General features: G+C 35.3%; 5 protein-coding genes, 1 long non-coding RNA gene and 1 pseudogene across 6 annotated transcripts; 4 read left to right on the top strand and 3 right to left on the bottom strand.

Moving 5' to 3' along the window:
- Window positions 1-11458: 11458 nt before the first annotated feature.
- Window positions 11459-21588, top strand: LOC122144524 (annotated as a pseudogene).
- A 1762-nt stretch (window positions 21589-23350) lies between these two features.
- LOC122144506 (V-set and immunoglobulin domain-containing protein 2-like) lies at window positions 23351-24273 on the top strand. The gene is made up of 3 exons (XM_042755445.1): window positions 23351-23458; window positions 23983-24146; window positions 24226-24273. The coding sequence occupies exons 1-3, from the start codon at window positions 23407-23409 to the stop codon at window positions 24271-24273; spliced, it is 264 nt and encodes an 87-aa protein (XP_042611379.1). The 5' UTR covers window positions 23351-23406.
- Window positions 24274-25295: 1022 nt separating this feature from the next.
- Window positions 25296-25999, top strand: LOC122144505. Its single transcript, XR_006159735.1, has 3 exons — window positions 25296-25360; window positions 25609-25728; window positions 25799-25999. It is a non-coding gene; the product is annotated as an uncharacterized LOC122144505 (long non-coding RNA).
- A 988-nt stretch (window positions 26000-26987) lies between these two features.
- On the bottom strand, window positions 26988-31508 carry acad8 (acyl-CoA dehydrogenase family, member 8). The gene is made up of 11 exons (XM_042755455.1): window positions 31349-31508; window positions 30546-30646; window positions 30289-30458; window positions 29971-30080; window positions 29596-29672; window positions 29387-29524; window positions 29103-29238; window positions 28683-28780; window positions 28430-28582; window positions 28232-28334; window positions 26988-27094 (listed from the first exon to the last, which is right to left on the bottom strand). The coding sequence occupies exons 1-11, from the start codon at window positions 31464-31466 to the stop codon at window positions 27039-27041; spliced, it is 1260 nt and encodes a 419-aa protein (XP_042611389.1). The 5' UTR covers window positions 31467-31508; the 3' UTR covers window positions 26988-27038.
- Window positions 31509-31548: 40 nt separating this feature from the next.
- Window positions 31549-34754, top strand: thyn1 (thymocyte nuclear protein 1). The gene is made up of 8 exons (XM_042755446.1): window positions 31549-31859; window positions 31949-32142; window positions 32875-32943; window positions 33442-33534; window positions 33621-33716; window positions 33805-33955; window positions 34261-34296; window positions 34729-34754. The coding sequence occupies exons 1-8, from the start codon at window positions 31811-31813 to the stop codon at window positions 34752-34754; spliced, it is 714 nt and encodes a 237-aa protein (XP_042611380.1). The 5' UTR covers window positions 31549-31810.
- Window positions 34586-37813, bottom strand: LOC109103898 (vacuolar protein sorting-associated protein 26B-like). The gene is made up of 6 exons (XM_042755444.1): window positions 37249-37813; window positions 37009-37165; window positions 36686-36847; window positions 35988-36166; window positions 35713-35855; window positions 34586-35632 (listed from the first exon to the last, which is right to left on the bottom strand). Exons 1-6 carry the CDS (start codon window positions 37469-37471, stop codon window positions 35501-35503), a joined length of 996 nt encoding a protein of 331 aa, XP_042611378.1. The 5' UTR covers window positions 37472-37813; the 3' UTR covers window positions 34586-35500.
- A 1308-nt stretch (window positions 37814-39121) lies between these two features.
- Window positions 39122-46749, bottom strand: LOC109103899 (junctional adhesion molecule 3B-like). Its single transcript, XM_042755442.1, has 9 exons — window positions 46576-46749; window positions 42993-43061; window positions 42796-42909; window positions 42554-42706; window positions 41783-41985; window positions 41199-41298; window positions 40670-40799; window positions 40502-40553; window positions 39122-40168 (listed from the first exon to the last, which is right to left on the bottom strand). The coding sequence occupies exons 1-9, from the start codon at window positions 46622-46624 to the stop codon at window positions 40133-40135; spliced, it is 906 nt and encodes a 301-aa protein (XP_042611376.1). The 5' UTR covers window positions 46625-46749; the 3' UTR covers window positions 39122-40132.
- Window positions 46750-72089: the final 25340 nt, after the last annotated feature.

Genomic DNA, 72089 nt, shown 5'->3' on the forward strand with positions numbered 1-72089 from the left:
ATTTGTAAGGTTATCATTTAAACAGTAACAGGTTATAATTTGATATCAGTGCCAGACATTTTTACATTTGAATAAGCTCATGGTACTGACCAATATTCAGATCATTTTCTTATCTACACATTGCATACTTTGTTCCCAGGTTTGTTTCCATGTCCAGGCAATGTGTGTCCTTATGAGGAAACCTATTACTGTTGTGCCCTTGAGCAAAGCATTTAACCTCAGGTTTGCTCTAGGGAAACTTTTCTGTGATTGGTGTACTGTGTGTTTGCCGAATGTCTTAGTACTAAATAATGTGTGTGACAGTTCGAGGAGGGAAACGTATCCTGTGCCACCCTGTCCTGATTCAGTCTTTGCTAGTGCCTGTATCTGCTGACAGATTTAAACACAGCTCAGTGTGACAGCTGTGTAGCTCCTTCAGTGTAAAGAGTGAAGGCTGTTTTGTTTAAATATTTGCATGTTGTGCACGTCTTGCAGGAATGTATTATGGATAATGTGACAGGATGAAGAAATATGTGACATTCTTATCTGATGATTCGAACTTCATGGGTTACAAGGATGGTAGCAAACAACTCATGACTAGTAGTTGCTTAGGATTCAGCAAAACATCAGCCTGTTTTATGTTATATGAATATGATCTGTACAATATTTTTTAAAAGTTTAGGTTCTGTAATATTTTTGTGGAAACCATGAATTGTTTTTTTCAGGATTCTTTGATGATTATAAAGGTCAAAAGAACAGCATTTTTAAGTGGGTAACACTTTAATAAGAGTTATTTAAAATCCTAATTTGCCGCTTATTGATAGCAAGTAAGTATGTAATCATTAATATGTGTTTTATAAGTACTGATAAGCAGTCAATATGGTAGTAATATGCTTGCTAATAAGCAACTAGTTAATAGTATTCCCTAATCTAACGGGTTAGCAAAAGTGCATATATATGCAGTGTATATGTAATTTTTAAAAAGAGCCCATAAGTAACATTTGGTACAATTTACTCATAATACAGCCAAAATACAGCCAAAAACGTAAGTTGATAAATTATACAAACAAACTTGTACCCTTTATTTGATATCTTAGTAAATGAATCTGCTAATTTTAAAAAAATAATTTTAAAGTCCACACAATTACAGTAATTTGTTTTCAGAACTCTTCATGATAACAGTCATATTTATTCTTAATTGTATTGTCAACAGGCTAGCAAATGTGATGTGTAATATTGGTCTGTAAGTTTTAAACTTACTTTTTTTTTTTTGTATAACTGCAAAGCACTGTGACAATATTATGCCTCGCTCTGGGCATCCTGACCTGTCCTTTCAGCACAGTCATAAACATGTCAAGTATTTAATAAGATTCATTCATCTTCCAAGCTAATGGTTTATCATCAAAAGGCAGTAAGTGTCTCCAGAAGCAAAATGAAAGATTTAGAGTCTTCGCATTAATGTGTTTCTCAACTCCTGTGAAAGCCTCTTCACCTGATTTGCGTCTGTGTTTCCCAGTGCAGTCAAATTTGAACCTGCTTGCTGCTGACCTTTTGAATGATTACTGAACAATTTGTATAGTGTTTGTTGAGAGGTACACTGCAGCCGTGACACAAGTCATGAAAGGGGCAGTGTGACGAGAGACGTCATTGTGTGTGAAAATGCTATGCTTTGTATGCATTATGGTTGAAGATTCCCTTTCAGCATAAAACTGTTTATGTTTTATTTTAAAATTTAGTCACTTCACGTCTTTCATGAGACCATGATCCCAGTTCTCTGGCCAAGTGATGCATCTTCTTATTATACACATATCAGAGCAGATGAAGAACCATGCAGTTTTTTTTTTTTTAATAAATGAATACTTTTATTCAGCAAGGAAGCATTAAATTGATCAAAGTGGCACATTTATCATGTTACAAAAATTCTATTTCAAATAAATGCTTCCCTTTGACCTTTTTAAGAAAAATGTATCGCAACTTAAAATTTTTTTTTGAAATCACATAAAATAATATCGCAAACAAAAATATTAAAAAGTTTTCAATACTGATAATAAGAAATGTTTTTGCAAATTAGCAAATTAGTTACTGTTTTGCATTATGTTGATAGTGTTTTATTTATCCAAAATTACAAAATGTTGTTTAAATTTTATTTAATCTCATAAGACTGTGTTGCTCACCATATGTTATCCAAATTCCCATCCCTGGAGAGCATTCTAGTAATGGCAACAAATGAAGGCCGATGGTCTGCTGTGGGTTTCAGATTGTGATGTGACCCTATTTTGAAGTTTTTCCAGCTCTCCATTGGAGCGCATGACGAAACGCTCCATGTTCTGCATGCTAGCTTTGAGCTCCTCAGCTCTTGCTTGGCAACTGTATAAAAAACCTGAGCCTCAGCATGGGGTCCACTCTGTCCCACAGCTGTGCAGGGCAGCCCTGTGGGATTTAGGCACAGACGTCTCGCATTCATCCCAGCTCCCAACGGCCCTCCTCTTCTTCTAGGTTAGATCAAGCGTTTTAGTTTTGTTTGTGAGCCATATGTCAAACTTGAACTTGTATAAAAATTGTGCTATCCTTTAAAATAGATTTCACATGGATCATCTTTTTTTGTTTTAATCAGTCATCAGCAGACTGACACTACTGTTAAAAAAATTGGGTCTATACGATTTTAAGAACTTAGGAGGATGCATTAAATAGATCAAAACTGACAGTGAAGACATTCATAACTGGTTACAATAGTTTTATATTTTAAATAAATACTGTTAATTTAAACTTTCTGCTCATCAAAGAATCCTGAAAAATGCATCACATTTTCACATATAATTAAAAGTATAAAAAAATATATAAATATATAAAATATTTAAGATTGTAAGCATTACAACTGTTTTCAACAATAATAATAATAAATGTTTCTGGAGAAAGAATGACACTGAAGACTGACTGCGGAAAATTGCCATCGTTTGAATAAATTAAATTTTACCAAAATTTTCAATACCAGTTCAATTTTACAATTCTCGTTGTTTCAATTCTCGAATTTGCAAATTCTTCACTGTATGGAGATGAAAGAGATCTGCACTCATCCAAATTCAGCCAAAAAGGCTTAGAACATTTATTGCTCAGAGGTCACAAAAATATGTACAAAAAAAAAAAAAAAATGTGCAAAGGTACAGATTGTTTTAGGGTGTTATCGGGAAGTATTATGATGTGGTCTCATTATATATCAAACATTCTGCAGAATAAGGGAATAATGGTGATAAAATATTTTCTGGATAAAAGGGTTGAGAAATCCCCACCATCAGACTTTGTTATTGATATGATCACATTGCTGTTGGAGAAGAATTATTTTATAAGCCTTTTATCTCTTTCATCTCCATATTTTTGTATATTTTGGAACGTTATTCAGTCAGGAACAGTGAGTGACTTTTTTATCCTTTTTTTTTTTTGGTCGGTTAATATTAAGGACAGTTGGTAAATTAGGTGCTGTCACTTTAAGATACAATGCAAAGATCAAATATAATGATAAACATACGATTTCTTTCTCACCTGTTTAAGTTCATTTATTCACTTAAAGGGGTCATATGATGCGATTTCAAGTTTTCCTTTCTCTTTGGAGTGTTACAAGCTCTTGGTGAATAAAGAAGATCTGTGAAGTTGCAAAGACTAAAGTCTCAAATCCAAAGAGATATTCTTTATAAAAGTTAACACTCGTCCACGCCCCCCTGAAACGGCTCGTTCTAACACGCCCCCACATCTCTACGTCAGTATGTGGGAAGATTTGCATAACACCGACCAGATGTTCACGCAAAGAAAGAAGGCGTACCTTTTATTCTCATTGTAGTATTGTTGTTGTTGCCATGTCGTATAGACGCTGTGTGTTTCACTGTGAACGCGAAACTACTTTGTTTGGCCTTCCAAAAGAGGATGATATCCGCTTCGTCATGCCTGGAGCTGATCCGTGCTGGACGCTGAGGAAATACATCAACTTTGCACTGTGGATCAGCGAATCGGCTTTCACCGTGGACGAGTCCAGCCCGGGGGTGGGGTGTTATCCCATAAAATTGTCACGACTGAAACATGTCATCATTGTTTAGGTAGTGACAAAAGTGAACATAATCCTCATATTTGGGGAAAATAAATTTTTTTTTAGTACAGTTATGCAGTTTTTGAGTTTTTTTAGTATGTTTCAGTAGTGTTTTAGTATGCAAGTTAAAATTATGTAATGTGATTTGGTTGCTACTAAAGCATTAGTCACAGCCGAAAATGTGCAGTCACTTCTGAAACATGGGATGTTTTGTCAAAAATATACTGAATTATCAACATAGATGATATGATAGTTGATCCGTATGATCAACTTTTTGCCTTTTACAAAAAAAAAAAAAATGGATTCAAAATACAAAAAAACAAATCTCATAAATTACACTTGAAATATTGTTAAAAATGTAACTGTTATTGATTTACCTAAAAAAAAAATATTAAAATAGCAAAAAAATATATATTTATAATGTAGATATAAGCTAAATCTTAATAGGTCAATATAACTCTTATAATTAAATTAATCTTACTGTTTTTCGGTAGGGACAAATTTGGAGAGAGGACAAATTTTCTAAAACTTTCTGAAAATACAATATGAGAATTAGCTGCACAATTACTAGAAATGTGTACCTTGGACATTATACAATTTGCATACATACAATTTTTATCAAGACGTTTTTAACTCTGACTTTGGACCAATTCTGTAGAATGGCCCATATACAACAAGGATAATAAAACAAAGATTATTAGAGTATTAGAGTATGTTTTAAAAGAAAATACTTTCTACTTCTACAAAAATTGCCATTTCTTTGTAATTATTTGAAAAGTTTCTGGCAACTTCTGAGTGAAAATTATTTCTATACCAACATTTTTTTTTCTCAGTATTTGATTGAACAATAACCTCCCAAACTTTGAAAGATGATGTCAGCTCTGAGGTTGCCATAGCAGCTGTCTGATCTCTCTGAAAATGATACATTCAAGAGATGAAAAGAGTGCATCCATTCCCCACGCTGACATCTAAATATTTATCCCACAGTCCACGACTGAATGATTTAAGATTTCTGTGATTTAGTTTAGATTTTATTTTTGTTCTTTTTATAATCCAGACAGCCCACCCTGAAGCCGAGCTTCACAGACCTGCGTACAATATGACGGACATCTGATAAGTGCGTACAGATGGAAGGTGTCTAATAAAGCCAATTTCATTACACATGGACACATTCTGATCCCAAAACACTCATGGATAACAAGTGGTGTCTGCGGTGGATATCATCTCTGTAGTAATAATATTCACTGATAAGAATTCGTATCCATATTTTACGTTTCCCCTTATTGTTAAGAAGATCCTGCAGGATGTCAGTTGTGTTTTTTTTATCTGTGTATACACCTACGCTGTAACTGCCTTCCCAGAATTCAAAGCTTTCAGGTTTATTTAAACAAAAAGATAAATGCACAGCGAACAAATTCAGAATCGGTAAGTACAACAGTTTACTATAAGCACACTTTGATGAAACCATCTCTGCAATTTTTTACAGAAGGAAAGAGAGAACTGAGAACCCGAGGCAACATGCCGCCTCTTCTCTCCTGATAGCCTTTTATGGCCATTAAATTTCCTTTGTGACTCCAGCCCTAATCCTATCTTTGTGAATCACATCTCATCTACAGAGTCTGTAATGATCTTCTCTCCTGACTTTCCTTCACCAGAACCTGATTTTGATGTTGCGCGTCAGATGTGCTGCTAGACTTATGGAATAATTCTCCTTGAGCTCATGCTCTATACATAATTCAAGCCCGATCCATCTGCCTGTTGCATGGATTAATATTTTCTGCACAGATTTGTAGGAGGAGATTGTGGCCATATGCTGGAGGCTATGGAGAGAGTAGCTTTGTGGAACGGCATCATTTTCTTCCCGTGGACTTGAGTGGCAGAGATGGAGAGCACTTCAGGACCGTCACATTCAGGCTGATTGATGCTCTCCTCACTCTAGGCAGCACTCTTTAGATTTATAGCACTCTCCCAGACCAATACACCAGTCAAAACAAAGCATGTGTGCCATTTTGAGAGCAGTCAGACATGTAAACAAATATAATGATTTTGGTGCAGCTCTGATTATTTAAAGCTAGACCGTTTGTAATGTTGCTTAAAGGTGTTATTGAAAATCTATATATCTGGCTGTCTACTCGTGTTTTTATGATCAGTTATTGACTGAACTTGTAGAGTCTATTAACTCTTTGTGTATTTTGGTATTATTTCAGTTGTTTGGGTTTCTCTGAAAGTCCAGCCCATGACAGCTTGGGTCATGATGACTGAGAGCAAAAAATGGTCACATTGATTTAAGACCATATTTATGGCTGATAAGTGTTTCACCCCGCAGTTGTTCTATTTTAGCTTCTCCCATAATGTCATGTCACAATATATGGCCTCCATTGTACACTGTATTCTTTTGAAGATTAATATTAGTTATCATGTGTGTGCGAAAAGAGAGATGAAGAGTGTATGAATTGCTGGGAGGAGAAAAGGGGAAAAAGCTCTGCTAAAAACTTGTGAACTGACCACGGAGCCAGCATTTTAAGTCATCACAGGCACACTGCTGACCTTAAGGCAGTTTCAAAAGATAGCCAGCTTCTGATATCACTCATTTTGGTCAAGTTCAGCTGCATGACATGAATCTTTCATGAACAGGGCAATCCCAGAATGCATTGCAATTGGCTTAGTGAAAAATTCATCTAGGATGACAGTGTCATTTTTTTTTTTTTTTTCAAGAAATGAATACTTTTCTTCAGCAAGGATGCATTAAATTGCATCAAAAGTGGCATTTGTAATTAATAAAGATTTTTAAAAAAGACCTAAAAGACCTTGGTAGACCCAGGACACTGTTCCTGATGACAGTCCTGTCTGTGTCCATGTATGCATGAAGAATCGATCTAAACTTGCAGGGATTTAGCGGTCCTTTGATGTGACAACACACTGAAAATTGCTTAAAATAGTACTAGCGATTAAACTGATGTAATCCTATTTAAAGGAACCTTTACCAAATGTTTATAATTCAATTGCCATCTGCCAGAAAACTCCTGCTTAACCCACAAACTCCTCCTCTAGGAAAGATGGCATTTATATTTGCTCATTTCAGCCTTGCAAACTTCACTCAGTGTCACCATATACCGCTGACCTCACTCTCAGCACTCAAAATAAACTCTGATAATTAAACCCTGCGTTCCCCTAACAATAGAGTCTGAAATCAAATGGGAAGGGTCGCTCGTACTCATCAGACCTGAGTTGCTTGAAGTGCTTCCTGATGTGCAGTTGCCCAAGCAGGTATTTCAAGGCTGGCTCAGATTGCTCATGCTAAAGCTTTATCAGACAACACTTGTGAGCCAGAGACAAGCAAAAGAGGAGATTATATTAGAAGACAATGGGTCTCTTTTTAATGAGAGTAGGCTCCTATCAGCACTTGGTTCAAGGTTTTACATTTCAGGAAGGACATTTGATAAAAGCTGCTTGCCTGTTGTAGAGCACCTGAATGTGCCATGGGATTTCAGCTTTTGCTTTTAGAGTAAGCCTATAAATTGACAATGATGAAGTTAGTTACTTGTAGCCTAGTTGTTGCCTATAAATCCACTTGAATCTTGTTCTTATTTACTCACCTCTTTGTCATTCAAATCCAAATGCTGTTGTTTTTCTGTGAAACACAAAAAGGAGAATTCTAAAGATTCTTTACACAGCTTTTTTGTTTTACTGTATTCTAACATCTGTCCACACCTCTGTATTGCAAATCTATTGAAGCTATTTGATGGCTTTGTGTGAACAGACATTTGTTGTTTTTCCCCTCCAGTGAGCTGTAAACTTGAGAACTCTTTCAAATCCTCTTTCAAGTTGAATCAGATCTGTCCGATTCGCTGAGGAAAACAAAACAAAAACACTTACAGAGGCAAAATGACTCAGTTGTTGAGTTGAATTATATACACTAAAATAAGTAAGAAATAGGGCACAATGTAATGTATTTATATAAAGAATTTTTTTTTTCAGGTGTTTTACAGGTGTTTTACCTGTATTTTGAATTTTGCCCCGTATATATATATATATATTTTTTTTTCAGTTAACAGAAATGTCTGTAAAAATTAATTGATAGATAAAATTAAATGGCAGAAAATTTCCAGTACATTTTCACTTATTTTTATAGTATAGTTTGTTAAAATGATAAAATGTAAGTACACTACACTACAAATAAAATATATTTATTGGCATTGATGATTCTATGAAGTATCTTTAACATTCATGGAAACTTTCCATTGTACAAAAGGTTGTTTATAGTGAAAAAAGGTTCTTTAGATTATTAAAATGTTCTTCACACTGAGAAAAAATGGTTCTTTTAAGAACTGTTCACTGCAAAGTTTCTTTGGTGAACCCAAAATGGTTCTTCTATGGCATCATTGTGAAAACTTTTATTTTTACAGACTCTGGATTAAAATCTGCTTTATAGATTTTGATCTGATGTGGATTCTCTTGAATGCACATGAGTGGCACTGATATATACCCTGTTAAATCTGTTCATCTAAACTCATCTGTCTCTTTTACTTTTTTATTCTCATCCTGCAGTATTGTGCTGCCCTCACTAGGAGGCCTATTGTAACTGCAATAGTCTGTACTGTAATCTATGATCTCCATTCCATTTGGTTTTTAATTTTAGGGGGTGAAAATTTCCAGACATCTCCAAAAGATGTCCCACACCCATTGCTTTTGTGCAGCTTCTCCAGTCTTCAGCTTCTGAATGTCCACAGTACTACTGTGTGCACTATATATTACAGTGCTGGAAATATCAATCCCAGAGCTCTTTGTCAGTGTCAATCAACAGCAGCTGATTGTTTTAACAGTACAAACTGTGCATAGCTTGCTAGCTTCTTCATTAGGATGAAGATCTGAACTTCTAAATGAGTTCATAAGGTCTGTTCTTGTGTGAAATGTACGTGCATGTAAATATTTGTGTTGAGTGGCCACGTGGTAATCCTTGAATCAAGGTGTCCATGTCAGGCTTTCCACCTTGGTGCTGCGTGTGTCTGTCTAGAGCAGCACAGATGGAGCCAGGGATGGGATTAGGGAAGATTTTCTCTGATTTAATAAACTACTATGGCTCAGAAATGTAAGGGATAAACCTGGGCACACAGAGACAGTTGCTGAGCGCAGCACATCAGAGAGACGCCACACATCGCCACGCTGCTTTCATGAGCCCAGGCGATGCATGTCCTACTTACACTCCTTCCAAAGTCCCAGGCCGGGACGAAAGGGAACATTGAGCTTTTACCACTAAAAAGAATTAAAGGTTGACAAAAGTCCAAAACCAATCTGGCAGACAGACACAAGTACAATACTGTTTTTGGATAATAATATGATTGAATCAGACAGTCTGTGAAGTAAATTTTTGTTCTTTTAAATATCCAAGGAAAGTTTTAAATACGCTTTTTTCTCATCTTAATAACATATTTATGTTTTATATATTACAGATTTTGAGGTCGGTCATATTATATAATGATTCCAAAAGAAGTTTCTTATTCTTACTAAGACTACATTTAAAAAAAAAAAAAACTTTTTTTAAATGCTTGTTGAAAAACAGTATTATTATTGTGAAATATTGTTACAATTTCATATAAATGTTCTGTTTTTTAATATATTTTAAATGTAATTTATTCCTGTGATGCAAAGCTGACTTTTCAGCAGCCATTGCTCCAGTTTTTAGTGTCCTTGAAACATTTCTTATTATTATCAGTTTTGAAAACAGCTGTGATGCTTAATATTTTTGTGGAAACCACAATGCACTTTTTTTTTCATGATTCTTTGATGAATATCAAGTTCAGAATTTATGTGAAATAGAAATCTTTTGTAATATTATACATTCTTTATTGCCACTTTGTTCAGTTTAATGCATCCTAGCTAAATAAAAGTTAGTTCTTAAAATACTATATAAATAATAATTATTGTTTATTATATTATATTATATTATTGTAATATAATATAAAATCTATTAAATATTATTTGTATAGATTTTTTGTTTGAATTTAGATTACTTGTTATTTTTATTATTATTATTTATAATTCATTAACATGTAATATCTAGATGTAATATAATATAAAATAAAATTATAAAATAAATATAATAATTAGCTAATTGCAGTGATTCCTAATGATTTTATTATTTATAGAAAGAATAAAAAAAACTTTTGGTAATGAGATCTTGTACTAATGTATAGCTCCCACTGTGAGGTGAATAAGGATAAAATGATGAGAATTTGGTTGTGTTTTAGATCAGTTTCCCATCGGATCCTTTAATCTGGGAGGTTTATCTTTCTGTGAGAATATGAATGAAGGCAGTTTAGCAGTGAAAGCTCTTGTCAAAGGAGCCGTAGGTTACATCATCTTTAAGTCAGCTGAGCTTGACTTGTTTCACGTGAGCCAGTGGAATGCGTCACAAGCTTGGGATTGATTTTTTGGAGGATTACTAGTCCAGATCAAACAACAGAAATTAAAAACTGGAGAGATGGGCACAGTCTCATGAGCAATAACAAAGCAGCTTGAGGGCAGCATTCAGCCTAAAGCAAGGAGTTGGCTTTTTTTACGTCACAGGCAGATTCAGTTTAAAGCTGAAAGTAAAGGGAATATAGCAAGCAGTGCAGCGAAGCAAGCTCAGCTCAGCAGAGCTCCACCACCACGTCTATCTCTGTGAGGGATCCATCGCCAAAACTGGCTGACCAGGGACAGTTGGGAATGCTGGGATCAGTGATCCACCTCCAGCTGAGCAGTCAGGAGACTTCCTGCCCTGTGAGTGATCCCTGACAGCGTGTGTACTTAAATTAGTCTCCTCAGGGTATCAGTTAGCATGTTTCCTTTAGTGGAAGCTTTGTATACAAGCGATAGATTTCGTTCTCTTATAAACAAGTAAACTTTGTTTTATATATATATATATGTATATTCAGTCTTCTTGCACTTTGTTGGCAACCATATTGGCAATTCATTCTGACTTCTTGTTGTTTAATGCTTATTGAGGAGCACATTAAATACTTTAATTACATCAACTAGTTTTTGAGAAGTACTTTGCACTAAATCCATCAAATGAAAGCGTACAACATCTACATGTTTGGATAGTTCTTCCTACTGTAAGATTGCATTGTATGCATAGATAAATATTTTTTCCTACAGAAAACTGCTGAATCAAATGCCTTGTATCACCTTATTCATTTTTTAGTACATGATTTTTGGAATCTGAAGGGGTTTTAAAAGTTTGTGTGTGTGTGTGTGCATTTGGATGGATTAGGAATTTTGCATTTGTAGGATTATGATTTTTGGTCAATGTACCAAATTTTTAAAAATGATGTCACCTAAAAGTCAAGCCCTGTTGCGAATTGTTCCCTCTGAACTCCAGGATAAGTGCCATCACTGGCTGTTTCACTGCTGTCACAGGTGATGTCTCAGCGGGTCGAGATGCCACGGAAAGACATGGAGGTAGTCACTGGGGGACAAATGGTTGTTCTGGAGGCCTGGTACACCCCCACTACCTCCATCGAGAAGCATAGAACGCCGTCATCTGGACCTTCATGGCCAATCACTCCAAACAAGTGAGTATGTTTGGGATTAGCATTATAAAATCACTAGCACACTGAATATTTGTACAAAAAAAAATAAAGTATTATAATAATATTATATATGGGTTTTATGTATGCTATATTATATATATTTTTATATGTATTTGATTAATAATCATTTATTAAATGTATATGCATTTAACCCAAACTCTTGTTGGCAATTTTTGTAAAATATATAAGTCAAAGGCCATGTTATACACAGTAGATGTTATTCATGATTAATTATTAAATGCATATAAATATTTCATACCAAAATCTTAATGCTTAATTTTAAAACAGGTCCTTGTTATATATAATTAATTTTATTAACAATAAGTAAATAAATATATATAACTCAACAAGTCCAATTTATATATAAGTCTTAAGTTCTGTTAATAAAGTTCAATTAAATGTATATGTGTGAATTTGTTAAAATAAGTCACCATGTTATATAGGGATAATTTATTAATAATAATTAATTACATTTTCATTGAAAAAGTCCATATATATATACTATGCTATATATATATATATATATATATAGATATATATATATATGATATATATATATTATATATATATATATATATAGGTTCCAATGTAATCATATACGTAATGTTATTCATAATTAATAAAGTTTTATATATTTTTAACCCATAATCTTGATGTTAAATTTTAAATTACAGTAAGTATATATATATATATATATATATATATATATACCCACACACACACACATCCAAGTCCATGTTTTATATAATTAATTTATTACTAATAATTAAATGTGTATATATTAACTTTAACCCATAATCTTGATTTTAATGTTGAAGTCCAGGTATAATATAAAATTAATAATAACTTATTTAAATGTATATATATTTTAATCCAATCTTAAAAATTTTAATCCAATTTTAAATTCATCTTAATGTTGAATTTAAAATAAGTCAATTTTATTTGTCAGCTATCCATTTCCTCTCCTCCTTTGCTGTCATTTTGAAAAAAAATTTAAATATGGATTACATGGTAGAACAATCTGTTCTCCACCATCAGCAGACTAATAAATAACATGAATCTGACATGTCAGACCCAGCTTCCCTCTGCATCCTCTCAACAGATGGCTTTCACTTTAATGTCACAGGAAGAGTATGGAACACTTGAAAGGTCAAAGACTGCTTATGAAAATACACCGTGATGAATTTGATGGATGGGAAGAGAAGTGGTTTTACTCAAGCCGTTATCGCTGAGGTTTTTAGATGGAGATGTAAAATGTCAGTTTTAATACACCCTGAGGCGTGATAATGTGTTATACCGTATGTGCGAGCCAGCTATCACCTTCAACCTACTGCATGTGTATGAATGATATTGGTGCTGCGTATTATAGTCTGTAGTTTCACTAGTTTCTCTTTGCCTGCCTAGCTACCGTAATCAGGAATGGAAAATCAGCCTAAAGTGGAACATGACCATCTGCACTTACATCTGAGGCATGACATTTTACCTCTATCATTATCATTGGCCACTTTCTATCAACAGTCTCAGAAGAATTTTTTTAAAATATCGCTTCAGATTAAACTTTTCAAAATGTGCCTCAAGGACATTCTTCTTCCGACACACAGTTTGCAAATAGGTAGTACTGTACATGCCTAATGGTGTCTTAAGGTCTCTCTGTGTATGTTTTGACTGCAGGTCATCTCCTACTTCTCAGGACAGATTGGCATCGGTAGCACTGACTTTCGGAGGCGAGTGGGTTTTGCCGTGTCAATGCCCTCTGCCAATCTGTCCATCTATTCAAAACACGCAGGAGTTCGGATTCTGGGCGCTATCACTGCCACGTGATCATTCCTGGAGATCCAGGCCTGTCTGGGGAAGTAGACCTCATGTGTTAAAGGTACATTGACAAAATGTGCCTACGTATATTAACATATGGGGCATTAAAGTGTCTGTCTCATGATTTCTTTCTCTGTTCGTTCTAGTCCTCCATCCACGCCTGTATGCTCTATTACAGGAAACCCTGTACTGAGTGGCAATGTAACACTGAGCTGTAAATCCAGCTATGGCAAACCTGTTCCTCAGTACAAATGGACCCAAAGCAGCTCCTCTTTCTGATGGTCTTCTTCTCTCCCATGCAAAGTGAGTTTCCAGCATCTGTATGTTTGCCATTGTTTGATTCTCTTTCTTTATCTGCGGAAAATTCAAGAGCTTCTATGTATGCATTTAAAATAATTTTAGATTTATTTTTCATACATTATTGATATGAAAGGTACAGTGTGACAATTTTGTTAATTTGCTTTATGGATGATAAAGTTTGAATGGTTAAAATGTGATTAAATTAGATGGTACATTACAATTCAAAAGTTAGGGATCTGTGAGATTTTTTAATGTTGCTGTATGCTAGAGATAATTTTTTTTTTTGTCATTATTCTTGTGATGGCATTGGCTGTTAAATGAATAGTCTAAAAAATAACACTGAAAAACACTGTTAACTCAAAATCATACTGTCATCAACAATTATTTGCTATGCTGCATTAAAATAATTGATCAATAATCAAGTTCTTCTTATTGTACTTACATATACAGTTATAAGTGCTTCTTTTTTCTTTTTTTTTAATTGCTTTCATCATGTAGCGCATATAACTTGATATAAAAAGGAGTTAGCAATATGTTTATAGAGTTGTTCAGTTATTACGTCTATTTGTAGACCACCTGGAAGGCTAATTTACCATGCGTTCCCCAGGAATTTCCTTTGTGTGTTTGGGAATTTAAACAGTGCATCCTCTTTTTATTATCTCGATGAGATTAGTTAGATGCTGTGTAGAGACGAAGAGCACAGGCATCATTTATCATTATTTAGCGTATCTCCCTCTCTTTGGCCTGAGGTGAGGTGTAAATAGCTTCGTTACCCTCAGAGCAGCCAGAGAAACACATTCCCATCAGCCTCTATAAAGACGGCAGTTTTGACCTTGACTGAGTGCACCGAACATCTTACAACCAGTGCTGGCCCATCCAACAGGTGGTACAGGCGGTCACCTAGGGCCCTGCTTAAGAGGGAGGGCCCCATGGTCACGAGGTTTGTCAATTGAATTTCTAGGTGTCTCGACTTGAAGTGGCGCTACGCAGACCACGAGAGAGCATTAGAGAGCTAACAGTTCTGTATGCTTTCGAATCGATCTGTCGTGTGCGCCATTGCGCAGCGCCACTTCAAGCCAACCACACCTTCTGTCTACGTATCAACAGAGTACGCACCAGGGCTGTACAGTGCAGCACATATTTTGTCTGTGCGATTAATAACGTCACCACATAGCATGCGTGCATGGGGTTTTGCATGTGTAGATCCTGTTTACAAACCTGTTGTCCCACAAAGAGAACATTTTAATGACATGTTTTACTCCAAATTCATTTCATAACATCAGTCGATTGTTTGAAATAACGTCCTTTGTTGATGCTTCTGCGATGGTTTCAAATCACAGAATGAGGCAAAAATCATTATTTTATATTTCTATAGAGGGATAAAGGCTATGTTGATTAGCATTGCAAGATAAAGTATAGTTCATTTCATAAATTACCCGACATGGCTTGAAGAACAGAGATAAACTATTTACTGGCAATCGTATGTGTTATAGTCTTAATGTTTCATTCAGTTAAAACATCTCTATTCTGCATTTTATTCAGCTACAGCGATAGCTGTACTGGCTTTGTCCATATTAGGGATTTCCTGGAAACGTCATATGACTTCTATGAGTTTTACTGCGCAAATACACACTCCGGCTACAAGTAGAATTAAAACAGACATCGCATTACTAAGTTTTTTTTTCTGTTTAGTGGATGCATAAGAAATTACAATCAAAGATTTTTAATCATATTTATTTTTAAAATAAATCCTAGACCTTGCTAAGCTATTACACCCTGCTATGCTATACATCAATGCTATTTTTAATTCATTTGAAATGAAAGAATGATAGAGAGATTAAAGTGAAGCCTGAGAAAAAAAAACGGAGGTCTGGCTGCTATAAATAATATTTTATCACTGTAGTATTAGTACTTGTTTTAATATAAATTCAATGATGCCCATGATACACAGACAGTGTGACTTGTCCATACAGTATGAGGGGGAAAATTTGCGCTGCACATTTTTTGTGCCATTCATTACTATGGCTGCAGAGGGCTCCTTATAAGTTCACTGCCCAAAAAGCTGTCACTCATTTTAGTTCATCGGGGATATCACCAAGTTAGGTATATTAATGAAGTTCTTACAACAGCACAATGAATCTCTTATTAACATTGCATCTTTACTTTATAATGAGATGATTCGACCAGAGCATGCAGAACTTCTGACTGCCACTGTATTCAAGAAATCAACAGATATGTCTGTGATTGGCCACATTGTCTCAATGCTGCAAAAGCACATTGTAAATAGAAACCTGTAGTGCTCCCACAGAGCACAAACACAAGGGTGCAATGGAATGTTTGCCAAATATCCTATTCTGTTACAGCTATGTCCTAGTACAGCTGAGCATCCTCTAGTACCATCGTAGGAGGCGGGGCATGATTTTATCGATCCCACTCATCTTCCTTGCCAATAATACAGTTCTCTCCCTCTGTCCGCAATTTAGTTGTTAACCCACCATCCCAATGTCTAATGCAAAAAAAAAACAAAACAAAAAAACAACAAAAAAAAAAAAAAAAAAAAAACCAAAAAAAAAAAAAAAAAAAATTTGGTGATGACCCCATCAATCAGTTTATTAGTCTTAAAACCCAAGCAAGAATAGCCTGGTATTTTATTCATTTGCTGCATATTTCTTGTTTTAATTTTGTTTATGCTCTGTTTATTTTCCATTTAGTTTTCATGTATAATTAAGTTATTATTTATTTTACTTTTTTGTTCATGGACTATCTGTTCTACTCAAGGTCACAAGTGCACTCTGTTTTTTAATCTTGTTTGAAAATCCTTTTACATATGTATGTTGGAATGTGCCACACGTTAATACAGATTACCACTTAAATATTGCAAATGGGGCATTTGTAGTGTGCTTTCTATTCATTGTCAAATTAACTATGGACAGTTTTTACATTAGTGGGGCCCAATTGATTATCTTGCCTAGGGCCCACAACACTAGTACAGGCTGGCAATGCTTACAACATTTCTACTGGCATCTCGCCTCTCTTAAGTCCCCTATAAAACGATGAAGAACAGGCATAACACATTACCAGTTACTTCAATATAGAAAAATGTGAATTAGTATCACAACATTTTTTTCCCAAATATATAATGATGATTTCTGTTGACATGTTTCGTTTGATCAGTTGTAAATCTTTAGTGCGAAATAGACAGCTGTGCCAGCTGTTCACCGCTAAAGCTGGCTTTATACATATCAACCATGCAAGCAACATTTCCTCCTTATCCCAGGCACGTGGGTCTCCAGGTTTTGTCTCTGATGAGAGTACTGAGGGAACGACGAGGTGTTCAGTAAATTATCCCCTCAAGTTTATAAATAAACAAAACGTACCGTGTTTCTCCTGGTCATCTGTCTTCCTATCTCTGGTAACTCTCATCTTCGCGCATTCCACAGAGTGAGAGGTCCTGCCCTCAGCCTGTTGCTTGTGATGGGAATTACCTGCGGAAGGGAGCAATTAGGACCACCAGAGGATAGCAACGAGAACACCTTTAGATTACGACCCCCTGCTCTGAGGAGACACCAGTAATAGTTTGCGCGCGTTCATTCTGCTCTTACAGTATGTTGTCTTGAGGTTATTCCTCAACACCTTGGTTTCTTGTACATGTCTTGAGCCTCATGGGATGATGTATATACATGCTACTGTCACACAATACCATTTACATAGTTTGTTGCCAGTAAGAATCAACTATATTAGATTCATTTTGAAGGATATTGACCACTAATCGACTGGAATAATGATGCTGAAAAAGCAGCTTTGTATCATAGGAAATATAAGTATCATTTAAAATGTTTCAGATAGACTTTTCTAAAATTGTAATAAACAGTCCCATTTATGTTTTTACTGTATTCTTCTGAGCAAATAACATGCTTCAGCAAAAATTATTAGATTATATCTTTTTTTTACGACCCCCCATTTTGATATGGTTTTTGCATAATTGTTTTTAAAGATACATCTCGTATTTTTCAAAGGACTGTTTGCTTTACACATATAAGTAGACCAATGTTCAACAATCTGGAAGCCCCTGTGAATGGGACATTTTTCATCGTGAAGAATAAATGACTTTTATGTAAATGTGTCGACTGTGAATACAATGCTGTATAATCAAAAACAAAATTCACTTTTGTGCTGATTCTCGACGAGTCTTAAAGATAATCTTTGTAACATGATTGCTAAAAAATTATGGTCGCTTCTAGATGTCAATACCAAAGAAATATTTTGAAATGTGGAGGAAAAAGGTTGAATCTGGCTAGTGTTCTTTTCGATCCCCCCCCCCCCCCCCCCCCCATCATGTTTTCATATCATGCCAGTTTCCTTCAGCACAGACGTGAAAAACTATGCAAACCCGATATACACTACACCCTCTAACCTTCAAAGTTAGTGAGGTTGCACCCATCCACATCAATCCAATCCTGTCAATCAACAACCTACCAAGCAATACTTATGCGACAAAAAACAAAACAAGCTAAATGGCTCGATAGCCATTTTTTTTTAGCAATCAGTCAATTTGTATTCAATGGTGTACAGTGAGATTACGAGCTCATTCTCAATATCTCTATCCAAGCATTCAGTCTAAAAAGGCACCTATTAAATATCATTCCTACCCCCTTCATCTTGTTGTTCAATTCCATTGTTGAAAATTATGAAATCGTGTGCTGATGCTGTACTGTTGGTGAGTCTTATTAGAGAGTAAAAATCTGTCCTGGATCTCGTAGTTATTCAAAACAGAAGCAGACTATTAATAATCTGGTTTCTAAAAATACCTATGCATGTAGTGCTGATATTTATTTCTGACCACACCCCCCCCCCCCCCCCCCCCCCCCCCACCAACACCCCCCCCCCCCCCCCCCCATCATTGTTTGGTCCATATCATTCCACAGTTTCCTTTCAGTCAAGACGGGGTAAAATTATGCAACGTATAAAAAATTACACTAACCTCTAAACCTCAAAGAGTGAGGTTTACCATCCACACAAAATCTCTGTCAAAAAATAAAATGCAAAAATGGACAAAAACCAACAAGCTTACAAGCTTGAATAAGCATTGTTAGCAAATTCAGCCATTTGTATCAAATGTGAGGTCAGTGAGATTAGACGTTCTCAATATCCCAAAGCCATATCAGTCTAAAAGCCTCTAAAATATCATCCTACCCCTTCATCTTTTTGTTCCATCCCATTGTTGCAATTTATGAATCGTGTGATGCTCTCTGTTTGTGAGTCTTATTTTAGAGAGCTAAAATCAGGTCTGTATCTGTAGTTTCTTCAAACTGAAGCACCATCATAAAATAGTTTTCATAAACATACCATGAAGTGCTGATTTTATGAAGCCAATCATTTTAAGTGACATTCATTAGTATAAAAGGGCCTGTGAATCTGGAAAGCAAAGCCCAGCCTGGGGTTCCCTCGGGCGTCTTGGCCCCGGCCTCGGGCGGTCAATGAGGGAAAAAAAAAAAAAAATAAAAACAAAAATTTGAGTTTGGTGCTCATACTGCAGGCCCAATCAGTGTGTGAGGACGAAGCTACAAGCAGCAGCTGGTCCGGACTGCGATCTCTGCCAAACCACTGCAAAATGGCAGAAGAAGAAGAAATGGAAATGTGTGTTCTCTACCTTTAATGGTTTCATTGGTCATCCTCTTTGTCATGCGGTGAAAATAGGCATTAGCATTGTCCAAACATGATTGTGGCTAGATCTTTAACACATATGGTACCTTATATCGAGTAAATAAAGAGGGATTTGCAAAGGAGTATATCTATTTACTTGTCTATAATATCCATAATTTCATATTAAGGGCAGCTGCTTCAAGTTTGTGCACTTTGTATGGCAAAATGTGTTTTTTATTCTTTTTATGGAAACTACGAAGATTTTTGTCTATTATTATACTGAAGGGTCACATAAAAACTATCACATAAAAAACTTTTTTTATTGCCTTCATTTACAGTAGCGTTACTGTTTTTCAATTGCATTTTATTAAAAATTAAAAAATCGAAGATGTCTTTATTTTTTTACCCTTTCAATTCTTAAGAAATGTCCCATAAGCCTAATTTCCACTAAACTAGATAATTTTACCCCTTTTTAATAAAGGTTTAGTGTTGCTAGTCTATTAAAGGCAGGGAAAACATTTGAAAGGCTGTGGAAAATCCTACTTGTGGGTGTGCATTTTTTTGTTATTTAGTTTCTCTCATGGATGTCATTGATGTATGTATGTAACACAATACTGTTCAAATGTTTGGGGACAGTTAAGATTATTATTTTATTTTTTTTATTGACTTTATTTAACAAAGAAAACATTAAAGTCAATTGACAATTACAGTAAAGACTGGAGTAATGGCTGCTGAAAAAACCCATCTTTGCCATCACAGTGAATAAATTACATTTTAAAATACATCAAAATCGAAACCCAGTTATTTAATTTGTAATAATACTTACAGCATTATGGTTTCACTGTATTAATGCCCCTTAGTGAATATATAAGACTTTTTCAAAAACTTCTTCTTACTGACCCCATACTTTTGAACGGTAGTGTATACTGTTTAACAATGTAAAGTGACAAATGATGGAAACTGTGTGAGAGTGGGAAAGGTGTTTGTATTTTAACAAGGTGGGGGAGAAGTTAATTTTTTTAAAAGTCTCCAAGTGCCTGTAATTGAAACGTAGAATAAAGCAGCCACGTGCTTCAATAGGTCACAAACAGCCGAAAGACAAATAAAGAAAATAAAACTATTGAAAATAATTGATGTTCAATTAGGAAGTTATGAATGTTTGATTCTATTTTAAGATGAGAGGCAAGGGCACCCTTCGACTTAGCAACCTCACAAAAGCATGTCTGGCAAGTATGTTTGCCCCGCGCTAGCAACACGGCTGGGGGACTGACAGCTGCCACATCAATCTAGAGGTCTCCACCCGTTAAGTATCATTCAAAGACCTGATGCCAACATTTTATGTTGTAGATTTTGCCATTCACTGTATTGTAACTGAAATTGTTCCTGTTGGGGGGGGGGGGGGGGGGGGGGGGGGGGGGGGGGGGGGGGGGGGTGTGGCTGCAGCTAACAATGCCTGGGTGATCGCCGGGGCCAACGGTGGGCTCGGTGGTGGGTCGTGATGGCTCTGGTTTTATTCATGATCTTTTATCCTGAGGAGAAAACCGTGACACAGAGGAGGAGGATAGCCACTGAGATCTAAGTGAGCATGTGTCTTGATATTTTCTAATATTTAATAGGACTTGATTTTTGTACTTCACTCCACTATAATGCTACAGATTAGATGGTGTGTATTACAGTATCTGCTTTCTATTGCTATAAGGGAAGATTGCACAGGCCCCCGAAACGCGTCTCCTGGGCTAAAAGCGCACCACAGGCGATCAGACATTCATATATAAAAGAATGGCACATTGTCCTCCATAGCCCCAAGCCCTCCCTGCACAGGACCCTCAGCATCCACTCCAAAACAGCCATACCCATAACCTGCCCGGGTGCCTTGGACACCGCCCTCCATCCTCACCACCTCCGGTAGCACAACCACATCCCGCCTCCGCCCAGGGGAGCGCAACCCACTACATGGCCTGCTGGATACAACGGCAGCAGCAGCACACTAAATCACACACACCACCATCACTCATAACACTCCCGCAGTCCTCAATCCAAACAGCTTGCTCCACACCCACAGGACTGAGGGGCCACAGCCGCAGACCCCACGTGCTGCTCAAACATGCCTATACTAGAAACACTGCCACCCTGATGTCCCGCATGTGGGGGGCCGTGCCCATCATGGTGCCCACCCAGAAACCACGTGCGGGTCACTGGTTGTAACGACTCTCAAGACAAATAATGTGCTAACGACTAGCCAAATGTACATGGGGAAGGGTTTTCGACAAAGGTGGCGATAAATGTCAAAAACGTTCTATACCAGATAAAGTACTATAAGTACAGTAAAATATAGTTACATGTCAAAAATCGCCTTTGCTTTTTTTTTCTAAAGTATCACATGTTTTTTCAATGAGATTAATCTGTGCTTTGATGCCTAAACACTCTTTGTCTTTTCGAACCCGTTACACTGACTGAAAATAGTATTTGTCATTTATTTTGTCAGTTTTACAGTGTGTTATTATTATTATGGGATGCAGTGTCCTATTTTTGTAACAGTTAGGTGTGTTTATGAATTCAGATTTGTCCAGTTACTTAGACATTCATGTTCCATTAATGACAATTAATCTTTAGCATAAGCTGTTCTTGTGCCCCTTGTGCCTCCGATTCTCTCAGGAGTTTTCAGTTTTCCTGTCAGCAGATTTCTGAAGCAGAGCAGGTTTTTACAGTATTTCAAATGTAACATTTTTTCTGATCATTCAGAGGAGTTTGAGGGTGACTGTAAAGTAGAAAATAAAAAATGAAATCCCATGAAAATGCTGTCTTAAAACGTCTATATGTAGAGGTAGAGTGTAAAAGAGATAAATGCCAGTATCTGCCATGCTTATTACTTGAGCAGGAAGGACTCTTAATTTGTAAAACATGTGATCATGGAAGTTACATGGAAGTGTCCATTTGTTCATTCATGTGTTCATGATGTATGAAAAACTAGCCTTGTGGTTTAATGACTTGAATATTGGTAGCAATGTTTTATCATTATTGAGATTAGTGTTAATGCTGAATGTTATTGTGAATATTCAGGTTGAAGATATTGTTTACTCTGTAATTGGGACTTTTCCACTCAAATTGGCATTATATGGAATTGAAAGCATTATATCAGGGGTGTGCTTAATAATTGCTGGAGGGTATATGTTGTTGGTTGTTTGGGTACTTGTTAAGTCCAGGGGGGTCTATGCCTAGTAAGACCTTGATTAGCTGGTTCAGGTGTGTTTAATTGGGGTTTGAGCTAAACTCTACAGGCACAGTGATTGTACACCCTTGCATTATACATAACTGTCCACATGATGGAAGCAGAGAAGTAAGAAACAGGCTCAAAGTGGAAAATGCCTCAGTGAGGTTTCAAGTGTTCAGGTGGTGGTACTTGTTTTGATTGCTTACCATAATGTTCTGCTTATTAAACTAATACAAAATTGTAAAAAACATTGTCCAAAATTTGATATTACAGTTTTTATATTACAGTAGTAGAAACTAGCACAGCATTTTAATGTGGCATTTGATTGACCCTCCATTAAACAAACTTTATACCAGCTAGTATCTTAAATATTAGAACCAGACACTTTTATTTTGGCTGCCACATTTTTCTTTTTCAACTTAATTTGTCGGCAGGAGGTCTTGGGTTGAGATCCCGGACGAGCCACCGATTTCTGTTATGGTCATAACAGAAATACATTTTTTTCTTGATAATATCTTGTGAACCATAATTGCTTTAGAAATAAATATACAATTTATATCTTTTTTTTTTCTCAGAATAATGGTTGTCTTAGAATACAGCTGTTGAATGGGCAACTTTTTCAAGTGTGGTTTTTCCAACTATTTTTAAGAAAAGGCTGCTTTAGTGAAGAACAATAACTAGTGTTTAGCCACACCTGCCTCCCATTTTTGCAAGCACATTCTGGACATTGTTGTGCTTTCTGTTAGTTAGAGTCGACCAGTTATGAGCTGCTCCTTATCTCAGCGCAAGGACAACAAAATATTAAAAGTATAATGGCATATGGTCACATTGTCCTCACAGCATGCATTTTGTTCCAGTACTTCGGTGAGTAATTCCTTCACCCTTTTTATTATATATTAAATTGCAAAGGTTTATAATTACTTAATACAAAATTCTGTTTCATAAATATATGAGTACATATAGATTTATAATATAAGTATTACACTTCTGTTAAAAGTTTGGGCTCAACAAGATTTAAAAAAAATTTTCTTGAAAGCCTTGCTCACCAAGGCTGCAGTTATATGATCAAAAACACAGTAATAAAGGGTAATATTGTGAAATATTATTACAATTTAAAATAACTTTTCTGTGTTTTAATATATTTGAAAATGTAATTTATTCCTGTGATGACAAAGCTGAATTTTCAGCAGTCATTACTCCAGTCTTCAGTGTCACATGATCCTTCAGAAATCGCTCTAATGATTATCAATGGAACAGCTGAAAACAGTCATGCTTAATATTTTTGTGAATTTTTTTTTAAATTACAGCATTTATTTAAATAGAAATATTTTGTAAACATTCTAAATGCCTTTACTGTCAAAGAGTATAGAGATCTTCTCTTTGTACAGATGTAGTAAGGTCATGGCAGGCAGTTGTGGTAAAGCCCTCAGTGTTTGTCCGGTCGGGGTCATCGGCTGAGCTGACCTGCACGTATGATACACATGCCTCAGAGGGCTTCACCCTGGAGTGGCGTTACACAGCTCCAGGAACTCCTGCCTTCCAAGCCAAGAGGGTGAGAAGAACTGCTGTATTCAGAGTCAGTTACAATAAACCACCACATCTACTGACCCTCAATGTCCTGTTTGACACAGGTGCTGTACTACAATGGGAGGCTGTACTGGGTCAACTCTGGAAGGTAGGATGGCTCTCGTGCAGAACCCTCCAGTGTCAGGTGTCGCTTCTGTCAGGATCATCAGTGCTGAAACATCTGATACTGGGCTGTATAGATGTGAAGTCACCAACCCGAACGACTGGTCTGGCAGTGGACAAGGTCTGATCAACCTCACTGTGCTAAGTAAGATGGCCTATACATCATGGGTTTCAACAGAACCCAAAATATATCAGTATATATACATATATATATATATAATCTGGAAATATTTTCTTTGTTATTATTTTGTCACACTTTAGTTTGGGGACAAGTTCTCACTATTAACTACGAATTTTGCCTCAATAAACCCCTATTTTGCTGCTTATTAGTTATTAAGGTAGTTGTTAAGTTTAAATATGGGGTTGAATTAAGAGATCTAAAAATATGGTCATGTAATATGCATGCTAGTTAATAGTGAGAATTTTTCCCTAGTGTTACACTAAAAGATGTTTTTTTTATTAAAATCAAAATCAAAAGTATTATTAATATTTATTAAAATATATTTTCAGCTTTCTGTCAGTTATTTTGAATTAGCTTTCATTTTTATATTTTATCATTTTAAATTTAAGTTTTAGTAATTTTATTATATGTGCTTTTGTCATTTTACTATTTTGTACATTTCTAATTCAATTTTTAAGTTTAATTTGAGTACTTTTAGTAACATTTCTAATTTTCATTTTTTTATATTTCGTTTTTCCATCTAATATTATAATTTTAATTCAGCTTGATTTCAATTAACATTTTTTTTTTTAAGTTTTAGTTAACAACAATGCTTAAAGAAACATACTGTATTTCAATAATTAATTGTGATTAATTTCATTATTTTCTATAGAAATCATATATGTGTGTGTGGGTACTGAACTACTTATCCAGTTAAAGATGATGTGTGTTTTCATATTGTTCTCTCCATCATCAGCTCCTCCGTCTGTGCCAGTATGTCAGCTGCAGGGAAACCCCTACACGGGGAATGATGTGACTCTGAGTTGTCATTCCTCTCAAGGTCTCCCCCATACCGATCTATTCATGGCACAGAGAGCCGAACGCAGCCCCTCTGCCGCCAGACAGTTTTATTGAAGGTAGGAAACAATCATTCTGGCACCTGAAAATAGGGCATAGGGATGACAACACAGGGACAGCACGGATTTGCTTACTCGATTATATAAGATTTTAGAAAGAGCCAAGCAGTATAATATATAAACACTAAGCATTAACTAACTAATGATTTCAATAAAATTACTAAAGATTAATGTAACAGTTATTCCAGTACTCGCTCTCAGGCCATAGATAACCAATAACTAAAAAACACGTCTCTTTTGTGCTTCAGATCAGCGCACCGGTTCTCTGATGTTGCACAACCTGTCTGAAGCCTTTGCTGGTACCTACACATGTAAAGCGTCTAATGAACTCGGTCAGGCAGCGTGCAGCGTAACCCTCAGAATGACCTGTGAGTACAACACACACAGCTCTAACATCGCTGAATACTAGAATCATTTGACATTCTGTTCTGTTGTTAGATGGAGGAACCGCAGCTGTGATTGGCGGAGTGTTGATGGGAATCTTTCTCGTTCTGCTGTTGATTGGGGTAACGGTCACCTTTGTCACCTGGAACAGGAAGAAGCACATCCAGAAAACATATGCAAATGAGCAGAGGTGTGTATTTAAATCACTGTGAACTAGATATGATGTTCAGCATTTTTATTATTTGTTTTGTTCAAGTCAGGGGAAAAAAACAATTCAGCACTTCAACCGCAGAGCGGAGGGAACCTACTACCCATTCAGTCGGGTACTGAAGACCAATCAGACTTCAAAGTGTCTAGCTTTAGTCCAGTTGTTTAGTCTCATTGCATCTGTCTCTGCTGGTTTAATCTCTGAGCTTACAATAAATATACACTTTTTAACATACCTAGGAGCGTACCTTTGTACTCATTTCATTCAGAACTACTATAATGTCGGATTAAAGAAATGAAGACTTTTTGCGTTATGATTCTTATCTACTTAGAGAACATTATAAATGCATGTTGACAAGACATACAAAAAACAGAGCTTTCAGGTGAAACCCAAACAGACTTTGTGGAAAGTTTCATCATTTTTTTTTTTTTTTTTTTTTATTTCACAGGGTGCACAACAGTTCAAGTCATAAGAATCATTTTAAAAACAACATTAGGATCTGGTCTATACACACTCTATAATGAGGACAGATAATGTAAAGCCACACTTGAACTGATTGGATTTTCAGTTTTTTTTTAAATCGATCTCACAAAGACAAAAATAATGTAAATACTAAATACTGAATTAATCTGATATCTATACGTACACAAAAATTGTTAGATTTGGGGATTTATGAGCCTTAATTATATAATTTCAACTAAACTAGTGTTTCAGTAACTTTTGTAAATGCTTCATTTTAATGCTGTAACCAGTGTTTCTCTTTACATATTTGTGTAACCTGACAGTATTTTGACCCTAAACAAAACCAAATTCCTCCGTATGTTATTATAATAAACACTGTAATCTAGATTTACTAATTCACAAGTTTAAGGCACAGACTCTCTGAACATTCTGCATTAAATACTGTTGACATCTCATGCACTCGTGTGCGCCAAATACTGTTGACATCTCATGATCAGTGATCTCTATAGTCACATGTGGGACATAGTGATATATAACAGTCACTCAACCTTATACTTATGATGGACATTTTAGACAATGAAGACACAAACTGTTTTGTCCCGTACAGGAGTCCATTCATGAGCATCATGATTCAGTGAGCAAACTTCTCGCAATGATCATCCTCATCACTTCATTAGTACCTAAACAAAAGAAAAACAATGTTAAAATGTAAAATATTATATATAAATCTAATAGTTCTGTCAATCGATTACAAAAAAACAACTAATTAATCAAACGTCTTTTTCCCTGAAATTAATCACAATTAATCCCACCTAACATTTTTAAACATACTTCTATATTTGCAATAATTTCACATACAATCTTCAAATGATTGTGAAACAACATAAAGACAGTATTTTTTATATTAGTTAAGTGGCATCTTTTTTATGTCTGAAGGTGAGTATCACTGATGGCTCTAGGAACTTTTTCACTTAATATTTAACTTATTTATTGAATTTATTTATTTGACTTTAAATAATAACTTTATAAGTGAACTTAAAACAATCTTCACATAGACCCATTATAATAAATGTCATATTTACATATGCCCTTCAGTAAATAGGAAATATACAGAAATTGAATAAAGTTATCAAACACTAAATTCTTAATTAAAGGGATACTCCACCCCAAAATGAACATTTTGTCATTAATCGCTTACCCCCATGTCGTTCCAAACCCATAAAAGCTCACTTCGTCTTCAGAACACAATTTAAGATATTTTGGATGAAAACCAGGAGGCTTGTGACTGTCTCATAAAATGCCAAATAAATAACAGTGTCAAGGTCCATAAATTGGGTATATAGGACAGTCACAAGCCTCCCGGTTTTCATCCAAAATATCTTAAATTGTGTTCCGAAGACGAACTGAGCTTTTACGGGTTTGGAACGACATGGGGGTAAAGTGAATACTGACAAAATGTTCATTTTGGGGTGGAGTATCCCTTTAAATATAGATGAATCGTTAAAGCTACAAAAGTTATTGATTTCCTCCTTTTTCTTTTGTTCTTTGATTGAACAGACATCACAGCAGCTGGGTTATTAGGTAATTTTGGCTGCTTTAAGAGCTGCTACTGCTAAATATGGCACGGATCTGACACGCGTCGTATTTTCTCACAACTCTTTACCTTTTCTGACTCACTTCAGGTCTTAAAGTCTCTATAATGAGCTGACGAATTGAATCGGGTGTGTTAGATGAGGGAGACAGTGCTGGGCTGCTCCAGGACAGTTTTGAAAACCACTGCATTTCAGAGACATGTATAAGACAAAAAAAATCATTACCCTCCAATATCTGATGTACTCTAATGTCTCTGACGTACTGCTGCACTGCATAGTCCTTTAGGTAACCATAACCTCCATGTATCTGTAAGGCCTGGTTACATATCTGAAAGAGATGACCACAGATGGATTGATGTGTTTTTTGTGTGTTTATGTAACAGGTCATCACAATCCGACAGAGCAATGTGTGTATACACCTACTGCAAAGCATTCATCTGTCACGAAGAGTTTGGCCATTGAGCAGAGCGAGACGGCGTCTGGTCGCCCCTCCTGCAGAGCCACCGCCGCCTGACGCACCAGCAGCCGAGAAGCTACCAGCTTAGTGGCCATCTCAGCCAGCTTGAACTGCAGGAACTGAACACAGGCGTCAATAATGACTTCCTATTTCTGATTTACACATGGACATTCAACTGAAACCTAATAGGAGATCAGTGATGGACAATTCAGCTGGTACCTGGCTGTTTGATAGTGTTTCTCCAAACTGTTTCCGCACACACATGTGATCTCGGGCCAGAAGCACAGATGCGTGTGCCGCTCCAAGAGAGCAAGAAGCTGCGGGTACAAAAAAAACTAGCATTAACTCCTGTGCTGTGCTGAAAATCCTTTACCTAATTGGTGTAAAAATTGCTTGTAAATCTCTCATTATGCTATATTATCACCAAATATTAGATTCAAGCATTTTTGGATAATTTTGTCAAAAGGGGAAAAAAAGAAGTAAAAAACATCACATTTTGGGGGAAGTTGTTCAACCCTGTGTGAGCAAGTCAGTAAGTCTTAATTCAGTCCTCTCTGCGTTAAAACGACCAGAACACAAATCTGTCAAAATAAACAGGTTATCAAAAAGGTTTCAAATCAAAGTTATGAAACAATTCACCAATATTAATTCTGCCTCCGTTTAGGCCTTTCATGGCAATGCTGAAGCCCTCCCCCTCTGCTCCAAGCCGATTGGTCACTGGGACAGCGCAGTCCTCAAATATCACGGCTCGGGTTGGCTGCGAGTTCCAACCTACCTGAAAGATGTTAGTACACTGATTATAAATCACAGCATAGACAACATAACTCAATCCTGCCACCTACTGGACAATCTTTACCGTCTTTTAAAAAAATGGCACTCCAAAGTGTTCCTGTCCTGTATAATATACTGAAGATGTTCATTACCTTCTTCTCTTTTTTGCCAAAGCTGAGTCCCGCAGTTCCTTTTTCAACCACCACGCAGGAGATGCCCTTAGGTCCCTTCTCACCTGTCCTGCACATGACCACATAAACATCTGTGTCTCCACCTCCACTGATGAACGCCTGGAACATCAAAAACTGTTGGGAAGCTGCATGGAGATTTTTGTCAATGTCTCAGTCATTTCTCAAGGTACCTTAGAGCCATTCAGGATATAATGATCTCCTTGGAGTTTCGCGCTGGTTAGAAGTGAGGCGGCGTCACTCCCGCTACCTGAGGTTAGGGAATAAAAAAAAAAAAGATTAAAACTATGAAAACATGAAAAAAAAAAAAATATATGAAAAGAAGAAAAAAACATTGTAAGTGTAAAATTACAATATGTTGTCAAAATATTAAATGCTATTTCTCTCTCTATATACAGTATATATATCTCAACACACATTTAGTAATTACGTTTCTGTCAATTTTTTTATATTTTTGTTTAGTTTTAGTTTTATTTTTTTAGAATTAAATACTTTTAGTTAATGACAACAACTCTGATATATCCCACAAAGTGTGATCTTGAGCTTACCGGGTTCTGTGAGACAGTATGAAGCAAACTTCTGCATAGAGCAGAGATCAGGACAGAATTTCTCCCTTTGCTCGTTGTTTCCAAATGTGTCTATCATCCAGGCACACATGCTGTGTCCAACACAACCATTAAACACCATGTAAACACCAATGAATCATGAAGAATGGAAACAATATGCAAGCACATATACTATGTTACATAAGAATACATTCAGTCCTACCTTGTGTATTATTATTCCAATGCAGCAGCAACTTTAAAGTATTATATAAGCAAGCTAGTAGGGACAGTTATGAAGCGTAGATGGCTGGGGAGACTCACTTGTGAATACTGATGTACGCGGTAGTGCTGACACAGCCTGTGGATAAAGCCTCAAATATGATAGAGGTGTCCAGACGAGAGAGTCCCGACCCCCCAACATCAGGGTTCACATAAATCCCACCAAACCCCAGCTGGGCAGCTTTCCTCATGGCCTCCACTGGGAAAATTTCCTACCAGTAAGGATATTAATTGATACAAATGTTTCAGGATGAAATATAAACAATAAGCATTTTTTTTTTTTCAGCTGTTCACGTTACCTTTTGGTCCCATTCTGCCATATGTGGAGCCATCTCGTTGGCAGCAAAGTCAAATGCCACCTTCTGAAACTCTTTCTGTTCATCTGTGAGTCCTATAGAGGCTGTGGAAATATATGTGTGTGTATTATATATTTGTTATATATACTAATATATTAAACATGACTTTATATTGATTATCTACTGTATTTATTAGCAGCAGCATCTGCAGTAATGAGATTCATGACGGCGTCTGCTATCAGCCAATCAACGGCCCTCGACACACACCCCCAAACATGATTGGTTGAGCTCATTAAAGTCCAACCAGTAACGTTCGAAAAAACACGAATCTGCTTAAATTTACGTTTTTAAAATGCAAGATTGTATAATTTAATATAATATACGTGTTTATTAATTTTACAAATTAAATCATTAAACTGTAAACTTTGAAACTTCAGGAACACTCGACTGCACAACGGAGTTTACTAATAAAAATGCAGATTAAAATGACATATTAGTGTATAAACAGACTCCTTTTTACCAATGGCAGCAAATTTTCAATGTGTGACATGGTCTGAGTCTTACCCCATTTCCTCATACATTATATATTTAAAATCATAAATTTGACTATGTATGCAGTATGTATCGAATGAGAGATCACATTAATTAAAGTCTATAATAGATCTACACTAACTTTATTGGAACTATAGCATTTGAAACACACATTCACTCTAGTAACGTTAGTCCTAAGTGACTGACTGCTTGTCGTTATTTCTCAAGCAACAATGTTATTATTATCACCACGGTCTTTAAATAATTTGACTTACGATCAACGCAAGCTGCTATTCCTCGTCTCTGCAAACTGTTAAATATTAAACTGCGACTTCTACCGATGCTATATGAACCAAATCGGACACCTCTTACGAGTGCCATAGCCGCCGCCATGTTGATTCAGTGACGCGTTCAGTCGCCGCGGGGATTATGGGTAATGTAGTTCTACACAGTCTGGACTTGACAACAGGTACCCTCATGTGAATCGTGTGTGCGCAGCATTAACGCAGCTTTAGCTATTTTTTTTTATACCACGTGAATATATTGAATTTAAGTTGCAAGTAGTTTTAATAATTATAAACTCTGTTATTTTTATATACCCCACATTCTGTGGTTGGGTCGTAAATAAAAGCAGACTAAAGCCAGTTATGATCCTCCAGACCGCATGCGATCTGCCTGGGCGCTGTTTTATCACCACGAGGGCTTGCAGAAACATTTCCTCGCATTTCCAGTGAAACATGCCACCCAAGAAAAGAACACGAAGCAGCGCCAAATCCACTAAACACAGTAAGTAATATGTGTAATATAAGGGTCACCTTTTTAGTTTCATGCGAAACAAGTCATCACTTTAAATAATGAATTGCTTCTTGTTTTAGCTGATGCAGACGCCCAGCACTCTGAGGTGTCTGAGGATGTTGCACAACACAAAACTGGCAAAAGAAACAGATCAGCAGCAGTGAAAAGTGATGTGGAGAAAAATAAAGATGATGACGCGTGCAAATCATCTTACAGCCACTGGCTCATGAAGTCTGAACCTGAGAGTCGGATTGAAAATGGAGTGGACGTGAAGGTAAACCCCGTGTGTGTGTGTGTGTGTGTGTGTGTGTGTGTGTGTGTGTGTGTCCAGGGTTTTGTTTGTTTGTTTAATTGCAAAAGTTTAACTTAAGCAAAAAATACAATATCACAGAGAACTACAACAATGTGGGGCATGGAAGCCTGTTTACACCGCATGAAAAAAAAAATCATGCTTCCATAAATCAAAATTTTAACATAAAAAGTCACATTAATGACACTGTAAAGCTGCTTTGACACAATCAGTATCGCATAAACACTATGTAAATAAAGATGACTTGACAAAATGTCAGCTTTTTAACTCATAACTTAGATTGTCGTAATTTAAACGTTATCTCATCATTACATATATCTCAAAATTATGAATTAGTGTCTCATATTTCTGACATTTTATGTCATAATCATAACTATCATTTTAATCTCAATTCTGATTTAGTACCTCATAATTTTGACACTTATCTCATAATTTTGACTTAGTATCTCATATTTCAGGTTTTTTCTTTTTTATTCCACAGTTATGGTTTTCACTTGATTGATGATTTACTAAAGTATGATTGTTTTACTTTCATATGAGGAAAAAGTTCAATAATGCTGGAGCTTTTTTATTGAAGGAGATTTTTAAATGTTGTTACTAGGTGAAGGTAAACCGAATTATCCCCATTAATAACTTAAATGTGAAGTGATGCTGTATTATATAATATGATAATATTTTGTCATCCTCACACTGCAGTTTGGAATCGAGGACCTAAAAGCCCTTCCCAGTCAGACTGGATGCTGGGATGGAGTGAGGAATTATCAGGTAGACTATAGCCCCTTTCACACAGTAATAACAGCAAATTGCTGTAAAATTACCGTAAAAACTGACTTTACCGGTAAATACTTAAAAATGCTCTGTTCACACAGGCAACGACGTTCTGTCTTTATACCAGTAAAGCACCATTCACACATCAGTTTCAACATACATAACTAGTGCAGGGCATCTGCATCAGAAAGTTATGATTGGGCCAGAATCGACGTCTTACGTCACTGCGTTCTGAACTCGTACAAGCTCATACCGGTAATCTCGTTCTGCACGCACACAGAGCACGTTACCGGTAATTTACTGGTAATTTTACAACTTCTCATACCAGTGACTTGTCAGAACGAATTCACCGGTCCTGTTCACACATGATCTGTTAACGGTAATTTACCAGTAAAGAATGTGTGTGTGAAAGGGGCTTATGATTGCTCAGTATGTTTATCAAGAAGCGCATGCAGAACACTCACTAATACTGACACTTGAGACTTTTCTCCTCAGGCACGTAATTTCATGAGAGATATGAAGGTGGGCCAGCAGGCTTTCTTTTATCACAGTAACTGCAAAGAGCCAGGTATCGCAGGCCTCATGAAGGTGAGGAGTCTGTTCAGTAGAAGCTTAACACCTGAACGTTTTTACCTCATGCATAGCAAAAGTGAGGATTTTCATCGCTTTTACAGATCGTAAAGGAGGCTTATGTGGACCATACACAATTTGACAAGAAGGACGTGCATTATGATCCCTCCAGCAAAGTAGACAACCCTAAATGGAGTATGGTGTGTCTTTACACAGACCCCAAAAAGATTCCTAATGATAACTTTCTAGTTTTGCCATCAGAACTGACCGCAGATTCACTCTGTGTAGGTGGATGTTCAGTTTGAAAGGATGACCGAGCGTTTCATCCCTCTGGCTGAGCTGAAGAAATATCACTTGCAGCACAAAGCTAAAGGTGGACCCTTAAAAGATATGGCCCTCTTCACCAGGGCCAGACTTTCAGTTCAGCCCCTTACTGCAGGTTAGTCGTATTTAATACACATGTAAATAAAATATGTACTATAGTGTAGCATTATTTAAAATGTGATTATAAATGTAAAATGTATTTATTCTTAAAAAATATTAAATATTATTATTATTATTATATAAAATTATTTATATTATCTTTGTTTTAGCTAAAATAAAAATAATTTATATTAGATATATTTTAGAATTAATTAAAATAATTTTTAAATATCAAAATTAAATATGGATATTTAAGGATTTTTAAAAAAATTTTATTTAAGGATTTTTTTTTAAAATAATACTTTGTTTTCTTGTTTTCAGAGGAATTTGACTTTGTCCTGAGTTTGTTTGGTGAATGTAGATTATGTATGATAATCATAATAAAAGTCTTTTTGTTATCATATTATTATTATTTTTTATTTTTTTTGTTGTTTTGTAGTTATTTTTTTTTTTTTGTATTTTATCATGTAAACTTGAAATACCAAAATAATGATATTAAAACATTTGAATGTTTTTGTTAATAAAATATGTTTGTGCTTCCATCTCCATCATACCACTTAATAATACCAGATTTCTCTAAAGCCATGAGAAGTCCGTTATCACAGGTTATTTTCATTTTGAAGAAAAAAGGAAATCATCACGAATGCAGAGGTTAGTAAATTTTATTACAGTAAGGCTGATTAAATGAACCTTTTGCAGAAGTTTTCACGGTTGCATGGCTGTTAATAGTCATTCCTCATCACTTGAACAGCTAATAAGCTATTAAACAAATATTTTGTATATATTTAGTACAATACAATGACATACACATGTAAGAGTGGAAAATTCACCTTAAAAATGAGTAGCAAACAATCACAAAAAGGATTTCTGTATTACGGCGTTTAACTGCACTCTTGAGAATACTGGAACCTTGTGTTGCCGATGATTCTGCTGATACTTATTAATAGGAAATAAACACTTAAGACACCAGATCAAAAGAAAAAAAGTTAATAATAAAAATATGAATGAAAAGTTAGTAGTTCCCTTATTAGGCATTTCTGTGGAGGCCTTCATATCTAATACCCTAAATGATAGAATAATACTGTGCAGAGCTCTGTGAAGAGTACAAGAAGTGCTAAATTCATAACACAAAAGATCACAGTAAATCTCATTCTGGGCTCATTAAACAGGACAGAGTATAGAAGCTAGAGTCTGACTTTTCAGTGTACTGGACTTGACCATAACAAGAGGAATGTACTGAGGCCTACAACCTCATGAAGCGCAAATCAAACCTATAGGATGAAAATAGCGGCGTACACATGAAAAGATTGTTTCTAGCATTTTAAAACTGTTGGCCACTTATATAATGGAAATGTACACAGAATTGGAAAGAGAAATAAAAAAATATTTTGTAATCTATACACATTTAAGTAGTTGGACTGCCTTTTACAAGCTCGATTCTCATTTTTGATCTCAAGAAGCCATGATTTCACTTTTTCGGCAAAAATCACTTGCCACATTGATCCCTTCGAGACTTAGAAAACATTATTTTGATGTTGAAGGAACATGAAGCGTCTTGCATCTAGTTACTCTCCTCTTTGGCGTGTGCTGATGCAGTTTCAGAGTTTGAGCCCTCAAATCTCTGCGCAGCAATGCTGGCCTGTTGGGACATACTTCTCCTCACAATATCTCCTTTCCTCCAGAGTGTGATCTCCTGTTGACAAGGAACAGCAGTGTATTTTACTCAGACTTCAAGATGGAGGGAAGTAATGTGTTATATGTGGAATACCGGACCTGTTGTTTGAAGTAGCGTCGCTCTTCTTCATCTATGAGGACTAGGTTCAGGTAGTAACGCACAGAGAACTTCTTGTTGATGTCCCTCATGGTGGGCGTCAACTCATATCCGGCGAGAAACAAGCGAATGGGGATCGACTCGCCTGAAACGATAACATTAGTGTATATGTAAATAATGCATTTTTTAAAAATGTTTAAAAGCCACAAAAGATAAATGTGTACAGTGGAGACTGTGTAACATCATAATACAATACAGATGGGAGGTTTATCTTTACCTCTCACCGGTGCCCCATCCATGATCTCATATTTGGCAATGGTGTCGTTTTCATGGTACACACTGGGTCCAGTTCCAGTCGTTTCCCGTTTTATGATATTGATTTCCATGTGTTTTATCTTTATCCTCACAAGGAGGAAGTAAATCTTTCCTACGATAACATCCCTCAGATGGTATCTAAACAGGACACAAGAAATTATATTATGAATAAAAAAACATCCCATTTTAAGACTATTTTTGCATTGTGACATTTAACAAAATATACATAATTATATATTTTTGTTTGCAATTTTATTAAGCACATTTTACGAGCATGTATTTATATGCATGTATTTAGCATGTATTTATATATATAGATATATATATATTTATATATACACACACCTCTTTACAAAATAAGTAATTATTATATTATACCAGTTATATTAAAAATATAACACCATTATTTATATTTATATATATATATATATATATATATATATATATATATATATATATATATATATATATATATATATAATATATATTTTTTTTTTTATAAAAATAAAGATTGTATAATGTGATTTTCATGGCATATAATTATGAAAAACTATGTATAATTATTATATACAGTATAATATACTGCGTTAATTGTCCAACATTTTGGTGGCTCTCACTGTTTTTTTTTGTTTTTTTTTTTTATCATGATGAATAATTTGTTTTTTTTGTTGTTTTAAATCTATATGGAGACAATCTTCAATTCCAACTTCCATCTTGATGGAGGAGTTGAGCTCTGGATATGTGCACAGCGTCTGCACGACAATATCCATCTCTTTACTGATATCATTCAGCCTTCTGCTGACCGTCGCTCGCAGAAAGTATCTGAACAGATCAGAATGGAGACATTTTATTCATACTGACTTAATGCTGCCATATTCTTGTGTGTGACAGTATATCCCATAATGTTCTTGAGACTAACCCCATGATCACAGCAGTTTCTAATAGATTAGTAACCGTGAAGCAGTTGGTAGATTTAACGTTACCTTAGTTTGACATTCTGGCCAGTGTAGGACTCATAGGGCTTTTCCACATGAGTGAACTCAAAGTCAAAGGTCTGGGACTGTGTAAGCTCACCAGGTCGAGCAAGATCCTTCACTAACGACACAAACTCATGGTGGTTCCCTCTGTCATAGTACAGCTCTGTGAATCACAGGACATGTTTATATATATACATCAACACCAGGACTGTTTCTAAACGTGCATTCCTAGACGGATTAACTCACCAATCTGTCCGACAAACTCGATTTTGATGCCATAGTGCTCCAGCCTCTTTCCAGGAGTCTTGAGAGTCACGTTAACTTTCCCACTTACGGTTTCACCATCGTAGAACAGGAAATATTTGTCCTTTTTCCCATCCTCGGTTTTGTGCTCGGCTTTCTTCCTGGTCTCGGCGTCATTCAACACGATGTCGATCTCAGCGCTCTGTCCGAAGCCGAAGAAGCTCATGTCTGATGGAGGAGTGTCAGTGTGACTGCTGTACGAGCTCAGATCACCTGATCTGACAGCTGCTTGCTGCTGCTGCTGCTGCGCTCAGATAGCTACAGGTGGCCGTGCGATTCTCTCGCGCTCTGGTAACGTTACCAAGTGGCCTTCAAAAACAAGCGCATACGCTATTTGATTGTTTAATATCCGCGATTACATAGAAATATCACTATATTATGCTCGAAATCTGATGCATATTTCTGTGTGATTTAAAGTAGCTCAATTTACAGCAGGACAGCAGTCAGGAAGGATATTTGCCCATAAAGTAACTCCCGCACTTCCTGGATCTTCCCGCAGGTGTAATTTCAAAATAAAAGTGCAAGTATATTTCATGATAAAAGTCGCTTGGGAAACAATAACGATGTACTTATTTAAAAGAAGTATTTCTTTATTATTAAATGACAATGATAAAAGAAAACCAATTACGTGATTGCATTAATTGTTTATATACATGGTCACTCCCTTTGACTGTACCTGAGTATATTCTAATCTAAGCTTTATATGATGGATTAATTTTTGATGGTACAATAGTGTAGTGGTATTAAGAATCGAACATCTTGGTGGTCATGCTATTCAGACGGCATTTCATCTCTAATAATGTGTTTTGATTTCACATCACACAAACCACACATTACAGATAATGCAAAAATAACTGGACAACAGTTTAACATGGGACAATTTTTCTTATAATAACATACACTGCAAAAAAAAAAAAAAAAAAAAAAAAAAAAAAAATCTTAATATTTTGAATCTTAATCTTAAACTTGTTTTACAGTGAACCATATGCAATCTAAACATCCTTAACAAGGTATGTGTAAGACTTCAATTTTTTCTTTTTCTTTCACTATTATGCAAATAAATATTTTATGCATAAACGTCACAATTTTTTTTTTTTTTTGCAGTGTAACATTAAATATTCGGGATATGCATTCAACATTAAACCATAGCTGGAATGTCAGGTATTTCATTTTCTTATAGTATAAAGCCAAATACAGAATTGTTTGGAAAAATTGTGGCTGAGCTTCCCCGACCATTCTTGAAAATAAAAGTTCCAGAAGGAGGTTTTCGTCATGTTGCCATTGAGAAACTATTTCAGGTTCCCCAAAGAACCTTTCAGCAATAATTTCTCAAAATAACCATTTTCTTCTCAGTGTAAAAAAAGAAAAGAAAAAGAATAATCTAAAGATGCCAATAAAGAACCTTTATTTTTAAGAGTGTGAGTTCATTATTGACTGCTTAACTACACTTACTGGATTCTGTTTGCCCATTGCCTGGCACTCAATAGTATGAAAAGGTAAAAACTGCATAACACTGAGCCTTAAATAAAAAGGTACAATAAATTGTTTTGCTAACGAACACTTTGAATAATTTGCATAATCATTTATATTTGTTTATATATTGGAATATACTGGCCCCTGTCTGACTAATATATTGTCAAATTATTAAAAAAGAAGCTAAAAGTTAATTTAATGAATGAATTTATTGTTCTTGTTTCCAAATGTCAAGCTAATAACTCAGTTCCACTGCAAATATTTAAAAACAGTAAATTTGATGGTCAAATTACATATCTAGCTACATGTTTTAAAAACAAAATGAAAGGATAGACAATGTTGATTGCTTCCACATAATCAGTTTTATTCTTGTGACACGGCCCACGGTCTATCTAACTACTACTCTGGAGTGAACTACAATATACGTAGATATTATAAATAGATCAAAACAATAACACTGAGTCAAAAAACCTGGACAATATGTCCAAAACGTATAAAACAATTATAAAGCATTGAAGGTCACTTAAACACAGAAATGGCACTCTGAAAAACCCACAAGTGCGTAATCTGTATCTAGAGGAATATTTCAAAAAAAGTAAATGAATCATCTCGCACAACCAAGTCTACTGACTTTACGGAGATGTTTGATTAAATCTCAAACTTAAATGCTATAAGTTTATAGTTCATGAACTTAATAACCACTGCTGAAACACTAACACATAAAATCCTCTTGTCAAAAGTGACCCAGATAAAACAGTCTTGGCAAGGTATTGTACACATTTACACTGAAAGGATTCTTCACATAGTCACACACTATATTTCCAGTGGGAAATGTAATATTTGCCTTGAAGACATGTAAATTCTTGCACTGGTATTATGTGTTGACTACTTTTAGGCAAAAATGCAGCAGCACCCGGATGCAATTTCAGCCTTGCTACAATTAGAAGTCTGCGACTGACATTCAGAAATTCACAATTATTTGGAAAGTCTTAACAAACTCATCTTTTATGTTACTTCTTAACTTCAATCCTTTTTGATTTGCTGAAACAATGATTTTTTTTTTACTTTACAAGATGCATGTAATAGCTATAAATCTTAGTATTGTTCAGTTGAATGTCATTTACACATATAAACTGTGGAGTTTTATGTAAACCTGTTTGATTCCTGTCTGTTTAAATCAAAATAAGGGGAGTAAAAATTCCCTGTTCGACACAGTAGTTTTCGTTTTTGTGATAACTTTGGCAAGCCATGAAGCTCAAGTCGTGCCTCAGCATAAAAAGCACAATTTGACAGTTCAAAAGTCAGCTCACAAGGCATTCACACGATTGAAGCGCTCGTCTCCTCTTCTTTGATTTTATATGACAAAGGAGGACTTGTGGCGGAAATGTCCCTGAGGAAAAACAGAAATAGGAAAAACTGTGAGCAATCAAATGAAATGTAGTTAAAATGTGGCACTACAGAAGCAAAACATGCATTTTCCATGTAGAGATTTTACTGAGAGATTATTTTGAGGATTGCACTGATACCACTTTGAGCTTTGCTAGCATTAATAAAAAGAAAATATCTGCAGTCAGAGAAACGCTTCAGTGTAATCAGAGAAGATAAACACTAACAAAGCTTGGATGATACTTCATAGAGTATTTCAAAGTGTTGACTATGTGCACTAATACATGAAAATGATATCTGTGATGCTTTATCATGTCACAAACCCACAAAGCCTTACCTCATCTGGACTGGCATAGTCCATCCTATTGTCATGTTGGGGTACTTTGTAACTGTAGGAAACAGAGCATTGTAATCTAACCAAAAGTGCATTAAATTCCTGATCGAATCAGATCAGCTCTTATGGTAATGCTGTAAGATTCTTTTTGTTGTTATAGTGTTTACTCACTTGGTTTCCCTATGATCCTTGCAGGAACAGTAGCCACTTTTCTGAATCTGACAGATCCCCACAATGACAAATATAAATGCTGCCACTCCACCCAACACCTTCAGAAATATTCCCACAATGTCCACATCATCTAGAAAGAAATTATGTACAAATAAATAAATAGCTCAGCCAAAGATATAAAAAATTCCATTATTTACTCACTCTTTGTGTTTACTTATATACTACCAAGTGTGTGAATATATATATATATATATATATATATATATATATATATATATATATATATATATATATACAGTCATATTCATATTCTGATTTAGTTCTTAAGAAACGTTTATTGTTATTAACAAAGAGTCCTGAAAAAAAAAAAAAAAGCATCAAAGTTTTCAGAAAAATATGTGTTTGCGTTCCACTGAAAAAAAACTGCATTTGGAACATCATGAAGGTGAATAAATAATTTCAGTATTAAAAGCTGAATCAGTATTTCAAAGTGCAGCTACTGACCAGCGTATTTAAGAGCCACACTTACAAACTTCCATGGTCTGAGGACTGCATTTAGACCATCCTGCCTCATTCCTGGCCTGGCAATAGTATTCACCTGCATCCTCTTTCTTCACCGAGCGGAATTTCTGTGGATCAAATGTAAATCATACACTTAGCAAAAGCCCAGTTAATGTTAAAACTGCTAAAATTATAAAACAGAATTAAAATAATTTTCAAAAATACAGGCCAAAAAAATCTAAACCTCTACTTTTTATATAAAAAGTTAATTTAAATGTATTTATTACTTATTACTTATGGTTTATTTTCTTATCATTTCCTATAAAGCCTCTGTTTACACTTTTTTCAATATTAAAATACTTTCTCTGTTCCAGTTCAATGCTTTATTAAATGTAAAATGAATATAATTCATTTACAGGCTGATAATTTTATTTATTTATATGATTATTATTAGTGTAGTGATTATACTATCAGTGTAAACACAGAGAAACTAATCATTTTTGCAATTCCTTGCAAAACAATGGTGGTGCAGAATGTAATCCAGGCCTCTGATATTTAAAGAAAGATAAAAATATAAGAGTTTTTACTAGCATGACAGCACAAAACACTTACCAGCGAACCAGTCTCAGTGTTCATGGTGTATGAAGAATTGTAGAACTTGCTGCTGGTTTTTGGGTCTTCTGGCAGCTCCTCATTGTTTTTGAACCACTGATACTGTGACTGTGGAAAGCCTTCGTTCTCAATACAGTGCAGTTCAGTGCTTGAACCTACTGTAACTGCCTCCGGCACACTACACCTGGGCATCACCGGCTTCACTGCAACACATCCACAACAAAACAGCAGCTTTTTCAATGCTATCATGGATTTTTTTTTTCTGTTACTGGAGCTATTAGTATATTATATTATATCTGTTTACTACTTTAGCCAACTATGACAACTCTGGAAATTTCACCGTAGGATCTAGTAATGACATTCTGATTAAATGTTACAAGGTCACAAAATGTAAAAATGTAACATAAGCATGGATGACTTGTTCAAAATAAGATCTATGCATTTAGAAAATAAACAGGGTGAATTTTCATTTCATACCTTTTAAGTAAGTAAGGTTTAAGAGAACTGCAAACAGAATTTGCATTACATTTATTGCTGCATGGCATTAAATTCCCTCTCAGCTTCATGTCCCAAAGAGTAAGATCGCAATTATAATCCGAAACATTTTTTTTCAGCTCAGCGTATTCATCCTGCACTCAAGCCCACTGAAACCTTTTTGTCTAGACAGTCCAATCAGTTCTGTTCTCATGGGGCATTTCAATGCAACGTCACTGAGAGTTATATCCATGGATTTCCCCTTGCTGAACCTGGCAGAAACTATTCCAGCAGTACCTCTTACAGAGAGACTGATTAGTATTTCATCAAAGGGCTTCTGGTCGTCGATGGCCGCCACCTCACAGCGATACTGAGCCGTGTCCGATCTGCTGGCGTTCAGGATCAGAAGGTTTGCAGGCTCTCTCAGCAAAGCCCTGTGCTCCAAGTCACCTGAGAACATAACGCAGCTTCAGCTGAATTCAGCTTAAATACTGTCATCAATTAAACAGCATTGTGTTCTGAGAGATAGAACATGTTACCTGAAATTTTATTTTGGAAATACACATAGCTGGGTACACCATTTTTAATTTTCTTCCATTCAATTCTGGGATTGTTTGTAGAAATGGACTCTATCAAGCAGGTCAACTCAATTGCTTTAAAGAAATAAGACACAGGTGGTCAATTTATGTGCACATTAATGAAGAAATCTTATTAAACAGCTTCATGTAAGACTTACACTCAAATTCATTTGTCCATACAGATTTTTCAGTTGTTCGGAGTATTACAGCAAAAGCAGTACTCTTGCCTGCAACAGATAACAAAGAACAGATTACAAATCTCTAAAGAACAGTCCAAAAATTACAAATGATATTTTTCATGAATATAAATGAAGGTATTTTTATACCATTATTTATATCAAAATATGTATGGCAGCCAATCACTTTAAATATTTAATTATATCAATTGTATAGTATTCTGATTAATTAATAAAAGTAGACAGCATAAACAAACAAAAAAGCGTAGATCATTTTTTAAAATAAATAAATAATTTAATGAACATTACTGCCTTAACATACTCTTTTTGTGTTGTGTCTTTTCTCTTTTTTTTTATTTTTTTTTATTTTGATAAAAATTTAATATAGCCATATTAAACGGTTTTCGTTGTAATATTTGTTGTATTGGCTTTAATTTATTATGATTTCAATAAATAACATTGTGTGCGGGCGGGATAATGTACTACAGTAATGAGAATATAATTAGTATCACTGTTGAAAAAAATTTATATCAGACATGACCCAGTTCTGGACATGTTTTACATTAAATACTTTCACTGAAAAAAAAAAAAAAAAGTGCCTCTACAATGTAATTATAATAATGATCTTATTTCAAAAATACTTCTTTGGCCATTTTCTGATGTTCTAATGTCAAAGACGAAAAAAATCGCATGAATTTCAATAATGGGTGACTCAGTTTCTCAGTACTTTTTACAATGTTTATGGGAAGCATAATGGAAGAATAAACTTTGTAAGTATCTTGAGGAAACTGTAACCAGACCTGAACGAATTTCTGTTGAAAATTCATGGACAGATTTAGAAGAGCTTGTGTGTTTTTTCAGTGTCAGTCTGTCTGCACCAACTCAAAAAGGCCAGACAGTGTGACATAATGAAAAGGCAAATATGAAACAAATTATTTGGCAAAGCCTGACAGTCCCAATAGGCTCCACTCATATGAGAAAATAATTTGGGGTTTAGGGCATTTGCTATTTCCAGATGCATTTTCCACTTTCACATAATCTCATGAAATCCACAGAGTGTATTTACAGTGATCCATATGTGATAATCTGTGGCTTTAGCATCAGATTAAAATCTTATCATATGGACTTCTGCAAAGCATGAGACAGACTTCAGTTATCACAAGCCAAACATCTGTGGCGTTTTATCATCACCTAGACTGTCAAGCTCGAGGAATAGCTACACATGGGACAGTTTTGTACTGATGAAGTGAATTCTGCTGCATTTAACCACTGTAAAGAGGCACATTATGGGAGACTAGAGCAAAGAATCATATTGCCACAGCTGGAGAACTTCAAGGTTTCTGGTGACGTTTCTAAGGCTGACTTTCCCATCGCATGCATCATAGTCTATTTTTACATCTGCTGTTGACATTTCCCGATTAGACAAGCTACATTATCCACCGCTAGGAAGCATGCGGTCACTGTATGGAAGTGACAATGTTAGAAAGGTCCCTGTTTACATCAAACAAAAGAATGTTTGCATAAATGTGAGATTAATTTTTCAGCAAACACTTTTTAAGATTAGGAAAAGCTCATGTGGGAATAGTAAGTGTGTGAAAAAATCTCTGCATTTGAAGATCTTTTATATATATATAGAGTTTTTTTGTATAAATAGTCCAAGAATGTGTATGAAGAATGTAGTGTGTGTGTGTGTGTGTGTGTGTGTGTGTGTGTGTGTGTGTGTGTGTGTGTGTGTGTGTGTGTGTGTATATATATATATATATATATATATATATATATAGGTGATGTTTGTTTTGTTATTGTAACAGTTTAAAAAACATAATAAATTCTAATAACATCTTTCTACATTTCTGCTCTTAACATCATAACAAAAGCCCCCTTTTTAATATTTAATATTTGTGTTATTTTATGTTAATTATGATTCTGGTTTACGGTTGTTTTGATGGCATACTTTGTGGATAATTACTGTACAAGACAATAGCTGATTGTTTTAGCATTTCAAATGACAAACATACTAATTAAAAGTGCTATTCCAGACTTTACAAAGAAGTGACCTAAAAAGTGACGGGAAAAAGAAAGAGTGGGAGAGAAGGGGGTGGTAGTGAAATCTTTGACTTAAGGCATTCTTTATCGCATGATTGTTTACAAAAACTCTCCTCCACAGTTCTGACAGCACTTTCTAGTTTACAAAAACCCCATCACTGGTCAAAGTGAAATTAGGCTGAAGTTGAGCCCATTTTAAAGTATTTTGGTATTCAAGACACTTTGACCAACAGCAACGGCTTTGAGAATGAGTGAATGAAGCTACACCTCTTCACACATCACACAACTTACACAGAGGCACATTGTGCTGAGAAAAAAATGAAAAGAGCCAATAACATGTGACCCGCAATACCTCAAAAACAAGTCAGCTGCAATGAAATAATTCAACAATAAACTTAAAAAGTTGATTTTCTACCCTTGTGAAAAAGATGTGGGCTTAAGTGCATTGACTTCAAATCTTAAAAACATATTTTTAGAACACTATATTAATAATATAATATTACTGAAAAGAGTACACTTTCATGTCAGTTTCTTAACACACTTAATTAAAATTTGGTTTAAATGAAAAGTTGTACTTTAAACTACTTATTCTTTTAATATATTTTTTTTTTTGTCATGATTTAAGTACTCTTTTTAATGTGTTGACACTAAATACTAACATACTTTAGCACATATTAAGTACTTGATTTTAATTTTAACTAGTGTTTTTTATATATATTTAAAATTAACATTTTTTAAATGTACTTAATTGTACATTATACATCATTACAAATGTGAAAATACAAATATATTTAATGACATACACATTTCAAAAGAAATGACATTAGATTCTAGTTTACCATAAATGCTTGCCGTTTCATTTGGCACTACACTTTAACTAAAAGCAATAGAAATAGTTATGAAATCACGCGTCAAAAAACACTCTTAAGTTAAACGAATTATTATCACATTTAAAATACATTTAAACTACAACGCATTTTCATTTAATTGTAAATAACATGCAATTAATTATATTTAGTTCACTCATTTCAAATAAGTAATTTTTTACTGTTTTTAAAAGTATGCTAAAGTGGACCTCCTTTTCAAAATGGTATTAATCTGATTAAAACGACTCTAAATTAAGCTATTAATACACAGAAGCATACTGAGGAACACAAACAAGAGCTGTGTGTCAACTTTACGTACTAAACAACATCTTCGAATATATGACGTTCACATTAGAAACGTTCGAACGCGGTCAAAAATGCTGTCAAAGCAGGCAGCTCACTGTGTATTGAGACACGCTCGTTGTATTCCACTGCTGGGCGATATAAACCAATCACTCCAACAGTGAGTAACATTCCCATCTTACTAGAAACCGCGAGCTGTGTTTACACTTAAACTGAGCGCGGCGTTAAATGGCTAACGGTAGTAAAGTATTAGCAGCAGGGGTCAGCGCGAGAATGCCATCACACGGATCCACGACCGCCTGTTCAACAAGACCTACTCACTCATACACAGCAGATGAAGACATATTACTCACACAGCCATGAGAAGAGCACCAAGGAAAGCGTTTGACGTCCCATCGCCATTTTGAACCGATGTTTTACATACGAATTTAGCTTAGCTATCCAGACGACGGGGTGGACAAACTGGAGGATGCTGCCCGCTGATGAGTTTCCATAGCTACAAGGACATCTGAGCGGAAGAGAGGGGAGGGGCTGAGGCGGCGCTCGCGGACTTCCGGTTGATGATGAGCACTAACGTGAAGATTAAATTGGAGAAGAAGCAATTATAATAGTACTTTTGGCGTATTTGAGATCTAAATCGATAATTATGTCAATATGTGGTGATTAGTATTAGGAGTAGCCTAATTCTCGCATAAGAGCGATACATGTCAGCTTGGGTGTATATATTTTTCCAGTAGTTTATATCGAATTTAAAAGCCAGAGTGAACACAGAAAGAATGTATCTTACATTAAAATGATCAGGTGAATTAATTTTCGCATAAGAGCGATGTATTATTATTTCTAGCTTTAATTTCAAGTTTGAAGTGTTGGTGGGGGTGTTGGTGATGATTGGGGTGGTTAATGGTGAGTTTTTTCGTAAGTTTTTTTCTTTAAATATAGAAAATATTTATAAAATCTTTTTTTATGAACTTGTCCTTTTTGTGGCACAGTTTTCGTTTCATGTTCATTTAAACATGTCTTTTTTATTAGAGTAAGACGCTTCGTCTTTTATTCAAGCGGCATAATTAGTTTCTTTAAACAGACTCTTTCTAAAATGAATTACCGAAAGGTTCATATATTGTTGTGATGATTAATGTAGTATGAGTGTATGAGAAGTGTGTGATCTTAAACAGTTAAAAATAATTTTGCAGATTATTGTTTGAGTTGCCAAAAAAAAGACAGTAAAAAGTAACAAACATAACAGTTTCTGTCTGCATCTCAGCTGAGCAACTTCACACCTCACACCTGGTTACACCTTTTTTTTTGTGTGCCGTAAATACTAATGAAATATTAAATCTCATGGAAAGAACGTTTTTTTTTTTTACTTAACCAATCATTTTTTGAGAAAAAAAGAAGAAAAAACAGAGTCTACCCACTGAAGTAGAAGAAGAAGTAAATATTTATTAAATATTTGGTATATCACAACTTTCATCAGCCACTTTTAATTCACACACACACACACACACACACACACACACACACACACACATTTAAACAAACGTTTGGTTTCTATTTTTTTATGGGGACATTCCACAGGTATAATACCACCACGTTTTTATACTGTACAAACTGTATTCTCTGTCCCCTTACCCTAATACTACCCCTAAAAAAGAGGACATGGATTTTGGATATTGCCATCTTTGTAATGTAGGGTATACCTGAAGCAAACACACACACATAAATTGCATTTAACATGGAGAGGACAGTCATATAGAATTATCAGTACAGGTCAAAGGTCACCCTGAAGGATTAAAAATGTCTTTTATGTATTTGATATTATGTTAACAATCTCTTTGTGTGCATTATTAGTGTAGCTTATTTTAATTCCTGGTCACTGCATTAGTTTTTTTTTTTTTTTTTTTTTTTTTTTTTTTCATGATTTATGTCATGTTATAACTTGAATGCATTATTCACTTCTTGGGCTCGAACCACACCATGCTCAACAAGGGTCTTAGCTCCTTACAGTATGTTGTACAGTATTATTCAGAAGCAAACTGAGCTGAAAATCAGTTATTAAAATGGCACTTTAATTAGGACAATGAATCTTATTAGTCTTCTTAGAAAACAACATAGGTTGTTCATGCATTCATGCCAAAGTATTTTATACTTAAATGAACCTTTTTTTGCATTTAGCAACACGTTTGTGCCACTGGAGCACAGCCGAAGTGACAGTCTGCATCACACCCCCTCTCGCCACTGTTACACTGTGTTTGCACACACTGCGACCAAACTGTCCAGCTCTATAGGCGCCTGCTGCGTCTGCTTGGAGTGTTTGATCACTAATGCTTTAGTCCTCTAAAGAAACCACAACACCTTCAGAGCGTCATTCATTCTTGGCCTGGTATATATTTATTTATATATGATGCATTATGTCTTGACTACCACATTCACATGCTTGTTTGTGTGAGCAGTGAAATGCCTTCCTGTATGGAATCATCCAGCGGTGCACATGATTCTGAAGATCATTTCAACAGCTACTTGATCTGCATCATCAGAAACATATGTGACCACGAAACCATTGGCCAACCATCTCAGGTGATCTGGCAAGCTGGAAACAAGGCCACCAAGGAATGTGTTTCACAAGCCCGCATTAGTGTTAAATGGTGGTTACACCTCTCACATCAAAGGGAAACATTAGGAGAAAGATGCCAAAGTCATTTAAATATATAGTGTTGATAAGTGTTATTTGCTGTATCATTCAGCAAGATGATAAGTTCTGTAAATTTATTTGTAAAGTGCATTTCACAATGCAAATCATTTCAACACAGCTTACATTAAGTCATACTATGTCTACAATGATTTTGATGATAAATAACGCTGATACAAGTGATCCTAGATTTTATATCTAGCTATATTGCAGCACATTTTATCAATTTTTTTATATTGGTTAGTAATGTTCTGTTAAGAGACTTCAATGTTGATTAGTAAGTGATTCTCAAAAAAGTGTTATGATCAATTGTTGCAGGAGAAGTCCAATATTTATTTTGTATCTTTATAATATACTGACAGCCACCAAAAAACAGAAGGTGATTAAAAAAAACCCCACATGAATCAAAGTTCAAATTTCTTACAAGCTGAGGTAATTCTAAAATATAAAAGCTGCACACAGTTTTATTCACACAAATACAAAACACCATCATGGCAACACAAGCCAATAAAATAATGCTGTAAACATTAATTTAATAACCTAAGATGTAACATAAAACTCTAATGTACATAACTGATACGGGGAAAAAAAAAACAATTATTTCAATGAACAAAACATCAAATATGAGCTCACACAGGGAACTGTGCAAATGTCAGTTTATGGATTTTTCACTGTAAATTATAAGATAACTTGTTCTATTTCACTTCCAAAAACAGCAAAGTTAACAGAATTAAACTGTAAAATTACATTAAATGTCCAATTATTCTTTTTTACATTTCTTTGATCACTGTACATAGTAAGGGAGCTTGTGGTTATACCATAGCATTTTTTACAGTTAAAAGCAGGATCTTTATTATTATTATTATTATTATTATTGTCACGTATCACCACAATAAAGACAGATAATAAACAATTAAGTCCAGAGGACGTAACATTATTATTATTATTATTATTTAGCAATAAGCTCTTTCACAGAATTTGTACCCGTTAACCATATTTACCTACTCCTACAACAGATGTTTGGGGAATGTGGGAAAAGAAACAGTGTGCCATCAGAATGATTTGAAACTGATGTTTCAAGGTAAAGAAAGAGATACAGTTGCTTTAATGTGGTTTAAAATTCCTTACGTTGAGGTAAAGACTTTTGTTGAAAATTGCTTCAAAGATTTTGGTCATATTGTCAAAACAGGGAGGTGCTAGAATGTCAACACATAATAAAACTTGTATACGAAAAACAACAAACACCTCATTACTCTATAGCTCCAGCTTATATTTGGAGACTCACATGCCGGATGCTTTACCCTGGACCTCGAGCATGTCTGGACAGTACCACAACTATAGCTGGCTTATTATGAGACACATCATTACAGGATAAAGTGGATTAGAGATTTAGTCATGGGTATTTTATTTTATTTTTTTCTATTCCTATATAGGATGATTTTGCAGTGGACGGAATTACACATATAAAAACCTCACAAATGGACGTTTTGTATGCCTAATGTCATGTCATTATGCCTCCTCCATCACAGCACTATTACATTAGCGTGCACACACACCTTCCTGACAGTCAGCACGTTTCTTATGTTTCATGGTGTGTTTGGTTGCTTAGTAACAGTGGATTTTCGCCAAGGCTCAACTTATGGTGCTCTCTTTGACTGCATATGCAGCAGTTCCCACTTGAATTCAGTCTCTGACATCATTAGTACGATGCACTCTGATAATTATGTAATAATCTCCATGTAGACAGCATAGAGTCTGCAATATCAGTTGTAGGTCTTGTTTTAAAGTGTTTGTGATGCGTTAGATTGCGGTACACAGATGGCAGCTCAAAGTGTTAGGGAATACAGTAAAACCAACCAATAAAATCAGTTTGGCAATGGCATGATAATGGAAAACAGCCAAAGAGATGGTTGGTCAGCAACCTATCACAGACCTGGGTTGACTGATTGATTTGCCCTGACATAAAATGATGAATTACAAAAATATCAGATGACTTTTATTTCTGATGTGTTAAAAATATTCATATTGTTAGTCAGTTGCAGGTGGTATTAGAGGGAGGGACATTTTTATTCTAGAGAGGATTTAATTGGACAAACATTAGGACACACCTTTGATGATAAATATTTTTGGTCAGCTTTTAAGAAAAACTATATTTTTAAACGAGTATATATCTATATAAATTATTTCTTCCACTTTTAGGAGTGCAATAGCATACAGATGACTTCAAAGATAATAGACTGTAATAATAAATAATAAATCTCTATATCAAATTTGATTTGATTGATGCTACATTGCTGAAAATATTATACAACTGTAAAGTTTGATTTATTAAATGATAATAGTCAGAAAATGGCATTATTTGCTATGTGCCATTATTTGGAATCAAACTGTCTATTGAACATTTGAAATCTATTATAGAAATATAGAAATATATATTATATATATATATATATATATATATATATATATAATATATATATATATATATATATATATATATATATATATATATATATATATATATATATACATACATATATATATATATATATATATATATAATACAATAATTATGAATACAGTAATAATATGAATAAGTACAAAAAGTATAGGTTTATCACTGATTTAGATTATATATTATAGATGCACAACATACACATATAAAATATATATTTAAATACGTTAAGAAAAAAATCATTACCGTATAATGTATCACCAAAAACTGTTTCCTGCTCCAATGCAACATCAGAGCTAATCCAAAAATACACACTCTTGATATCTTCAGTGATTTTCAGCACAACATGTGGAATAAGTCATACCCTTTTACCAGTAGGCACTAGTTTATTTAAGATGCATCACAGTGGTGCACTTTCAGCAGCTTAAATATTCACAGCAAAGTTAATGTAAAACCTTTTTACAGCTACATGTCTGAAATCATGCATATTTGTCTGACAAAACAGCCGTATCATTGCAATTTCATGCTTGAACCGGGAGCATGAAAAAATGCTCTCTTGCCAAAGAATGTGGCAAGGGCTCACGTTTCAACAATAAATACTCTAGGGTAAAAAAATACTGCACAATTTCTGCTGACATTAATGATAAAATGACATTCCCATCATATCTTTCCCAAAAATTGGTAAACTCTGAGCGGTAGAAGCCTGTAACATGAGTTATGATTTTACAAACAAAACTGAGAATGCTTTTTGGAACTTGACAAATTTACAATAAAATTATGAAATGAATATGACAACAATAAAATTTGTTATTTCCAGTATAACTGACAGGTATCAACATTTATTATTGTTATTATTATTATTATTATTATTTTTATTAACAGTTTTAGTCATTATTTGTTTTTCCTTGTTTTTATATCATCATCTTTTTTATTTATGACTTTATTTGGTTACTTTTACGTTTATATTTATCAGATTAAAACAATCTATAAAAATGTAAATAAATAAATAAAAAAGTGGCTTAAATGTTTTTAATTAATTTAGTATAACAGTGTATATAGGGTAAATTTTATTTTATTTTATTTCATCACATTCATTCAGCACAGTCTATGAATGTATGAAGTGTCCGAAAATAATAATAATGGCAGCTTTTGTGTCTTTATTAAATTGAATAAAACTGTATTTTATTTAATTTTATTTAATTACATTTTATTTTAAAATTTTCCTAACAATCTGTGATCCTGTAAATCCTTTAAATATTCTAATATGATCAGACAGTTTGGGCCTGTCCAAATCAGGGCTCATACTAATATATATTTGTATCTTTAATATTATCAAGTCACTGAGCCCTCCACTTATAAGCGATACATAATTGATGATATGAGTAATTTTTTTGAAATTTATTGGATTTTATTGTGTTTTTTCTTGCTTGTGATTGCTTGTGATTTAGGATGTTATCTGTTGGAAAGGCTTCACTGTAAGCATTTAGGAAAGGCTGTTCTAATTCAAGCTGTCCTTGTAGGAATCACGTGAGGCAAGGATTACACACATTAGAGCCATTGCATATTGGCACTTCTCGCATGGCAGATAAAGCCCGAAAACAGATAGTTGGACAGCACTGTCACTGGACAACATGCAAACCTGTTTAAAGACATCTGTCACCCCATTTCTGACCTAACTGGATGAACTTGATGAACTGTGCATTATTATTCATTCCTGTTCTATAGAATTAATCTGATGAATTTCAGATATGTTAGTGTCACATTGAAAATTAGGCCTGCAACTATCAATAATTAGTTTTCTCCAAGAGAAAATGCAATGATCTTTGATTAGAAGGTGATGAGTCAGCGCTTCTGAAGGTGACGTAAATGAATAGGGTTGGGTGAGAAGTGACACTTCGGCATTCATAGTGCAAAATCATTGAATGGAAGATCAAATCTTGGAGAGTTATAACTACTTAATAACTTTAAAGATGAGTTTATTAGCTTCAGCAGTCAAAGCCCTTCTGACATCTTTCTTACCTCATGAACCTGCATCTGTCTGAACGAGCTAGGATGATGATAAAAATAATGTCTAGTTTAATAAAATAATGATGGCTTAAACATAATATGACTTAAAAAAAAAACTCTATGCCATACATAACCATTAGACACCTAAAAATGTTGCCACCGATGCAAATTCTCTATACACTCTTAAAATGAAGGTTCCAAAAGGTGGTTTTCATGACATAGAAGAAGGTCATTGGTTCCCCAAAGAACCTTCTTGAAAGATCCATTGTTTTTCTTAGTGTGAAGAATATTCTAAATATTCTAAAGAGCCTTTTTTGACTAAGAATCTTTCTGTAAAATTAAAGGTTTCACGGATGTTCGTGAAACCAAACAGATTCCAATAAAGAACCTTTATTTTTAAATGTTTAATCAGTGACATTAATCAACGTCTTTAAAGAAAAATGCATCTATGATTCTATAAAGAACCTTTAACATCCATGGAATCTTTCCATTGCACAAAATCCTTTTTAAAGGTCCTTTAGATCATTAGCTTGTTCTTCTTCACTGTTCACTGAAAGGTTCTTTGGGAAATGATTCTTCTATGGAATATAAACAGATTTGCATAGTCTTGGTTCAAATGATTCAGTCTTGACTGAAAACCAATGATACTCTTGTGATACTCTGTGTTTGGAATATAAACTTACAGTAGTTTAAATACCTGGCTTTAATAACACAGAAATCAGCTATATTAGGACTGATAATCATTATTTTTAGGTTATGACAATAAGAGGTGACAAAAGACACAAGCAATTCCAGTAAATGTATATAGATGTGTTATGATGGAGATTTTTTAAAAATTGTTGTTTGTGACATCTATAATCTTTATATTGTGGAATAAACTTCAGCAATTATGAGCGATTAATCTGATATGCAGTTACGGCTCACATGCAGATATGTGTGGTGCCTCCAAGCAAAATGATTGTCAAACACAAGCACAGAGCGCAGTTTATAGTCTGTTGTTTCTGGTTCAAAGCATTCATTATCCTAGATAATTGCTTTCTCATGGGACAATTTTGTTTCCTTGTGGACTGAGCAGACCACAAAGGACAACAGTCTCACACAATGCAGGTTTACAGTCTGTCTGTACATAAAGTTTTATTTCGGCTTAAAAATGAAAAGTGGGTTGTTAACTCTCTGCCGGCAGTCACTGTCCCCTGACAATAGAAAACTTGACATTGGCAAGGACAAGACTGAGATCAAGTCTAAAATCTGGGGCCTGATGATTAATGATGTCATGATTTAATGATTGGCATGTTTTAGAATTCTAACAGTTTGACAGTGTAGATCATAAATTGTAAAACCTTGTATTTTCTCAGCTTGACCATTTCAGAGACTGTTATTGGCTCTTTCCAGGTATGACTTTCTTTAAAGCAATAAAAGCACAAATCCCATGTATTTGTTTGTTTGTCTGTTTATTGATTTATTTAGCTTAGGTTTTCACATACCACTGGTCAAAACGAACCTAAAATAGATTCAAGTATGAGGCTTTTATTATATTATTATTATTATTACAAATCTTTTGTGAAAAAATATTTTTAATAATGAACAATTGATGATTTTTTTTAACATTTTGTTAACAAAAAAAAATGATGACCACAGATCACATCAAATGCATTCCAACACAAACCATATAAATATATCATAGATAAATAAATAAATAGTAGGCCTATATATAATATAATATATATAGGCCTATATATATATATATATATATATATATATATATATATATATATATATAGTATTAGTAGTAGTATTAGTAATAATAATAAAAATAAAAGCCTCATACTTGAATCAATTTTAGGTTTGTTTCGACTGGTGGTATGTGAAAACCTATAAGCTAAACAAACAAACAAAAATAAATAAACGTCTGATAAAACATGTTAATTTTAATAACGATTGTTGAATTTATTATTTAAATGACCAAAATTGTAACATTTAGCTGTTTCACTATTTATTTTCTTCTTGATAATAAATAACATTTTTTAGACTTTTTCTAGGTACATGGTGGGAAGACAAATAAATAATTAATTAAACTTCAACGTTCATTACTAAATAATTGCATAGTCACTGAAAACATAATAACATTACATTATACATTATAAAAAATGAATAGTACGTAAAAAGGTCAAATTAAATTAATAAAAAGGAAAATGGTCTGACCACCTAAAGTTGCCAACAAAAACACACACACACACACACACACACACACACACACCCACACACACACACACACACACACATACACACACACACATATATATATATATACAGTGGCACACACACTGTGTGTGTGTGTTTTTTTTTGTGTGTGTGTGTGTGTGTGTGTTTTTTTGGTGTGTTTCTGTCTCTTTTTTTTCTTATTAGTTCCAGAACAACACATGTGCCATTCAACTCTTTTTTTCCCTATTAATGAAAGTAGTGTTGTTAAATAATGCTAATTGTAACACATCTAAAACTCTAATGATACTGCAGCCACACCCTTAGCTTTAGTGTGCGTGCGTGGTTGCGCGCGTGTGTGTATGTGATGTTGATGCACCCTTTCCATCAGAATCAAAATGTCATGCTTGAGAGGAAATGTGCAGAAGTAAAGTTTGCAGTCGCATTACAAACTGAATTTAAACCCGCACGGGTCAAAGATCATTATAACACCCGCGCACTACTGTCTCGTCCATTTCTGCACAGATCCAGAACAACACATGTGCCATTCAAAAAGAGACACAATAGAGAAGATCCAAAAAGGTGCGGACTTTGGTTCCCGTTAATGCGCATGATACTGCAGCAGTTGTACTACACCAGCACACTCCAACTCACCTTGAATAAGAGCATCTGCCATGCCATTTTACTACCAGGGGGCGGATGATTAACCAATACACGCCCCAAAGCACCTGGCACTGGCCAATCAGAGCGCGGCGGGGGCGGACCCAGTGGCTACATTCCCACACTTGGTTTCACTTTGCACTTCGGAACATCTCCGTCTTCCATAAAGGCGCTGGTGCAGGTGCTCTGTCTCTTCGGGGGAGGATGCCATAGGAAGGACGGGCAGGGGGAAAAAAATGAAGGAAAACGCTGAGAGAGGAGAGCACAGGATATGATAAGCAGGGTATCAGACTGGAAACGGAGGACACTGAATATGAAAGATTTATTGAAAGGGGCACTTTGAGCTATTATTCCTGGTTGGCAATAGTACTATGATTTGGTATGTGGCCACTTTGATAGCAAGTGTTTTCAGCACCCGAGGAACGGCAGTCAAGGTGAGTTGAAGTGCAGTATTTTTATTCTGCATCAGTTTGACAAAAACACATAGGCGTTTTAATAGATGCGTTAAATGTAATTTTTATTTACACATTCGACGTGCGTTATATATCAAGCCATACATTTGATCAGAACACGAATGTGTAGCTATTTGGGATCGAACCCGAGACTTTAGCGTTTCTAGCGCCATGCTCTACCCGTTGAGCTACATGCATACGACAATTATTACATTTCTTTAATATTTGATCAAATGCATTCATTCAATTAGAATTGAATTTAACCCGCTATTCAACCTCGCGTGATTTCTGAGTATAGTATTTGCATCATCATCTCATATTAGGGCATGAGCGAGACAATTGAAGGCGTGTGTTGGTCGCTATTACAATCGATTGATGCTCTTTTGATGACAAACGCTTTTTGTGTGTGCCGTATGCAAGCATGCAGTGATCATCTAGTATGCTGTGATTTGAGATTATAATACAGAATATCACAGATGAGAGACTGTCCAGAATTGCAGTTAGTGTTGAAAAGGGGCGTGCGGCACTGAATGGAGACATGCTGCGATTGTCTGGGCTACTACAGTCTGTCGTGCCTGTTTACACAGGGTAGCCTATATATGCTCAATTTTGTATATTATGATGATAAAAGCTCAAATGCATAGCCTCGAAACACATATGCGTGTAAATTTTTGGAATAAACGACGTGCATGGTCTTTTCTTTAGCCGGTTCCGTCATTTTCCCTGATATTATATCCTTTCTCGTATGTATTTCCTTATATTTGGAGCGCTTATTTGTTGACGAATGGACCGATTTAACCTGGCTTTCCCATCTATGGCCAATAGGAGGAGCTATTTCCTGCTTTAACTACAGTGATCGTCTATTTAAACAAACAGTCATTTAAATGCTGAAGTAAAACTTGTAATTGATATTTGCAAAAGCAGAATCACAAAATATATGCATATATGTTTGGTCTTTCACACAAAATAATTTATTACAAATATTAACTTTGTTTTATTGTCAAATAAAAAATAAATAAAAAAATAAATAAAAAAAAATAAAGCCCTTTGGGTAAATATTTAAACAGTTCAATGCCACCACTTTGAAAGTGCAGCAAATAAATCAGTTGTTGTGGGTTGCAAAACAAAAAATAACAGGGAATAACCCCAGGCCTAGATGCTTGTTTGAGAGCTTTCTGTCTGTAATTTTATGTACTCTATGAAATAATAGTCACAGTCTGTTTCCTGTCTCCCAAATCCAACAGCCATTTTAAGCTGTCCTTTAGGACACATCAAGCACACTATAATGAGACAATGTTAGTGCACAAGTGGCATAAATTAGGCATTGATAAGAGCACCACACATCACTTTGAGTTTCTCTGATTGACAAAATTGCTGCCCAACATGTGCCCGACCTACAGAGTTCTTGGGTCTGTCGAATGTCTTTCAAGACAAAAAGTCAGTTTCAAATTTGAGAATGAATCACAAAAAGTCAAAGACAATGTTTATTTGAAAGAACGAGAAGCGCATTTGAGACTCATGAGATGTTGGAAGAGATTAGTACAGCAACAAACGCTAAGGCAGTCAAGGAAAAAACGATCTAATTTGAGGTTCCTGTGAGGAAATGTAATGGCAAGAGTTATTTAAGTGCCATCAATTTTGGTTATCTGAACAATAAAATAATGGACTCACTGGAGTACCTTCAAAAAGTATCTGAATTTTGGAAATGGAAATTGTACATTTAAACTAGAAAATATCAGCTAAGAGTCAATTTATGGACATATAAAATGAAAAAGCCAACTCATACTGCTCAGTTGGATTGTCATCTCAGAGACAAGCAGAGTTTCTCAGAAAAGCGATATAATGGTGGTGACCCAAGTTTCTCACAGCCTGAGACCAAGCATCACCCTCTGCACTGAAGCCACACACAGAGTGTTACAATAAGCAGGGTCAGCGACAGTCTCAGTGTTAATAAAGCTGTGAAGAGCAGCTCTTGGCACAGTTTGCAGATTGTCAGTAATGGACACCTCTGGCAAAGCTCCCTTCCCCCTTACCTTGCCAAGCACTATTTGTCTGACCTGCAGCCTTCTGACCGCTGGGTGCAACCACTCTTCCTGAACCATTCCTGTTTCAGGAAGAGTGAAAACTGACAACTTACTGAGATCTTGGGTTGTGGTTTCACATGTCTACTGTGTATCTATGATCCTAAGGAGAATAACATGGACTGCAATGGCTCAAAAGTTCAGTTTAAAAAAAAAAATGTATATAACATACTGTATATAGTATTATTATTTCAAATATCATGAATAATGAATGTCCTATTAAAGTCCTGCTGAAGTGAAAAATGAAAAATGGCTTTTAAAGATATGGATTTTAATTGAAATCTGCAGATGCAAATAGAGAAAGTGCTATAAAAGAAACGCTAAAAAGTGTATGCTTTCTTTCCACTAGTCTAAATAATAGTTTACTAATAATACTGTTTAATGCAAATGTTAAGGGTACACTCCATCTTATCATTTTGCAAATGTTATGGGGGATGTTACTTTTGAATGTTCTCTAAACATGAAACAAAATGTTAGACGAGCATCCACATAATTTTTTTTTAATACATCATTCCATGTTTTGGTGCTAATGTTCTTAGGACATTATTAAAGACCAGACAAATTTAAACAAATGTCTTATTAAAGGGATAGTTCACCCAAAAACGCACATTTCCTTTATAAACCTTAGCTTCCGCTAACTTTATTAACCCCCGGAGCCGTGTGGAGCACTTTTTATGATGGATGAACACACTTATTTGGGCTTCAAAATCTTGACCACCATTCACTGCCATTATGAAGCTTGGAAGAGCCAGGACATTTTTTAATATAACTCAAATTTTATTCATCTAGAAGAAAGTCAAATACACCCAGGATGGCTTGAGGGTGAGTTAATCATGGGGTAATTTTCATTTTTGGTTTAACTATCCTTTTAACCTTAGTTGAAGAACGTTTGTTCATAACTTTGAGAAGCCTTGTCAGAACATTAGCCAAAGTTCCCTGCTTGCTGGAAATTAGCGGTAATGCAGTTTTGTTATTAATATTAAAAATACAGTTTTTCCAAAACAATAAAAGCTTATGCCAAACTACTTAAGAATGTCATTCTTTTAACGGATATTTTTGTTTATTGTGGTAATATATTCCAAACTAATTAAATGCAGAAATTAAAAACATGCTCGATTTTGAAATGTTTGATACAAGATTGCATTTGAAATATATATATTTTTAAATAAATTTAAGAAATTAATGAATACGACAAAATTAGCATCATGTCCTCTTACAAATTCTTAGATTTACACACTTTTTTTAGTCATCAAAAAGTATTGCCACCACAGCTCAAATGTATTAATTTACAGGAAGTCTATTAGACCAACTAGCCATTTCTAATGCAACCAATCACTAAACACTTCACTATCACTAAACCAATCACTTTTTTTTGTTGCAGATACCTAAATTTTTTATAGTGTCAAAAAAGCTGTGAGATATCTATAGGCACCCACTGTCAGCCTGTATGGGCCAATCAGTAAAAGCACAGTGCTGCTGTCAGCCCTTGTGAGGCCGGGGCTAGATGTAGTGGTGTTTTAGGCCGAGCTGAGACAGTAGCTCCTGCTAAAGTTGGGCACGCTGCCACGGTGCTGCCTACATCCTCTCCCAGTCTCACCTTACAGTCTGTCTCCTTCCAGTCCTCCATCAGCTGGGGCTCCGTCGGTGCGGCTCGTGCCGTTTTCCTCACTGCCATGAAATATTCAACAGTCCACTCAGACATACCGGACTTGCACAATGCACTACATCAGAAGAACCCTTTGCACTCGACTGCGCACTGCTATGGAGACTCTCCTCATTAAAATTATACTGATGCATTTACACAGCTTTTTAATGTCGGAGGGCGCACTATGTAGCGATATGCATTGGGCTAATTTTCTGCCACATATCTCTTCGCATTGTTCCTGTGAAATATTACACTGATGGCTTTGTGTTTAGGAGATAGCAAGCACAAGAATCTCCCTTCCTCCCTGAGGGACGCTTTGCTATCTCTGAATCTCCCGTTTCCTTTAGGCATAGCTACTTTATAGCGGAGAACTCCGCAGTGGAGGTGCTGTATTGTACGGCGGGTTGGCCGGCTTCATTTTTCATCATATTTTAGATTACGTCTTATTAAGAAGATACCTTGCATTCTGTGTGGTGGGTGTGTCGTCATGCTTTCTGATCTTATCGTACCTCAGTGTAATGTGGGAAAAGATGCTGATGCTTATGCTTTTGTTTTGCTCAAGATGGGATTTCCTGCTGAGAATGTGCATTTCTTTCTCTGCTGTCATCAGTTTTAAGCGTAACTGTAATCAAATGCCATTTCAACATTCCAGGCATCTTCACGTCTGGTGCGGTAAGCTTTACCATCTGAGACTCTTTACCTGCCTCTGTTTGCCTTCCTCGTGTATTTGAGCTCTTTATTAGCTGTGATTTACTGATATTATACCCAATGCCAGTGTTCTGGGACCTGTGTGAGGGAATTTAGGGCCAGTTAATGGAACTGTTACTTGGCCTATTGGGCCATTATTGGATAACATTGGCTTGCACGTGTGGTTTTATGCATTGCAAACATAAAGATTTTCTGTGATGCACTGAACTTTGATATTGAAAATTCAGATTAATTAAATATGTCATATGAAAATCCCATTCTTATCTCTCTCTCTATCTCTCTGTTTTTGTCTTGTCAATGAAAATGTTGTCAGGGCAAAGGAATGGGTCAGCGGTTAAGCGTTTTGCTTATTCATTTTTCAGATTTTAAATGTTCTAGGTGCTTTGTTAATTGTTTTCAATGTTTTTAGTAACCAGTGGCTAGATGGGAATCTTTAGCATACGGTGCAATCAAATCCATGTTGAGTCTAGGAACAGATCGGTAAGTTCAGAGACACCAGCCTCCAGATGGATCACAGTGATGAGTTTGTGATGCGTTCCGTCAGATGGACATCTATGACCCTGTTACAGTGACGGCGGCTTGTGATTCCATTGAGCAAAGCAGCCATCTGGTGTCCCAGAGGTCTCTTATTTCATCTGCTAACTTTTTCTTTTGTGTTAGAGTCATGGAGAGGGCAGTTTTACTTTTATCACGCAATATAGAGGATATTTGCTTTAATTCAACCATAACGATACCTCAAAATAATATTGACTATTAAATACACTCTTAATGTTTAGAGTTCACCGAATTCACAAATCTGAGCCACACTGGAAAGGGAGTTAGACCTCAATTTGCTACTATAACAGTTTCTGTTCTTCTGAGAAGGTTTTCCAGTAGATGCTGCAAGAACATGGATTGAGAACTTTGCTTCCATTCAGACACAAGAGCATCAGTGAGGTCAGTTAGAGAAGGCATGTAATATGTCTGGTCTATATCTTCACTTGCACTGACGTTTTTACCCTGCTCACTCATCCTCACAGCATGTGTTGCTCTCTTTGAGCAGCTCTGACACATTGCTCTCTGAGAGATGACCTTCATCATATTCAGGCTGGCATTCAGTTACAAATTTGTCAGTTGCTTGTGCAGCCGAGTGGGTTAGTGTCCTTGAGAACCCACCTCTGCTCTGTTCTCCATTTGATTGCCTATTCATGTTGTGTCCCAATGGCCCTGTTGGCAGGGAGACTAACGCTGCTTTTGTGCATCAAGATTACTCTTGATCCCAGGAACGTGTGGTTTTGCTGCTGATGTGCTGGGTAATTGCCATCATATAGTATTAGTTTATACCATTTGTGAGCATGAAAAGACTGTGCTGTATTTTTAATTGTATAATCAGTATAACTGCAGCTCATTTTGATGAATATAAACAAATTTACTCATCAGCTTCCAGCATGTTGGCATTAGTTTATTCATCCTGATAGTGGATAATTTTATCTGCTGGTGGAAAGGGATTTTAAGTTCAGGATTGTCTGAGCTTTAGTAACCACTCATCTGGTTGTTTGGTCTCAGAAAGGGAGGGAGTCACACTGCCAAGAGCTCCTCTTTGAGTCGACTCATTCATGGTTTATAGTGGTTTATAGTCGGCTCTGTAATGTTTGATGTCAATGTTTTATGTGGAACCAGCACTGAGTGAATACGATCAGATTATTTTAATTAGATGTGACAGAAGATACTGAATAGTGTTACTTAGAGGGTTAGTTCACACAAAAATGAAAATTCTGCCATCATTTACTCACCCTCATGTCATTCCAAACCTGTATAATTTTCTTTTTTTCTGTAGAACACACAATGAGATACTTTAACCAGTTTTGGTTATCACTGATTTCCATTGTAAAAAAACAAAAAAACAAACAAAAAAAAACCCTGAAACAAATCAGAGAAGTCACAGCATTTTCTATTGTTGTACATGAACCATTTGAGCATTTTTGTGCAAACTGCGTACACACACACACACACACACACACACACACACACACACACACACACACACACACACACACATACAGTATATATATATAGATACAAATTCTATCCTAGGAATGGATGTTTTGCTGCTGAGTAATTAATATATATAAAAAGTTAACACCATAATATATATATATATATATATATATATATATATATATATATATATATATATATATATATATAATATATATATATCTATATATATATATCACTGAAAGGTTCTTATATATATAACCCTAATTTTGATTCTTTGGTTTCAAGGTTATTAGGTAATTTTTATCCTGTTAATGTTTTTTGTATTTATTCTGTATTATTTTTGCATTTTCCTACAATGAATAATTTATTAATACCCTCATCTGAAAAGGGATTGCCACTGAATTCCATGATTTTCTGGTAAGAATGTTATAAGCAAACCAGACTGGGAAAGCATTTTTTTTAGTTCCATGCTTTTTCCTTATATTTCAAAATAAAAGGGCTGCATAAATAATGATTTGGATGATATCTCAACACAATCTCCTGAATGTGAGCTTGAAGTATATGGATGTTTGGTTTGAACACCTCAGTATATGAACAGACACACACTGACAGTATTAATCTACTGTTTTAACAAGAAAGCTTCCACTGTTCTTTGATAAACTGACCAGGCCATGTTGTTCTTCCCCTAAATATGACCTCAAAAAGGGTGGGGTGGCAGGTTAACCTTGAAAATTCTCCTCATCCAAGCTGTGCAGGTCACCATTTCTCTCACTGACCAGGACCAGACAAAACTGAAAGAGAGAGAGAGAAAAAACAATTTACAGTGTAAACGTTGTTCTTGATGACCTGAGTAGGAAAAAGGTAAGTTCTGCTCATGGTTATATATATATATATATATAACAAAATGTACAAAACATTGTTCTGTAGTAATTTATGTCAAACAAATCTTAATTTCTTCTTTGAAGGTTTTTTGAACCATAACAGTTGAGCTAAGAGCTCAACCGCTGATATATAACTCAAATATACACCCCATTCGGATCACCAAGGGCCAATATAATGCAGTGTAAATGTGTGGTGTGAGTGATGGGTGTGTTTATATGGGCTGAAAGGGTCATGTGTCTTTGTTGTGCCTTTGGGAGTGAAAGCAGACACAAGTGGATTAAGGGGTGAGCTGGTACTGGGGTCCAGCACCTTTAATCCTCATGTTCTCGCCTGCTATACAGTCATTTGCAGTAGTCTGTTTCAGGCCCTTCTTTGAGCTACATGACTTGAGATTTCTTACTAAACCATACACTCTTAAAAATAAAGGTTGTTTATTTGCATCTATAAGAACCTTTAACTTTCATGGAACCTTTTCATTCCACAAAAGGTTCTTTATAGTGGGTTAAAAAAGCTTATTTACATTATTAAATGTTCTTCACACTACGAAGAATAATGTTCTGTTAAGAACTGTTCACTGAAAGGTTCTTTGGGAAAGCAACATGGTTTCTCGACTATGTGACATTAAAAAGAATTGATGCCATGAGATTCAGTGAGAAGTGTTAAAGTGCTACAAAATCCAAATGTCTCTGCTGTAGTTTAAAACTATATGAAATAATTCTAACGCTAAATAGGCTTTTCAATTCACAATTCACCACCTTTACAAATAAATTTGGTATTCATGCAATATTAGATTAGAGAACGAATTAGTAAACTGTGTGCACAATTTAGCAAATCGAGGAATAGTAATCGTGTGCACATTTAGGAAATTTAGGGGACGAATTAGTAAATCATGTGCACTATTTATTTATTTTTTCCTGCATGCCATGTGCGGGGCTCCGTAGTTTTTCAACACAAATAACATAGAAATCATAAAGATAGATACCATAGTTAAATCTAATCATTGTTGTGAGAAGTCATGCATGGTTGTGGATGTGAAGATCTATAAATATAGAGGTGAACACACTACACTTTTCGTTCCATTGATTTCTTTTCAGGAAACGCAAGTTCATGTGAATTTAGCTGCATTCCAAAGTTTGTTTGGTGAGCTCTGACCTGCGAATTCATACCCTGTGCAGATGTGTGATCAAGATGGATATGTCGCATTGTGGCCTCTTAACTGAATATAAAGAAAGTAACCTGTAAATCTGCAGGATAACAGCATTGCAAATTGGAGTAGATTAAGTATTTCTTCGATTTTGGATATTTCTTCGATTTGGTATTATACATTGTAATATTTATTTGAATTTGTATTATACATTAAATTATATTTTTAAAAAGATGCAAAGAGTCAAGTAAAGTCACCTTTATTTTTTTAGCGCATTATACAGTACAGATTGTGTCGAAGTGGCTTCACAGAGATAAGAGTGTGAAGCCAGATCAGTGTCTAGAAATTTTGTGTGCTCAAAATCTATAGTGTGACCATGGCATATTGTTGTTAAAAGTATAGATACTGTAGAAAAACTATGGTTTATTTTAAGCGAGTATCAAATTAGAATCATGCACTGCAGCGAGCTTGGACATTTGTGAGTTATGGTGATTTACCAGTTGAATGTGCTTTTTTGAATGAGCTTAACTCTGTAATAATACTGGTAACTTACTTGTCAAATGCAATATATCGCCATTTGTTATTGGTTTCTCTCCCTGCATTTTTCATTTTATAGGCCCTCATTCCTTTACTAGTGCTATCATATCAGGTGCTGATGCCAACCATATGTAGAATATAAAATATGTAAGCCCTGCAGTGAGGTAATAAGGAGGAAGGGGTTAGATAATATTTTAAATGATGAGAACTATCAATAAAGGTATAGGAAAGTTTTCCAATCCTGATTCAAAGGATCAGAGAGCGACTAAAATTACACGTGGATCTCAGTGGGAAAAAATAAACTGTAGAAATAAGTATGTAGCAGCTATAAAAAGAAGCTGTCTAAATATAGCGATATTGCTTGTTAGCAGAATAAGTGGAGTGTTAATTATGTGAGATTCCAATGTGCAATGAGCAATTTTTTAATTTTTTTTCTTGCAACAATTTTAATACAGTATATGTGCTCCCAACCATGCAGAAGTGTTAAAAGATGACAATTAGCCCATTCTAACAAGGCTAAACGTGGGGGATCCCTGACCCACATTTACGGCTTGCTGAAATGCTCTTTGTGAACCTGCTCTGTGCTTGTCATGTGCAGATTGTAGTGAGTTTATGGTTATGCATGCACCCTGTTGGTCTCTCATTAAAGTTAAGCGGCTCTCTTTGAGGGTACTTTGCGATCTTCTGCACTCCACAATACGTTAGAGCAGATTTCAAGGCCCAGGCCCGTGACTGGAGGGACCAAGCTTTACTTTAGGAAAAGGAGTAATTTGGTTAAAAATCTGCACTGTTTCAGTCCAAAACTGTGTAAGCTAAATCAATAAAGTGATTAACACTTCCACTGGATAAAGCTGATTAAACTGGTATACAAAATCATAGTTGCATATGAGTTTGTTTTAAAAGTTTAGAAGGTTGTTATTTTTTTGAAACTTACTGAAAGTTAATGATTTCCATAATGTTCGGTTGCATTATGTTCTATCGGAAGTGTGGATCGAAACTCCATACTAAAATATTTCTGACAGTGTTTCCTGCACTGATGTTATCTAATTGAATCTACCGAATCAATGCTTTTACATATTCATTTTACCTGACTTCTGAGCTTACAGTTTGATGAGAGAGAAAACCTGAACAATGTGACACAATACAAAGTAATTACAATAGACACAAATCAGAGTCTGTTTGAATTGGCTTGAATTGTTTAATGTTTCGCTCAATTTTGATATTGTCAACGGCACATATGCGTTTATTGTGGGAGAAACCGAAGTTTGGGAATCGAAAGGAGTCAGTATACTCAACAAGGCGGCCTTATTTGATCAAAAATACAGTAAAAAATAATATTTTGATATACAAATTAAAATATTTTTTTTTATTTGAATATATTTATGAATTTGAATTTCCAGCGTCATTACTCCAGTCTTCATGTCACATGATCCTTCAGAAATAATTCTAATATGCTGATTTTTTTTTTTATTTGAAAGAAAGTGCTGCATTTCTTGTTATTATCAATGACTTTTGAAACCCAGTTGCTGCTTAGTTTTGTTTTGTCACTTTTGATCAAATTAATGCATCGTTTTTCTGAATACAAGTATTTACATTTCTTTTAAAAAAAATCTTTAAATCTGATCAGTTCTTCACTTACTCTTACTGAACCGCAAGACATTCATTTTCTGACCAGTTAACTATAATAAGTTTTTATCCTGTCATAATGTAAGTTATACTTCAGTGGTAAATAAATAGTTTTAAACACACTTCTGATGTGTAACTTTGTGCTTTTGTGGTAGTTAATGTTTATAAAAAGTATTATTTTTTGTTTAGTAGATAAGCAGGGAAAAACAGAGAACGCTGTTTTTTTAACCTACTTTTTCTTAGATTTTACTGTTACTGAATGACTTAGTTTTCCCTTCAGTGTCTCCGTGGTGGGAGAATGCACCGTCAGCAGGTCTTTGAGACCCGGAGGTGATTTTCCCCTTCATTGAGGCGCTGAAGCCATGCTAACTCTGATAGAGGAGAAGAGTGCTCAATGGCTGTGGTGGAGCTAGCTGAAGAAAATCCATTCACCCCAATGATATATTTTATGCTGAGGCAGGTACAATGACCTTTAGCGTTCCGATAGTCTCCACAGGCATGTGACCGTGCTTGTGCATTGATTGCTAAAACTCTGGCCCCTCTATTGTAAAAGCCATCCAAGTGTGAATTAGCTGAGATCAGTGAGGTGCGTGAATAAGCCTCTTGTCATCTCATTATCTGCTTGGCTGTTCCTTTTAAGTAATAATTACCTGAGAACTTTCACAAGTCCAGCATTTTGGAAAATCTCCAAGTCCCTAATAGCAAATGTTTTGTTCAATCGTACAATGAGTCTTTTGACACCTCACTTATTTGGCACTTAAATCTGCATTTTTTTGGTGCGCATGGTGTGGCCATGTTTTAGAGGCTGGAGTTGCTTCATGAGGATGCAGATTCAATTCTGGCCTGCTAAATTTCCTGATTCCCACTCCCCATTTCATTTAATTTAATGTTTAATTTTCATTTTACTTAATTTTAATGAAATTTTTAATTTTAAGTTTTAATTTGAATGTTAAATTTTATTGTTAATTTTTTTTTTCACTGGCCTGAATCTGTCTGTGTTTTGTGTGTGTCCCAGGTGCCGCACGGCTTGATAGAGGAGGCCCCATGTTGTTACGGCCCGTGCAGAGAGAGTAGTGTTGTTTTGGGATGTGACGTGAGCCACCCCCTAAGGACGGCCAGCAGCACTACCGAAGCCTGGTGGTAGTGGTTCAAATTCGGTTGTGCCTAATATCCCTTCTTCATCAACTTCCCGTTTCATTCTATCCGCCTCATGTGGACCCTTGATAAACCGCCCGCGGTAAGCACAATCAGCCACCGGTTCAGCCTCTGTCAATTAGTATGTACAGTAGACACTTCATTTTAAGGCCAACTAAAGTGTATGGAAAGTAACATTCTTCTGAGACAAGGTTCTTGAAAATAGATATTTATATAAAAAATACATATACAGTAATTGAAAGTCAACTGCGAAACAATAAATATAAATGTAAATATTATTAAACTTCAACTAAAAAAAATTACAGTAAAATTCAGTACAAATCATACAATTTTCTTGTTGAAATACTAAAATTAAAGCTAAAACTGGAATAAAAAGCAAATAAATTGTATATTACCGATAGCAATCCCAACTGTATGTGCAAAAATGAATACATCATTTTCAGAGTATCTTTTCATTTTAACTTATCACGCCAATATTCCAAACTTAAATGTTCATCACAGTGCCACAGCATCAAAACCTTGATAAACCAAGCATACCCACACCCTGAACCAGTATGGCTTTGTAGCAGAATAATGGATGGCATTTTCGGACTGACCCAGGCTCGTTAGGTTGTGTTATTAATTACCTTCGTTTTTTCCCCGCTCGTGACAGCATTGACAGAAAGCTGTTACGGTAAGCATTCAAACATTTAAAAGATGCCAGCCACAGCCTCAGTCTTCACTTGTTGAATTACACGAATGTTGTGCACTTGACGGTTTCGCAAAAAAAAAAAACTCAGGCAAAAAGCAAGAATCACTCTGAGTGAGGAGATGACGCGTCTCTAGCACAGTTTTTTTCTATTTTTTCTATGTTTACAGCGAAAGCGAGCCCCGAAGGGCCTTTGTCCGCCACAGGAAGAAAAAAGAGATTGTGAGCAGCCCTATGACATGGGATGGGGAACAGCTTTAGTAACTGGGCTGCCTGCTAGCACCATGGCACTCATTCTCAGTTGAGGTGGCATTACATAACCTTATTACCACCGATCCTGGGTGGCCGTCTGGTGAAAAATATCACCTATTGTCAACCACTTCTCAAAAGCACCCACCCTCCACGGCAAAGGTTGCACCCTGCATTGCCTAGGGTGACCAGCATTTCTCTCAGGTTCAATATGGAACGGGGGTGGGGGGTCATATTCTGCTATCATACATGTATTACACACATTATGCTAATCACACACATACACATGCTGATCAACATATATATTATAATAGATATATATATATACTATTATATAGATAGCATAGACACAAACCATACAGGCAAATTACAATAGATACATGTTATTGAAATACTTAAATACACGTGCAAATTTCTCATCATTCAAGGCAAATACCCTAGATACATGTTATTTTAACAATTTTTGTTTGTTTGTATAACATTAATGAAACAGACATGTTATTTAATTAGGCTTCTGATTTCCCTTTAAACCGAATGAATTTACTATACTGACACATAGTCAATAATTTTTTTGTTACGACAATACTTATTTTACCGTTGCTATACTTTTGACACTACTACTACGTGCTCTGATCACCCAGTCATAAAACAAATTTTGAAATACAGGACAAACAACATTATTTTTTTCAAAATAAGTAGGGAAACGAACAATAGAGCTGAAATATGGGAATGTCCCGGGACCACGGGACTTCTGGTCACCCTGTGGATGACACAATTCATCTCTGTGATTGTTTGAGATTCTTTGATCATTTACTGCGTTGTCTCACCTTATTAAAATATGGAAACTTCCTTTTTGCTTTCTACAGTCGAGAAGTCAGCTCTGTTCCCCAAAACCTTTATCTTCCAAGCGCGCGGTCCTGTTGGCCTACTTTGGCTTGCTACATTCTAAGGTAGCATTCTAACTAACTTTAACTGGAATAGCAGTAGTTTAAAATGCTTCGTAACACTGTTGTGATGGCCAGAAACACCAAGCGACCTTCCTCACATTAGTGAGCATCGGACTCACTTTTCAACTCGCAACAAGCTAGCCAAGAGATACTCTACTAACAGTAAAATACATTACAAATGCAAATATTAAATAGTCCCTTATGTCTATTTTTATATCTATATAAACGTACTAACAATTTTTTTAAAAATAATATCTTTTATTGTTATTAATTTAAAACAAAAACATGTCTATGATACCACTACTATAATACATTTTTTGATATAAAAGTAAATGTACCTATTTTTTAAGTTTGCTTGGCATATTTCGAATTGCATAGACAGCTTTGCGTAGAAACGTGTAGATATTTTTCTGATATTGAAGTTTTTTGGACCACTGTGAAAAAATGTAACATATAACACAAATATTAGGTAAAATAGTAATTATGTTTGCATATTTAATTATATTATAGATTAATATAATATATCGATATATATATATTATATATCTACATATATATATACTATGTATATATGATTTTTTATGATTTTTTTAGATTTTTAAATATCTGTAGTACAATATATTTTGGTGTACAATTATTTAGTAGTTGTTCATTTTTGAAATTTGATAACCTTTGTTATGTTTTCACATTTTTATAAATATAAATTAATATATATTAATTAGAATTTGCCCTCTGCTTTGCTGTTTATCAGATATTCTAACTGGTCCCTTTGTGTGTTTATTTTTTATTGAATATAGCGTTCATGTAAAGAGCACATTTATGATGCCTTTACCCTGTTTGTCGAGTTTCGGTATCTCACTTAGGATTTTGCGGAACAGTGCTGACTATATGGTCTTTTCAGAAGTGGGGTTTTTAATTGAACAGTTCCCTCTGCTGAATGAGACGGTGCCGAAGCTCAAAAGGGGGTCAGGCAAGAACTGACTTGTAATTCACATCTTTATGTTCTGCAATTGTCTCAGCAATTTCTCTTTCAACCATAAAAGAGCTATTGAGTTTACTAAGAAAGAGGAGGGGTAAGTGAATTCATCATCCCACTAGTTGGTTGTTTCCTTCGATTGCATTTTTAAATATCCAAATGAGATCAATGTATTATTCCAGGCTACCATCGGTGTGGACTGTTAAAGCATTGTCTCATGTGGGTACTATAGCGTTCGTCATTGCAGCTCATTTCGTATTGTTCCTTTAAGACACAAGGCTTTAGTTCTCACCAGTTTTGTGGCTGGACCCGTTCACTATTACACATTGAAAACTTCCAAACACTATTACTGAGTAAACTCACAATGCCAATTTTCTGCGGCAGATCCTCCCAACCACATCTCTCCCTGTTGACTCCTGCCTAAGCTATCCGGGGCTAGATTCCTTTGACCCATTATAGTGTAATTATAGTCCTCCTTGTCTTGCAGAATGACAAGCTATGCGGCAAATCAGTTCAGCAGTTTCAGATCTGATTCACACATGCTCTCCTAAAGTGATTCTAGCTAGAGGGCGATGGCTCTTCATTCAGGACGGGCCTGTTTACGGGCCCCCTAACAACCACGTGTGCACAAATCTATCTGCATTCTAGCTGACCAGATGCCTGCAGGAGATTTTGGTAATTAAGCACCTAACGAGTTTGCTTAATGAACGGCCCCTGTTGGGCTCTGAGCGGGAGTTGTCAATCTTTCTGAGGTGAGCCTCCACAAAAACATCTGCTGTATGGAAGCTCA

Source organism: Cyprinus carpio, unplaced genomic scaffold, assembly GCF_018340385.1.
Source record: "Cyprinus carpio isolate SPL01 unplaced genomic scaffold, ASM1834038v1 S000006701, whole genome shotgun sequence".
Lineage (NCBI taxonomy): Eukaryota > Metazoa > Chordata > Actinopteri > Cypriniformes > Cyprinidae > Cyprinus > Cyprinus carpio.

Bases quoted from the DNA above. Each gene is read 5' to 3' on its own strand.
- LOC109103899 (XM_042755442.1), bottom strand. From the start codon at position 46,624: ATGGCGATGGGACGTCAAACGCTTTCCTTGGTGCTCTTCTCATGGCTG. The intron at 42,707-42,795 runs GTAACATGTTCT...TTATGTTCTCAG, and splicing joins TTTCCAAAATAAAATTTCAG to GTGACTTGGAGCACAGGGCT. The intron at 41,986-42,553 runs GTACTGCTGGAA...GATGTGTTGCAG, and splicing joins AATCAGTCTCTCTGTAAGAG to TGAAGCCGGTGATGCCCAGG.
- thyn1 (XM_042755446.1), top strand. From the start codon at position 31,811: ATGCCACCCAAGAAAAGAACACGAAGCAGCGCCAAATCCACTAAACAC. The intron at 31,860-31,948 runs GTAAGTAATATG...TTCTTGTTTTAG, and splicing joins CGCCAAATCCACTAAACACA to CTGATGCAGACGCCCAGCAC. The intron at 32,944-33,441 runs GTAGACTATAGC...TTTTCTCCTCAG, and splicing joins ATGGAGTGAGGAATTATCAG to GCACGTAATTTCATGAGAGA.
- LOC122144506 (XM_042755445.1), top strand. From the start codon at position 23,407: ATGGCATATGGTCACATTGTCCTCACAGCATGCATTTTGTTCCAGTAC. The intron at 23,459-23,982 runs GTGAGTAATTCC...CTCTTTGTACAG, and splicing joins CATTTTGTTCCAGTACTTCG to ATGTAGTAAGGTCATGGCAG. The intron at 24,147-24,225 runs GTGAGAAGAACT...TGTTTGACACAG, and splicing joins CTGCCTTCCAAGCCAAGAGG to GTGCTGTACTACAATGGGAG.
- LOC109103898 (XM_042755444.1), bottom strand. From the start codon at position 37,471: ATGAGCTTCTTCGGCTTCGGACAGAGCGCTGAGATCGACATCGTGTTG. The intron at 36,848-37,008 runs GTAACGTTAAAT...TGATCTGTTCAG, and splicing joins GGCCAGAATGTCAAACTAAG to ATACTTTCTGCGAGCGACGG. The intron at 35,856-35,987 runs GTAAAGATAAAC...TTATCGTTTCAG, and splicing joins GGATGGGGCACCGGTGAGAG to GCGAGTCGATCCCCATTCGC.
- acad8 (XM_042755455.1), bottom strand. From the start codon at position 31,466: ATGGCGGCGGCTATGGCACTCGTAAGAGGTGTCCGATTTGGTTCATAT. The intron at 30,647-31,348 runs GTAAGTCAAATT...ATATTTCCACAG, and splicing joins AATAGCAGCTTGCGTTGATC to CCTCTATAGGACTCACAGAT. The intron at 28,583-28,682 runs GTACCAGCTGAA...GCCTGTGTTCAG, and splicing joins AAACACTATCAAACAGCCAG to TTCCTGCAGTTCAAGCTGGC.